At 32.0% G+C, this 72,089-nt stretch overlaps 3 protein-coding genes across 16 annotated transcripts; all 3 read right to left on the bottom strand.

The window, feature by feature from the left end:
* Positions 1–6,291: 6,291 nt before the first annotated feature.
* On the bottom strand, positions 6,292–12,456 carry LOC110649165 (putative disease resistance protein RGA3). Of its 2 annotated transcripts, XR_009146561.1 has the most exons (5): positions 12,202–12,456; positions 8,886–12,027; positions 8,643–8,713; positions 6,801–6,969; positions 6,292–6,528 (listed from the first exon to the last, which is right to left on the bottom strand). XR_009146561.1 is itself a non-coding variant. In XM_058141578.1 (3 exons), the coding sequence occupies exons 1-2, from the start codon at positions 12,322–12,324 to the stop codon at positions 8,914–8,916; spliced, it is 3,237 nt and encodes a 1,078-aa protein (XP_057997561.1). In that variant the 5' UTR covers positions 12,325–12,456; the 3' UTR covers positions 8,628–8,713; positions 8,886–8,913. The 2 variants fall into 2 exon arrangements, 1 of the variants encoding a protein (XP_057997561.1); XM_058141578.1 differs by lacking the exons at positions 6,292–6,528; positions 6,801–6,969 and having other exon boundaries at positions 8,628–8,713.
* Positions 12,457–35,708: 23,252 nt separating this feature from the next.
* Positions 35,709–40,959, bottom strand: LOC110651648 (putative disease resistance protein RGA3). 13 transcript variants are annotated; one of them, XR_009146553.1, is made up of 8 exons: positions 39,388–40,959; positions 39,240–39,288; positions 39,084–39,150; positions 37,346–38,930; positions 37,071–37,145; positions 36,816–36,890; positions 36,474–36,553; positions 35,709–36,286 (listed from the first exon to the last, which is right to left on the bottom strand). XR_009146553.1 is itself a non-coding variant. In XM_058141576.1 (2 exons), the coding sequence occupies exon 1, from the start codon at positions 40,946–40,948 to the stop codon at positions 39,416–39,418; it is 1,533 nt and encodes a 510-aa protein (XP_057997559.1). In that variant the 5' UTR covers positions 40,949–40,959; the 3' UTR covers positions 39,084–39,288; positions 39,388–39,415. The 13 variants fall into 13 exon arrangements, 2 of the variants coding, with proteins under 2 accessions (XP_057997559.1, XP_057997560.1); XR_009146557.1 differs by having other exon boundaries at positions 37,346–37,683; positions 37,914–39,150; XR_009146556.1 differs by having other exon boundaries at positions 37,346–37,683; positions 37,791–39,150.
* On the bottom strand, positions 40,948–42,822 carry LOC131176534 (putative disease resistance protein RGA3). Its single transcript, XM_058141575.1, has 2 exons — positions 42,700–42,822; positions 40,948–42,525 (listed from the first exon to the last, which is right to left on the bottom strand). Exons 1-2 carry the CDS (start codon positions 42,820–42,822, stop codon positions 40,948–40,950), a joined length of 1,701 nt encoding a protein of 566 aa, XP_057997558.1.
* Positions 42,823–72,089: the final 29,267 nt, after the last annotated feature.

Genomic DNA, 72,089 nt, shown 5'->3' on the forward strand with positions numbered 1-72,089 from the left:
AGAGAAAAGTGAGCTAGACTTTATTAATCGTAGAATGTTAATTACAACTTGATAGAATCTCCTAATTTACCAATAATGCCAAAAAATTCAACTTGTGCTCTTAGAATAGTCAAGCTCTATGCATGCTTGGTGTTCTAAAGTCTCCAAATATGGAATATCACATTCTGCCAAAACGACAAGTCATGCTGCCCAAATATTACACCCAAGAAAAATGAGCTAGACTTTAATAATTGTAAAATATTAATTACAACATGGTACTTAGAATCTCCTAATTTACCAATAATGCCAAAAAATTCAACTTGTGCTCTTAGAATAGTCAAGCTCCGTACATGCTTTCAATTTCTAATTAAATGCTTTTTCCTATTTACCACAAACTGTCTTACCAAGCTTGGAAGGACTTATGCATTATCTCTTTTTTAATTTTTTCTTAGCCAATCATCTCATTGTAATTGGTGGGTTAGGTATATAATCTTCTTTTGATAAATCTTATAATAAATAAATAAATAAATTCAAAATCGAGACATTTCCCTTTATTAATTGCATCCTTGAAGATGAAAAAAAATTTATCATGTAGCGCCCTTACCCGTCTCTTTGTATAGCCGAGCGATGAGTGCCACATTCGGTGCCGGAGCACCCTATCTTGTTTTATCATATCTATTGTAAACTTTTAATGTCATTTAAAACATGTATTCAATGTGTAGAAATTTTTTTTTTATATTATTTCTGTGGAGACCCGGACAGAGCCTCCTCTGTTTTATTAGCATCGGTCGGGTTCCACTATCACCTGTTAACATATTCATAGTCATCTCACATATTTTCATATCATATTCTTTTTTATCATATCATTCACAACTATTTATGAGATCTCAAAATGAAGTGTCATCTATTGCATTCATATAGAAATTCATAGATAATAAATTATAAGTTTTCATTTCAAGTCCAAAATGAAATACATCATAAACTAGTAATTACATCATGACTAAACATAATGAACCAAAATACTAGTCTATACATGGGCCCTACCAAAATACAAAAGACCAGTGAGGTGACTCTGGACAATGGCAGATCTGATCAGAGCTCTGTCAGTGTACTACTGGTGCTGCTACTGCGACTGATCTCCAGTACCTACGCGATGGAAAACCAACGCGCTAAGCATAACGCTTAATGGTGCATAATTTATGATAACAATAATTTAATAATTTAGAACAATATATGCAACTCATAATTTCTGGGTCCTTTACATTTTTATTACTCTTTGGAAATAATTAACATTATCGGGATCTTTTATGATTACTTATTGTATTTTAAGTCTTAATTAATTTTTTTTTATCAGTGCCCAAGAAACCTATAACAAATTATAAAAGCTGGATGCACGGGTGTATACTGGTTAGACAGCCATATGTCTATCCGATATCGTCTATCGCACGAGGCGGTTGTCGGGCACGAGACCATTATCGGGATTGCAAAGCCAAAAATAAAGTAGGCACAATGGCCAGTAAGTAGGCATATAGCCTGTAGAGCAATCATACCAGACATATATTGTCAGTTTATGATTTTCTTGGTAGGCAGTACTGCTATCTGTAGTCCCTAATTGGTATACCAATTTATCCAACTAAATAAATAAGTCTAGGTATACTATGGGCAATTAATTTAGCACTATTCACTGTTACTATTTTTTATTACTGTTCATTGGTACCATTAATTTCATATAAATAGGACATTAGTCCTAATTTACATATTCATATCATTTTTAATATTTAATTCTCCTTATGAGTATTTTAATTATCATATATAGCATTTTTCCCATGAACCTTTCTTTAGGTTCATGTTGATGTGTTATCTTTATCTAGGAATTTGACTAGGTTGGGATATCTATTTAGTCACAATTCCTTCATAACAATTGCTCCTCTATGTTTAAACTTGAATTTAAGTTTTTGAATCACTGAGTTTGGGGTTATAGAACTCAAGTTATGGTCAAAATACCAAAGGAATAGTATTTTGGGACATTTTCTGGTTGGCAATTTGTTGACCCAACTTGTGCTAACAATTTGAAATGGTTAAAAGCAAAACTGGGTTAATTGGTCTTCATGAAAAGTTTAGCCCTATGTCTAAACTTTCCATGGGTAAAATTTTAGGTCATTTAGATCAGTATAGAGAGAGTTATGACCAAATGAACACGTACTGTTCATTTGGTCATTTTCTGGGTTGGCAGTTTCAGTGACCCAATTTTTGCTAACTATTTGAATTTGTTAAAGGCAAAACTGGATTAATTGGTCTTCATGAAAAGTGTAACCCTATCTATAAACTTTCCATGGGTACAATTTTAGGTCATTTGGACCAGTATAGAGGGAGTTATGACCAAATGAACACGTACTGTTCATTTGGTCATTTTCTGGTTGGCAGTTTCATGACCCCTCTTTTGCTAACAATTTGAATTTGTTAAAGGCAAAACTGGGTTAAGTGGTCGTCATGAAAAGTGTAGCCCTATGTCTAAACTTTCCATGGGTAAAATTTTATGTCATTTGGACTAGTATAGAGAGAGTTATGACCAAATGAACACGTACTGTTCATTTGGTCATTTTCTGGGTTGGGTGCAGGGAAATCCGAATTTGGGCAGTATTTAGGTCAAGTTTTGGACAGAATTTGGGCATGGTTTCTTCATAGAAAATGGGCTATTTTGGGTCTAGTTTCACCTCTAATTGGCCTCATACCAATTGGGGTCACACAATTTCATTTATGGCCTAAAATGTACACTGCCCTCAACAAACACAACCTGCAGAAAATTGACACTTCCAAAACTCAATCTCCTCCAACTTCCTTCAATTTGCATGCAATACACTTCTATAAGCAACAATCTCATCCCAATTAGGTCAAATTTCAAGCATTTACACAAAATCTCCAAGTCATGTACACAAACCCTAATTTCCAAGTTTCAAACTCAATCAATTCAATCCCTTTTCACTTCTCATACATATAATCATATCAATCATCATCTCTAAACTCATTTACATTATTTGAACACAATAAAGCCCAACACATTTCATGGCTGCCAAAATTTGGGGACATCATGGGTTCATGAATTTCTTGTTAATTTCTTGAAATTTTCACTTATCTCAAGTCACTTTCAAGTATTAAAGAAGAAGGAAGGGAGAAAAGCACTAACCTCTTGTGACCCAACTTGAAAATTTTCCCAAAACTTCAACTTTCCTTCTCCCTATGGGTACCTAGAGCTTCCTTATGATGTGGGCTAAATTTTTAATGAAGGGGACCATGGGTTTTGGTGGATGGATAGAGAGGAATTCAAGCTTGAAGCTTGAAAGAAAATGGTGGAAGAAGGAACTAATGTGCAGCCAAAAAGAGAGAGAAGAGGAAGAAGAAGACTTGGTTGGTGGGGTTTGTCTTCTTGTGTCTATTTATATACATTTTTTTTTGAATTTTCCTAAGCCTTTTCTTTTCTTTTCTTTTCTTTTCCTTTCTTTTCTTTTCTTTTCTTTTCTCTTCTCATTTTCCTAATCTATTTCATAAATTTTAATTAATGTTAATTATTTTATTCTCTAATTTTAATTTTTTTTTATTTTGACATTTGGGTCAAAATTCACCTTTGGGGGTGAAATGACCAAAATGCCCTTAGTAGTGCATATTGGGTTATTTTTATTATTTTTGTATCAATTTATAAATTCTCTAAACTTTAATTTATTTTTTTCTCTACATTTTTTCTATATTTTCTTAACATTTATTTCTTCAATTTATGCCTCCTCACTATAGTCTAGGTGTAGTTCCAGACATTTTGACTGTTCGAACAGACATTAGTCATCGGAACAGTACAATGTATAGACTACCTACGGTGAGGGTGTTACATATCAAATTATCTTAATTGGCTCAAATATTTTTTTTAGGCAGCTGGCACATCAAAATTGAAAGCAGAATTTCAATAATAAACAACTAATAGCCTTATTCTTTAGTCCAAGTCAAACAAAACTAGCCCATTCATTGTGAAACCGTAGTTTTCATAAAAATATTGTTATATTTTTAAATAAAGGAAAATTAATAAAAAAGTACATGTGATTTCACCTAATTTTTACTTTAGGGTCTGTAGTTTACTTTGGGTGATACCCTAAGATTTTGCACCATTAGCAAATGATGACTTTTCATCTTTTCTCAATCAAAAAGTGTTGATGCGAAACAAAAATATGCTAACATGGAAGAGAAATCGACCGATGTAGAATAAAAGAAAAAGTGGAAATTACAAAAAGTTACCTTGTGGTTTCGCTCTTTTTAACTTCAAGATTTAAGGTTTACTTTGTGATAAAGTAGTACTCTGTACTAGCACTATTAGCAAACGCATCATTTGTCTGACACTATTAATTTTTGCTATTATGACATTAAAATAGTACTTTTAATAATAAAAAATAATTAAAAGATAATTCACACACCGTTAAGATATTTTATGCAAGAAAGAGATTTTATTCACTTTCAATATGGTGATTCCGAAAGTAAGATATACGGATGTGACGTTTTGCACGAAGACCTTGCGTTTTGAAATCATTGTCAACAGATTACTAAATCTGGAGTTTGCACATTTACTTTCAGAATTATTATCAAGGATCGCTAATATAATATAAATTCCCGAGTGAGTTACTAGATTAGTATTACTGAGAATTTGGTTAGGAGTAATAGTTTTATTATTGGAGTAGCTAGATTAAATCAGTACTCTTGGCTAACTAGTCACCTGATCCTCTCTTCTATGAGGTAGTTGATACCTTTCTTCATTTAGGGCACAACTTCCATCCGCACTGCTTTAAGGAGTTCATGGTTGAAACTGCCCTTCAAACTTTTTAGCGTTTCTAAATACTGTGTCAAATTCTTCTAATCTAGAGATTTGGCCATCATAAAATATTGAAACTGACAAATTGAATTTTTTTAAAGTCTTCTAATCTAGGATATATCTTCTTCTCCAGTGGCTTTAAGGGTGCCTTGGACGCATATTGTATTTACAATACCCTAAAAAATTAGTAGATATTAATTTAAACTGTTGATAATTAAAAATAATAAATAATTTAAATCTGCTACACAATTAATCGATTGACCAATTTAACTGAGTTTATTATTAATTGATTTTGTTGAAAAAAAAAATCAAAGTAATAATAAAATTATGTGACTGATTTATTTTCACCAGTCACTGAAGATGTTTAGAAAACTATTTATAATTTAATTGAGTTTGGTGTTCTAAAGTCTCCAAATATGGAATATCACATTCTGCCAAAACGACAAAACTTGTTGCCCAAATATTACTCCAAAGAAAAATGAGCTAGACTTTATTAATCTTAGAATATTAGTAATGGAAAATTCGTTTCTCTGATTTAAAATATAAATTTTTAAATTTAATATACTTAATAAGTAAATCTCTCTATGCATTATATAATCACAGAAATTTATCAATTACATATTTATTAACAAATAATTTATTTCTTTCAATTTAATATGTAAATTTTATATCTAATCATGTCATTTGGAAGTACAAATGAAGATTGATAAATTTACATAAGTTATTGTGTTACAAGTGATAAATTTCATAATCAATAATTAAAAAAAAATTCAAAATTGAGATATCTTCACTCTCTATTAAATCTTTAAAGACAGATGAAAACTAGCCAATCTATTTTAATTGGCTCAAATATTTAATAAAGAAATAATAAAAATGAATAAGTGTATATATATATATATATATATATATATATATATATATATATATATATATATATATATAGTTACGGGGACTTTTAATAATTTAATTACGGAAACTTGCATAAATTTCTGTCATTGCTTTTATAATTTCTGCCTTCCCTCCAAAATGCAGTTAATTACATACTTTTTGAGTTTCTACCAAAAGTGAACCAGAAAACATGATCAAAGTGATAACGCATGAAAACCCCAAAAGAGGATAAAAAAGATGAAATTGACCTGCAGAACATACAGGAAATGACTGTGAAAAGGACAATCAATTGCTGATGAAAACTTGAAATATGGGCGGAATAGCCATTTGTACAAGAAGGATCGCAGTCATAGCTTAACCATTGTTGGTTGCCTGTAGTTGAACTTCAAGATGTCTCCGAGATTTATTTCACACTGCTCCCCTCATAAATCTCCTATAAAAAAACAATCCAATTGCAAAAGACCAACCTGTTTGCAAGCAGATTAAACAAGTAAATAAAGAATAACAATATCTTATAAACAGTCACTTTGTTGGATAATTCTAGCAATTACCAGATTGGTCTGAAGAAATACAAGCTCTTCAAGCATCAACAACCATAACAATCCAGAGTCCTTTGTATTCTGTAGACATATATGGTTTATATAGAAGTGTGACATTTATCACACTTGAAAAATCTCAGATGCAAATCCTTACAACAATGGTTTGTTGATACATCTGAAACCATACACAAGCATAGGGACATGAGCATCAAGTAAGAATTGTCTGTCAATTCTGTTTTTTCTCCTTGCATCTTTTTGAAACCCCTGCCAAACAACCTGTTCCAAAGCTGACAAGTGTATGAGAAATTGATACCATTATAACATCTAAGGATATATAAGTCGCATGCTATTTAGCCAGGAAGTCCATGCTATAAGTATAATTTTATCGCTGGAATTGCACACTGTGGAATAGCACCTTGATAATTCCTGCTAATTTGTAGGACGAACCAAAGGCTCCACTTTTTTTTCCCCCTAATTTCAGGAATCTTAGGAAAAAATAAGCAAGAAATACAGATATTCCAACCACATAAGTAGCAAACACCAGTTACCTGCTTAGTAACAAGTCACAAAAACCAAAAATGAAGAGCTCGAACTGTTGCTGGCTCTCTATGCGACTCCTTTTGGGTTAATGAAAACATTGAGGTGTAGAAGACTAATTGCAAGCTGAAGTTCCTCCACGGACATGAAACACAAGAATAAAGAAGAGAGCAGATAACTCTGTTCATTATTGGACGAGTATTTCATTGCATTAGCAGCTTATGGAGAAATTGTTGACTAAATGATATTTATTCTGTAATCTTCTTAAAGTTTTGTTTGTTCAGGCGTAAGAAATATGATGTTGTGTCCGCAAGTGCACGGGTCACAGTAGTATAGTTTTAAAAAAATGATATCCATCCCACAGGGAATTGTGCTTAAATTGGAAATAAAAGGATAAGCTAATTAGAATGGCAAAATTTAAAGATATAAAATGAAATTTAAAATTTAAAATTGATATTTGAGGAATTTAAGCTATATCAAACAACTAACTAAATTAATTAACTAGATTACCAAAATTTAAATTGAAATTGCTATTTATGAAATTTGAAGGAATTAAATCTAAATTCAATAAAAATTAAAGTGATTCTAGAGATTGGATTTTCCATATTGTTTGCATGTGGTTTATCCCTAATTTAGCCAAACACATGAGAATTGCAATTTTGAGGGAAATCAATTCTTAAATCTTTGAAACCTTTTTCAAGCATTTCAAAGTTGGTATTCATTAAATCAAACCCTGTTTTCACGGTATTTCAAACCTAACAAAAACCCAATTAAAACTTTAATTGATTTTGGAAAGTTCCCTTAATCCTCTTAGCTTATCTCTAACACCAAGAAAACTAAGTTTATTGCAAGATTATCTATCCCAAATATTCACTTTTCAGTCCATCTATTAAGGATTAAAGCTTAACTTAATGAGGGCCCATTCATTAAGTAAGGCAATAAGCTCACAAGCAATAAATCAAAATGTAAAAAATCTCATTTAAATGACTAAATCAGTTCAAAACCACAATACAAAGCAATATTTACAAACCCATCTCTAGAATCTCAAATAACTACTCACAAACCATAGTTTCAAGACAAACCCAAGTGTATAAATGAAGAAATAATAAGAATATAAGCTAAGGAGTAGAAAAACCCAGAAGAATGCTGCTGAATCTACTGCTGGAGTGTGCAGAAAATGGCTTCTACAGTTGCTGGAAAATGGCTTCACGTGCTCCTCTCTTTCTCCCCTTCTTTCTTGCCAAAAATGCCTCCCTTCCTCCTTGTGGAAAGAAAATGAGAAAGGAGGCTTTATATGGGTTAGGGGTCTGCCCTAGAATGGGTAAAAAGGTGGAAGATTCTAGAGAAAGTGACGTATAAAATCAGAGTAACGAAAATGCCACGTCAGCCATTTTCAGTAAAAATGACATAAGCTGAATCGGTTGTGTCACGGGTTGTGTAACTTTCGGCTTGAATATCTGACGATCGACACAACCTGCGACATAAGCTAAATCGGTTGTGCTACAGGTTGTGAAGCTCTCGGCCATTTTTTACTCAACTTCAAAAAATTTTGCAATTTAACTCTAATCTCCTCCAAATGGCTACTCTGATCAAAATACACCAAATTTCTCCAAATTTAACCTACAAAACAAATAAATTTCAAAAATTAAACTAAGAAGTGTAAAAATTATAAAATTGACTAAATATATGTTAATATCTATAATAATAGCTATGAACAAGGGTAAATTATGTGCAAAAATTACACCTAAATGATGATCTAAAATGCATGCATCAAAATATCAGGAAAAGTATTTATTCAAAACGAAAACAGGGAACAATGACGATTGGACGAACTAGGCAGTTGATTAACTTACAGATGAATGAGATGAACAGAATTAGTTGACAGCCTCCCCGTCTCAATTTAAAGAAGGCCAGACGATGATTCCTGGAAATTGGAGAAATTAATGAAAGGATTAAATCCAGCAAATGAAATTCACTTGTTACACTAATCATGTTGCAGAAACTAATTCTCACCCAGAAATGCATTGGAATCTACCAAATATTAAATGAAAGAAAAAGAAAAAGCCTTGCAATAGAGGTTGAAGGTGAGAACTTACACAGTGACAGTGCAGAGGATTTTTCTAATCAACCATTCCCTCGAATTACTTTGTGATTGATAGAAATATTTGGGAAGTGAGTAACCTCGGGCCAATTCTCCCCACCGTTCTTTTCAAATTTTTCTGATAGGTTGGGACAACGGTTGATATACAAAAATTGTAATGCAGTAAGGTTGTCCATCCCCTCTGGTAAAGACATCAAATTACGACAATCGCTGATCTCGAGAACATGCAGAGTGGTAGCATACCGAAGTCCCCTTGGGAGAGACACCAAGTTCAGGTTATTATGAAGCCTTAGAGAACGGAGGTTTTTAAGGGCTTGCCATTGCGTTCCTTTGTCATTCTCAGCACGTGACAGAGTTGTTATATTTGTGCAACTATTAACAATCAGACTTTGAAGAGAAGTAAGGTTAAACAGCAACTCTGGCAGAAATTCTAAATCCTCAACTTCCTCAATGGTTAGATCTTTAAATTGAGAGATTGGGAAAGAAAAAGAAGAGGATGAGGAGGAGGAGGAGGGACTGGACTGTGATGCTGAAATAATCATCTTTATTATATGCTCTAATTGCTTCCCACCGCTACCACTAAAATGCAATGTTTCTAAAGACGGAAGTAATGGCATGGAAGTCAGGTTAGGGCAATTATCGATATACAAAATGGAAAGACAAGGAAATCTAGGGAGGTCTGCCGTTCCATCATTCCTCAGGCATGTCAACCATCCCTTCAGATTAGGGCAGTCGAAGAGGTAGAGTTGTGTTAGGGAAGGAAAGAATGATGAAGATCCTCCATCAGTATCTATATACTCTAGATTAGTTAATCCAGAAATGCACAAAGATTTAAGAGAAAGAAGCTGATCAAATGGTGGGAGACGCTTTATGCTTTTGCAAGAGCAGAAACGAATGGACATCAAATTTGTGAGGGAAGAAATCCAGCCGGGAAACTTCACTCCTCTGTAAGAGTACAAAGATAGGTCCTTCAAATTTTGGTGGGGCCGTAATGCTTCCAACCCCATTTCATCATTCTCAACGTCATTTGCACCCTCAATATCATCACCGTCTTCATTCCATTTTAATGCCAAACTCTGAAGATGTTGCTTCTCTTTCAAATTGGCCGCCTTAAATTCAGATGTACCATTTTTCACATAACGCAAATTCACAATATTCAACTCTCCTCTCAAGTTGTTCAATCCTTGTAATTCACCGAGTCCACTGCACACAGTATTATCCATGGCTACCACAAATCTTAATAATCTCTCCAGTGAACTCAATTGTCCAATCCCACGTGGCATATGAGTCAACCCAAAACAATATCTGAGGTCAAGACACCTGAGATTGACCAACCTTGTCGTGTCTTTTGGTAAATGTATAAGCCCGTAACAGCCTATCAGTTTCAGAATTTGTAAGTTTTGTAGTTTGGTGATTGAATCAGGAAGTGTTTTGATACTTGGATTCTCAGAAAGATCAAGATACCTTAGATGCTTCAATTTCTCAACTGAAGGTGGCACATACTTCATTTCTAATCCTCGTAGATCTAACACCCTTAAACATCTCAATTTAGTAAACATCACGTTGCATAGTTTTTTGATTTGAGGCTTTCGTTCCCGTTGGCCAAATGTCAAAAGGAATGTCCGTACCTTATTTGCCTTAAGCATGGAAGGTAAAATTACTTCTGCATGTGAGAGCCAATCAATTTTAAATGATATATGACGAGTTTTCTCATTCGTATATCCCACCTCAAAATTTGATGAAGTACACTCCTCTCCAACAACCGACATTGCAAGGTCGTGCATCAAATCATGCATTTTACAAGTTCTATAATTACCAAGGTCATCTTTTTCAACTTCTTGAAAGAAAGACCTCCAAAGAAGATCACCAAAATATTCAAGACCAACATCTATAAGACATTGGCTCGGATCCGATGACTTAACATAACCTTGTGCCATCCAAAGATGTATTAACACATCAACATCAATTTTGTAGTCTTTTGGAAATAACGCACAATATGCAAAACATTGTTTCAAATGCGAAGGTAAATAATTATAACTCAACTTAAGAGTAGGCAAAATATCACTTTCACACTGATCTACCTTTGAGAGTTCTTTACTTTCGAAGGATAACCATTCAGATTCGGAATCCTTAAAGTACAAGAGACTTCCTATTGTTCTTATGGCCAAAGGAACCCCCAAACACTTGGCTACAATTTCCCTTCCTATATCTTCATGGCTTTGACTTACCACTTGTCCTCGCTTGAATGCTATTTTTTCAAACAATGACCAAGATTCAGATTTAGGCAAGCCTTGTAATTCATGCATAGCAATGGGGCGAGCCAACTCTGCAACCTTTCTAAGTCGCGTGGTTATTATTATTTTGCTTCCTCTTGCACCACCAACTAGCAAGTCCTTTAAGCGATTCCATTTTTCTGAATCCTCATTCCATATGTCATCCAACACAATCAAGTATTTCTTCCCAATAATTTTTTCATGAAGGAGACTTTTCAATGCATCCATCTCGCTACTATTAGGTTTCTGACGAGACACAGATTCTAAAATCTTTTCAACTATTAATTTTACATCAAAATTATCTGAGACACATGCCCATGCTTTTAGCTCAAATTGCCCTTTGACTTTCTCATCATTATACACAAGTTGGGCTAATGTTGTCTTTCCCAATCCACCAATTCCAATTATGGGAATAATTGACACATTCTCTTCATCATTGGATTTCAACAGAAGCTCTATAATTGCCTCCTTATCATGTTCCCTGCCAACAACTACTTCAGGTGGAAAGGAGTGAGTTTGGTCCCTGCCCTTATTAGCTGCAATACGCCTCTCCTCATGGCGCTCCTCCAAGAAAAACTTCCTATTTTCAGCTATCTCATCTAATCTTTCCCTGATTGCCTTAATCTTATGAGCCATTTTAAGACCATAAGCAAATGGATTTGAGCTGGAAAAGAAAAGGCGTACCTCCTTGGCCATTCTTGTGCCAGTCATAACTTGTTTTTGTAAAGCCTTGAGTGATAACTCATCCAACAAGTCATCAGCATCATAAAATGCATCTTTGAGCATCGAAAGCCACTCTTTGACTTGACGATTCTCCGATGACAGCTCCTCTGCATGAAGAAGCACAACTTTGATGGTGGATACCTGAAAATTTATCAAATGGAACCAGAAAAACGAGAATCAGAAAAATGACAAACACGCGTCTAGTATTTTCATACACCAGCTGGAGCTACCAAACTAAGCAGCTTAACAAAATTAGCTAACTACTTTGTAATAGACTGTAGCCAATTAGCTATAAATAAACTCTCTCTCGAATACCATTCTGTTGAGCTTGTGAAGCTCGTCTTTGAAGCCCCAGTACAGGCCAATCTCCTGGATAGTATGGGAACCCAACTTTGTCATTATTTCTTTTGCAAGACCGGAGAGGAATGCTTCTGCCATTGTTGTTTGTAAGGGAAGGAAGAGCTATAGAATTAGAAGGTGGTGGTTGCAGTGTCTGAAAGTCTTGATTCAATAAGAGAAGAAATATGTTGAAAAGCTGCCAATATATTAATAAAAATTTTAAAGCTTGGGCATTTGTGAAACAAGGGCATAACTGTCTTTTGAAATAATGAGTGCACCAGACGATAGGGAAGAACAGTCAATTACGCGTTGCGCTGTCAACATGTCAGGTCGTTTTCATCTATAGTAATTTTTCTCTCTTTCGAACAAGCTCATTAATATAAAGAGTAATTAATATATTTGTTAAAATAAAAAAATTACATAATTAATATATTTTTCAAATATATGTGTATATATAGTAATTTTTAAGGGTAATTGTACTCTTAATTTTGTAATTATATTTCATATAATTTAGTTATATTATATTTTTAAATAAAAAATTATTAATATATTATTTTACAATCATAGATAAAATTAATATATTTATAGTATTATGAAATGATAATTAAGGTAAATGAGTTAAATTTAAACATAAGAAGTTAATTTAACAAGTTTGTAAAATGGTTAAATAATAAATTTATTTAATGAGTTAATTTATAATCTTGTTCAGCTCAATTGGTTTATATTTCTATATACAAGTGAAACAAATAAAATTGAAGATGATTCTATTGAAAAGAAAAATCGTAACAAATGTTTCAAGGTTCCTTGGGCAACAATTAAATTAATATAATTTATTTATAATAACTTATAATTAACTCATTATCTTAATACTCTTTCCTCTTCTAGAAACACCCTATAAACACTAATTTAATAGACATTTATTTCTTCTTTTAATTTATTTATTTATTTTTATTGCCAAAATAACTTTTTTTTCAAATTTTTTTTAATATTTATTATTTATTGTACTTTTTGTTTTAAATAAGATAGTTAATTGATAGCGCATTTATTATTTTTTTATGTTTTGATTGTTTGAAATTATACTGTTTTATTGAGTGACACAATTAAATTTACTGATTTTTTTCTTTAAAAAAAAAATTGGCAATTCAACAATCAATTCTGAAATCAATAATATAAATTCGAGTTGAAATTCTTGCTCATAGTTTAATCAATGCAATGGAAAGGTAATCTGATTCCTTTTGTGTTGGGCAAGTAGTGGTAGAAAAGAGGTAACGAAACGATGCCAAAGTAAAAATAAATAAATAAATGTAAAATAATGCCAATATATTCTGATTCTGATATGAAAAGTATATAATACATTGCCTTAGCTGGAACGAAGAGATTCTGCTTTAGATGTCTGCCCTTTTCTTTCAATGGAGAGAAGATTGAATATAGATATATTATCGCCGCATGAAACATCTCATACTTGTGAATTCTTAAGAAAATCGATATACATAGTTTTACAATTTAACTGTTTTCGTGACTCGAATATGTGATTTACAAGTAATAAATAGAATAATTTACCTTTGCTTATCAATGTCACCCTCATATATTATTTGCTTATGTAACAGAAATGTCAAAAAGTGAAGAGGAGGAAAATGGCATCAGAATCAGAAAGAAAGGAAGAAAAATTTTGATTCCCTCTCATGTATTCACACCCTGCTAGCTGTTTTTCCTTCTTTATAAATGATAATTGGTAACTTTCTGGTGGGGCAGCAGAATCATTGGATTGGATAATGGTTATATCAGAAACATTATCTTGAAACAGGAGAAGAAAAACAACACTTTCCAACAGCACATCAAGAAATTTCTAGAAAATTGCTTGCTGGGACATCATAATCATGCGTTTGTTTCTGGTAGAAGAAAAAGAAACACCATCATATTTAGTTTGATTTATGCTGCAATCACAATCAAGGACAATAAAAAAATAGTTGGAAAAGAGGTAGAAATGCAAGATTGAAGAGGAATGCTTCTGCCATTGTAGTTTTCAAGGAAAAGAAGTGATATAGAAGCTGATGGTTGAAATGTTTGAAGGTTCAGTGTTTTGTTTGTTTTGTAAAAAATATTATTTTAAAAAATTTTTTAGTGTGTGAGATTTTTTAAAAAATAAATTAATTAAAAATATTTTATTAATTAAAGAAAAATTTAAATTATTTTTTAAGGAAATAATTCTTATTTTAAAATGAGAAAATTATTTTTAAATTTTAACAGTTTTATTAAAATATAAAAATATTTATATATATTATATAAATATATATTATTAATTTAATATTATAATTAAATAATAAAAAATATTTCTATAATAAATATTTTTCAAAAAATAATTTTCATGGAAAATATTAATGAGCCTTAATTTAAAAACTCGATTTATTAATTTTTTTTAAATTTTAAATTAAAATTAAAATTTCAAACTAATTTAAATAAAAAAAATTAAAAATAAATTAAATTGAACTCGGTGAAATTCAACATTAAATCAAAAAAAAAAAAAAGTCCCCAATTAGAGAATTGTCAGAAAAGAAAATCCCCTTGGCATAAGATATCATTTTTGCATAGGGCTTTCCCTTTTCATCTTCGATGAACATTTTTCATAAAACTTCCGATTTGAAATTTTTAAATGGTTCGCATTCTAAAATTTACTTCCTACCCTTTTTCTAGGAGTCAAAGCGCTTTCATTCCATGTTCCTCTTTATTTCTTCTTTCTATTCAACACAAATGTGAGTACCTAAGATCAATCTTTGGAACCAACTGGACATAACTTAATTTAGTTTGTATACAAATGAAACAATAGAACTGAAAGTAAAAAAGAAAAATCATAACAAAGAAAGTAAAATACACTTAACAAATAGAATTTCAAAATAAGCAGATTGATTTATGCTACAATCAAGAACAGGAAAAATTAATTAGAAAAAGAAGGTAGAAATGTATTAATCTTTTCTTTTGAGTGAAGTCCTTTGTTTTGTTTCTTGAATTGTTACAAAAGTATGTAGAAAATTAATTATCATCAAAACTTGAATGACTACATAGAAAAATCTAAAAAATAAGTTAGGTATTTCGAACTAACCTTCATTTATACATGTATTATGTAAATAAGTCAAATTTAAATATAAGAAGTTAATCTAACAAGCTTGTGAAATGATTGTTGGTGCTGGTTGGGATAACTCAGTAGGCCAGCATCTTGCTCAAATTTCTTTGGCTCATGGCATTTGGGCTGCTACCCTATAAGGAATTAGAATTGTACCTTTGTTAACAATTTAAATTTTTGGTACGATGGTAAGTACTCGATGCTATAATTATTAAATAACAAATTTATTTAATGAGTTAGTTTATGAACTTGTTTAATGAGCTCGCTCAGAAGTATTAAGTTAGCTTATAAATTAATTTAATAAATTAGTTTTAATGAATTCAAATTCAACTCATTTATTAAATAGATTAAAATTAACTTTAAATTTAATTTATTAAAAAATTAAATCGAATCAAATTAAAATTTTACTAAATCGAATATTGAATGATTTCCAAGTAGAAATGTGAACCAAATGGATTGGAAATTTAAGTAGAATTTAAATTTACGCAAAAATCCCTCTAAAATGTTGAAATTTAATATGTTAAAGAATCTTGATAATTGCATTAAGGATGATATGATCTGTCTGCGTTATGTGATGTGACAAAAAGATGATATATTCTATGTGCATCATGATCATGAACATTATTAATGAAATTTCAAATTTGAAATTTTTAAATGGTTCACATTTTAAATGTTATTTATTTTTTTCTTTCTTTCTAAGACTCCATTTTCGTCTTTTTTCTTCTTTCTATTCAAGAAGTGTGTAACACCCCAAAATTTTAATTTTTATGAGCATTTTGGTATTTTAATTTTATTTAAATTTTAGGAATTTTTTTGAGATTTTTTCCGATTTTAAAAATCAGGTTCGATTTTCCGAAAATATAAACTTTGATGAATTTTAAAAATTTATTTAAAGACCACGTGGCAAAACTAAAAATATATTTGGAGTCTACGTATTTTTCTGAGTTTTCTAGAATTTTTTCGGAATTTTTGGACCTCGTTTTCGGTCCCGAGGCAGAGTAAAAATTTAAAATTTTATATTTCGAATCTAACCGGCCGAATCGAACCGGACCGGATCGGACCGGTCTAATCGGACCGGTCTTCTTCCCTTTTTCTTCCTCCCGCGCGCGACGTTCCCTCTCCCTTTTCTCTCTCTTTTCTCTCTCCTCCCCTCCCCTGCCGCCGGCCAGCCGCCTCCCCTGCGTCCCCACCTCGCCGCCTCCCGGTATCCCGGTACCGGCCGCCCCAACGGCGGAAACTCGCGACGCCCCTCCTGCTGTGGCGTTTGCTTCTCGGCCAAATCCGGCGATCCGGCCACCAATTGGACCCGGTCTTGTGTCTAAAATCATCTACTCGGCGAGAGCTTTCCATAGACACCAAGAACGCCGAAATCCATCGAGCGGTTTGTCTGATTTTTGCTCGGGAAGATTTTAGCCCATTTCGACTTTTGGGCTAGATTTCTCGAAAACCGTGAATCCCACGAGAAAACCAAGGGTACCAGTAAGCTCCACTCGTCGAGAGCTTCGCGGCGACATAAATTTCAAATTTTTTCGACACCGTTTTTCGGTGGGTCCCACGGAACTTCGCAGTGTTTTTCCGAGCATTAAATGAGCTTAGAAAATTCTGAAAAATTTATGTACTAACCCCCGTGTTATGGGCTTCGTGTAGGTATCCTCAATTCGCGGAAATTCGACGATTGACCGGTGCGAATTTTTCGCATGCGAACACCGTTCTGGAAAAGTCTCCGAATTGGACCGAGGTTTTGGCTACCCCCCCATTGTCAGACGTTCCGAGTGCGTCCCCGAAGTCGGAATCGGCAAAGGTAAACCCGAACCTTGCTTTTTCGTAATTTTCTAGTGCTTAAATAGGATTAAAAATCCATAAAATATTCGTGGTAGCTTAGAAAATTACGATTCTTTTTGCAATAGCTTAGAAATATTGCTAAGGACCGCGGGGCAAAGTTTTATAATTTTTAGAGCTTGTTTGGGCAGTTTTTGCAAAAATGATCAATAATAAGGACTAAATTGAAATTTTGCGTATTGTGATGGATGACTGCTTTGATGGGCCCGGGAGGGTGTGTGATATGATTGAACCGTGGATATATGGATTTTGAATATAGAAGTGTGTTTTGAGCCATTTTGCAGGTTGGGTAGGTCCTAGGTATAGGGGAGACTCTGCCGGATTTTCGGCACGACTTAGGACGTATTGGTCTTTTTCATTGTTTGTATTGAGTCAAATTTATTAAATGATTGTAATAAAATTGTCAAGTGAGCCGGGACAGCCTTCTTCCTCCGCCCAGCCGCCACAGTGATTGTCGTCAAGTCTGTGAGTAAAATATGAATTTTAATTGTAATTTCGATATTATTATATGTTCAGCATGCCCATGCATCACTTATATGCATATATTTATGTAGTTAAACTCTAGGCACGATTTATGTTGCATTCATAACTGTTGATGTGCCATGGATGTTATTGTGGTAATTTGGAGCAGTGTGCGTGCGTTGGCGTGCGTGTGATGTGGTGTGGACTATGGATGGGGCGGGGTAGTCACGGCTTGAGTAATTCGGGGACCCGATCCTACGAGGGATAGTCACGGCTTGAGTAATTGGGACCCTCGATTTGGTTATTAAGTGGAAGTCAGAAATGAGTAATTCGGCACCGGGTTGGATTTAAGAGAGTGATAGGGATCAGCTCCCATATGTTATGATTGATACTACAGGGTGTGTGAGTGCTCCAAATTACCTTTTTGATATTATGATGTGAAAATATTGTTGATGTTGCATTTCACTCTACAGGGTGCATTAGTTTTAGATAGTTATAGGAATTATGGTTAAAATTAATATTTTACTCTCAGTCGAACGCTCACTCTGTTCAAAAATTTTTACAGCCACGGAGGATATTTTTGAGGTTAACTGCTTTCTCCCTCGCAGTCAATTATTCTTGTTCAGTATAAACTTGTTAAATCTTAGAATTTCCGCATGTGTTAGAAATGTTTATTTGATTTGGGTCTGTAAACTAAATTATTATTTTGGGACCTGTAAACTTAATATGCTATGCATGTTTGATGGATTGGATGAGGGAGCTAAGCTCCCATTTATTTTTATGTTGATGAGTATGTGAAGGGTGAGCTGAGCTCCCTAAATGACTATATATTGTGTTTACAGGTCGGGTGAGTTAAAAAACTCCCCGTTGGAAAGTCCATTTTATGGCCGGACTCTGTCCGTTTGTTTTCTTGAAATTGGGCCCAAATGGGCCTTAGAGTTGGGTTAATGAACAGTTAAGGCTTACTACGGGCCTCGGGGGCTTTAGGCTGGCCCAGGTCCTAGTGCCGGTCCGGCCCATAGGTTGGGTCGTGACAAAGTGCCCTTAGATCAGTCATTTTGGAAACAGTTGGATAAAACTCACTTATTTTGTACACAAGTAGGACCATAAATCACCTAAACTGTTTGATAAAAATTAGATTTGATTTGACTCGACTTATTTAAAAAAGAGTTAATTTTTTAGCACTTCTATTTGCATAGCCTGGTATATGTTACTGTTCCAATGACCGGTATCGGTTCGGACAATTAAGAGGACTAGAACTATGTTTAAGACACCTAGAAAAGTCCTAATCGAAAATAAATAGTGATTACCAGATAGAAAAGTAAAAATAAGAAAAACAGAACATAAAAGGTTAAATGAGCCTGGAGTCACAGCGATGAGTGACCTTCTCGGGAAATGACTGCGAGGTCAATCGTAACCCAAATTCTGAACAGGAAAATGTGACGTCGTGGTCCTTAAGACTATTGCGAACATAGTGGAAAAGAGAAAATCACGAAAAAAGAGTTGTTAAACAGGTCAAATAATTAGGTCAGGAATCCGGAAGAAATATCGAATAACTTGCAAACCGGATTTGTAACACCCTAGGCAAATCCCACATCGACAAAACACGGGAGAGATGCTGGGTTCATAAGTTGATAGTTCGTAACCCCTATTGACGCGTTTTAAAACCGTGAGGGCTTCGGCTCAGAGCGGACAATATCACTAGTGGGCCGGGCCATTACATTTGTGGTATCAGAGCCACTCCGCGTGCAACCTTGAACGATGGTGGGACAAACCTCAGCAAGGACGCTGAGTCCCATAAGGGAGGTGGATTGTAACACCCTAGGCAAATCCCACATCGACAAAACACGGGAGAGATGCTGGGTTCATAAGTTGATAGTTCGTAACCCCTATTGACGCGTTTTAAAACCGTGAGGGCTTCGGCTCAGAGAGGACAATATAACTAGTGGGTCGGGCCATTACATTTGTGGTATCAGAGCCGCTCCGCGTGCAACCTTGAACGATGCTAGGGCAAACCTCAGCGAGGACGCTGAGTCCCATAAGGGGGGTGGATTGTAACACCCTAGGCAAATCCCACATCGGCAAAACACGGGAGAGATGCTGGGTTCATAAGTTGATAGTTCGTAACCCCTATTGACGCGTTGTAAAATCGTGAGGGCTTCAGCCCAGAGCGGACAATATCACTAGTGGGCTGGGCCATTACATTTGTGGTATCAGAGCCGCTCCGCGTGCAACCTTGAACGATGGTGGGGCAAACCTCGGCGAAGGCCCGAGTCCCATAAGGGGGTGGATTGTAAAACCCTAGGCAAATCCCACATCGGCAAAACACGGGAGAGATACTTGGTTCATAAGTTGATAGTTCGTAACCCCTATTGACGCGTTTTAAAACAGTGAGGGCTTCGGCCCAGAGTGGACAATATCACTAGTGAGCCGGGCCATTACATTTGTGGTATCAAAGCCGCTCCGCGTGCAACCTTGAATGATGGTGGGGCAAACCTCAGCGAGGGCCGAGTCCCATAAGGGGGTGGATTGTAACACACCTAGGCAAATCCCACATCGACAAAACACGGAGAGATCTGGGTTCATAAGTTGATAGTTCGTAACCCCTATTGACGCGTTGTAAAATCGTGAGGGCTTGACCGGAGCGGACAATATCACTAGTGGGTGGGCCATTACATTTGTGGTATCGAGCGCTCGCGTGCAACCTTGAGCGATGGTGGGGCAAACCTCGGCAAGAAGGACGCCGAGTCCCATAAGAGGTGGATTGTAACACCTAGGCAAATCCACATCGACAAAACACGGGAGAGATCTTTGGGTTCATAAGTTGTATGTTCGTAACCCCTATTGACGCGTTTTAAAACCATGAGGGCTTCGGCTCAGAGCGGACAATATCACTAGTGGGCTGGGCCATTACATTTGTGGTATCGAGCCGCTCGCGTGCAACCTTGAGCGATGGTGGGGCAAACCTCGGCGAGAAGCCGAGTCCCATAAGGGTGGATTGTAAAACCCTAGGCAAATCCACATCGGCAAAACACGGAGAGATACTTGGTTCATAAGTTGATAGTTCGTAACCTATTGACGCGTTTAAAGCGGTGAGGGCTTGGCCCGAGGCGGACAATATCACTAGTGGTAGGGCCATTACATTTGTGGTATCGAGGCGCTCGCATGCAACCTTGAGCGATGGTGGGGCAAACCTCGGCCGCCGAGTCCCATAAGGGGTGGATTGTAACACCTAGGCAAATCCACATCGACAAAACACGGGAGAGATCTTTGGGTTCATAAGTTGATAGTTCGTAACCCCTATTGGGCGTTGTAAAACCGTGAGGGCTTCAGCCAGGCGGACAATATCACTAGTGGGTGGGCCATTACATTTGTGTGGTATCAGGCGCTCGCGTGCAACCTTGAGCGATGGTGGGGCAAACCTCGGCAGGGCCGAGTCCCATAAGGGGGTGGATTGTAACACCTAGGCAAATCCACATCGACAAAACACGGAGAGATCTTTGGGTTCATAAGTTGATAGTTAAGTAACCCCTATTGCGCGTTTTAAAACCATGAGGGCTTGGCTCGAGGCGGACAATATCACTAGTGGCGGGCCATTACATTTGTGGTATCGGGCGCTCGCGTGCAACCTTGAACAATGGTGGGGCAAACCTCGGCGGAGCCGAGTCCCATAAGGGTGGATTGTAACACCTAGGCAAATCCACATCGCCAAAACACGGGAGAGATCTTTGGGTTCATAAGTTGATAGTTCGTAACCCCTATTGGCGCGTTTTAAACCCGTGCGGGCTTCCGCCCAGAGCGGACAATATCACTCGTGGGTTGGGCCATTACATTTGTCACCATCGTTCCAGGTTGCCCGCGGAGCGGCTCTGATACCACAAATGTAATGGCCCGACCCACTAGTGATATTGTCCGCCTGGCCGGGCCCACGCTTTAAAACGCGGCCAATAGGGGTTACAACTATCAACTTATGAACCCAAATCTCTCCCGTGTTTTGCCGATGGATTTGCCTAGGTGTTACAATCCACCCACCTTATGGGACTCGGCGTCTGAGGTTTGCCCCACCATCGCTCAAGGTTGCACGCGAGCGCCCGATACCACAAATGTAATGGCGACCCACTAGTGATATTGTCCGCTCGCCAAGCCCTCACGGCTTTAAAACGCGTCAATAGGGGTTACGAACTATCAACTTATGAACCCAAAGATCTCTCCCGTGTTTTGTCGATGGATTTGCCTAGGTGTTACAACCCACCCCCTTATGGGACTCGGCGTCTGGCCGAGGTTTGCCCCACCATCGCTCAAGGCACGCGAGCGCCTGATACACAAATGTAATGGCCCGACCCACTAGTGATATTGTCCGCTCGGGCCAGCCTCACGATTTTAAAACGCGTCAATGGGTTACGAACTATCAACTTATGAACCCAGATCTCTCCCGTGTTTTGCCGATGTGTGGATTTGCCTAGGTGTTACAATCCACCCCTATGGGACTCAAGCATCCTCACCGAGGTTTGCCCCATCATTCAAGGGCACGCGAGCGCCTCGATACCACAAATGTAATGGCCCGGCCCACTAGTGATATTGTCCGCTCTGGGCCGAAGCCCTCACGGTTTTAAAACGCGTCAATAGGGGTTACAAACTATCAACTTATGAACCCAGCATTTCTCCCGTGTTTTGCCGATGTAGGATTTGCCTAGGGTGTTACATGATTGAACCGGCGAGGGGCGATTTGGTCAATTCACCCCTAGAGCTGACTCCTGACCTAACTGTCAAATAAAATTGGAGAAAAGAAAAATTTGGGATCAAAAATTAAATTAAAGAACTAATGAAAATATAAATGCAAAAGAAAAAAAAAAGAAAAAAGTTTATTTACATCATGCTTACCTCATTGGATGACATCATCATGATGTCAAAATCCATTTTAATTTTCCTACAAATATTGACCAAGTCAACTAAGACTAAAAGACTTAAAAATACCTAAAAAAGAAAAGAAAAAACTATTTTTAGTCTTCATCTTCTTCTTTGCCGCCCCACCTCTCTCACTTACCACCATTGAAGAAAAACCATGGAAACTTGAATCCAAGCTTGATTCTCACCACTAAAACCTACTTTGACCCCAAACTAGTCCACAAAAATTTGTTAGTTCAACTTGAGGAAGCTTTAGAGGAAGGAAAGAAAAGAAGAAAAGGAAGAAATTAGAGAGTTGAATTTCAAAGTTAAGGTTAGTAGTTTGAATTGAAAATTTATTGTTTAATCTTTATGTTTTTAGTGTAAGTAACTTAGAACTTAACTTAAAATCAAAAGAAAATAATTGTTGAGGGACCAAATAAGAAATTCGGCCAGCTAGAGTTAGGGTTTGATATGAATGAGTTTGATGGTTTTGAATGGTTATTTGAAGTGAATTAGGTGTGTAGATCATGCATGTACACTTTGAATACATTAAATTGAACTTTATGTGTATTTAGGGTTTGAGCATTTTGAAGAAATTGGAGAAAAATTTGAGAATTGGTCAAATGATGTAGTTAACCTTATTTGAGTTAAGAAATGGTCAATTGTGACCATTTGTGGTGTGTATGAATTGTTGGAACCAAGTCTCAATTCGGATTGGTTAAGGTCAATATACAGACAGCTTGACCTAGGTCCCTTTCAGGGATCAAAACTGAAAATTTACCAACCCAATTGGTGTGACGCTAATTGGGAATGAAACTAGACACAAAATGGCACATTTTTCATTTAGGAATCATGCCCAGAAAGTGACTATAACTTAGTGAACAATTAGGTTAAATCTGGATTGGGCACACTAACCTGTACAAAAATGACCAAATGAACAGTAATTACGTAAATGATCATAACTTGGTCTAGGAAGGTCCAAATAACCTGAATTTTTACCAGTAGAAAGCTGAGATATAGCCCTACAACTTTTATGAAGAAAATAAACCCAAATTTTGATCATAACCTATTTGAAAATCCACCTGCACTTAACACACCAAAATTGCTAGAACCAAGAAAGTGCCCAGAATTTTGGGTTTGAACTAATCCGGCCAGCCTTAGGAAAATGGTCATATCTTGGACTACAAAACTCTAAATTGAGTGATTCAAAAATGGAATTAAAGCTAAGACAGTAACGAACAACTTTGATGAAGGAAAGTTGGCCAAATTTCCACTGTAGACAGACCAATGGAACAGTACAAACAAGTAACCCAAAACTGAAATTTTGAGATTTAACCCTAATAGGTTTTGAATTGAATTTGGCAATCAATGCCAACAAAAATATGACTCAAAATGTGGTATGTGGGTGTAATTAGAATTAGCATATCTAATTAGTATGAAAAAGTCAATATTTTGACCAAATTGTCAAATGAATAGTAACCACAATTACACTAAGTACAAAGGACTCAATTTTATAGAGTAAATTAAGTGTATAAAATTTAATTATTGAATTTATTAATTAGAAATAAATTAAATAGATATTGAAACACTCTAGTTATGTGTTTTTAGTGGGAAATGAGCCCTCCAAGGAAGGAGAAAAAATTGAACCAAGACAAGCCTAGATAAGAGGTTTTTGCGCAACTAACTCTTTTGTTATTTTTCACTTCTAAATTGATTTGAACAAGTTTATTTTATGACTTATGATTTTGTTGTGTTGAGAATTTTAATTTATTGAATGAAATTGTATAATTTAAATATAAATTTTCTTATGCATTTAAGGATTTATTGCATGGTTTTGAGAATCGTAAATTTTAAGTTTGATGTGTTGCCAACCTTGAGCTTGAATTTATAATGATTAAATATGTTAATAGTTTGTAAATACTTTTGTAAATAGAAATTGTTTTGAATATGATTTGAAACTACAATTGACATGACAATATGTTTTGAATTCTCATTAGCTTGTTTAGTGAGATATCTCCTCCACTAGATGGGATGAGTTCCTTCCTCTCTGGCTTGCCAGTTGGGGAAGAGTTTGGATGAACACTCATATATACTAGCTAGTATTTGTTCCTCCCTTTTAGCCTTGGTTATTGGGAGAGTTTGAAATATTGTGGTGTACAACACGGCATCTATTATGAATTTTGTGTCATGGGTCAAATTGTGTGAATTGTTGGTAACGCCCTTTAAATTATGCATAGTTTGATAAATTGAGGTTGAATTAAATAATTTATCAGTAATTCAAAATTTTTGTATTGTTTCATGATTTAAAAGAAATGTAGATAAATAGTTACTATTTGATCAAAATGTTATTCAACTGAATAATTTGCATGAATGAAAATATTGATTTCTGGATGTCATGAATTTTGAAGAATTTAGAAATTGTAAATTTTTATTTGTTATGAGTTGTCAAAGCATAAATTGTATTAAGTTTTAAATTATTAGTTTGTGCACCACTAAGTTCACCACTTAGCGATAGCTTTGTATGCTGTCACAGGTGAAAGAAAATATAAAGTAACTGAGCAAGATTACTGAAAGATATAGTGAAACTATCTTCAGGTATATCATAGGTATACCCTTGTACATTAGATTTTGATGTAATTCTATAATTATATGTATAAAATTTTCTTTGAGCAGTTGTACCAACTCTTTTGTAATACATTTTTGGATTATAATCAAATACAAATTATTGTAAGGTTATCTTGAGATTTTATGTACTTATAAAGTTTTGCATTACTAAATTTTTAATGCTCCCATGAATGTAAATATTAATTTTGTTACCTTAATGAGATGTTTCAATATTTGATTTAATTTAAACTATGTATTGAGTTGCTTGTGCTTATTTGTGAAATGAGATTAAATAATGGAGTTGTGATTGAGAAATATATTGGGAGTGTCTTTATTTTCAGGTTCTGAAGAACTGTTTTCTCAAAATACAGACGGCACTCTGCAGAAATTTTTGTAAAAATTGCGGATATTTTAAATATCTAAAAATTTGATTTATGTTTGAACTTTAAATAAAGGTTTTTAATATCTGAAGAAAAAAAATTTACCCACCAATTTAAAAATGAATGAAAATTATTTTAAAATCCCTTGTAGTACATTTAATAGGTTACCGGTAGGCGAAGTACGATAATTCATTAGGTGTACTACGGGAGCATGTTACATCTTACGAAGAGTAGGGTGTGACAAATTTTAAATTCAATTTTATTAAAGGAGCCTAGTTTAAGTTTTATAGTATTCAACTCATTAAAATTTATTAGCCAACTTGATTATAAGCTCGCGATTCGACTCGAGAGTAGACTCGTTAAATAAACTCATAAACTAGTTTATTTGTAAAAATATTTATATTGATTATTATATTTTATTATATTATAAATATTTATTATTTTATTTATGAATGTTCTAAAAATAATATATTGTTTAAAATTATAATATAATCAATATATAAAATATATTTGTTAAATATAGTTATTTGTGATTTAAATTTAATTTTTTATGAAAATTAAATTATTTTTTATATGAGAACTTGTGATACCCCTTACTCGTTTATAGTGTAGCCGAGCAATGCATGTCACACTCAGTGCTAGAGCACCCTATTTTTATCTTATTCTATCTTACTTCATTCCTTTAATGATTTTGGTTCTTGTTATATTTTAAAATATAATTATTTTTCTAAGGAGAAACTGATGGAGTTTTCCCTATTCTAATACCATTTGACGTATTTTACTATTCACCTATTTGAAAATTTTCAATAATATTTTACAAAAAAAAAATCATTCATACTCATCATAGTCATCTCACATTTAATTCTTGCAACTCACATACTCAATTGTATAATTACATTCATTTTCATACATATTCATTCCTGCTCAGTTCAACTATAAAAATTTTCACTAATATTTTCATTAATTTGCATGATTTACAAAATAATTACAAAATTTCATAATTTACATAATATACAAATTGATGACAAAATTCATAATTTACTCTAGGTACATATTAAATACAATTTTCTAATTTACATTACAACATTAGAAATAATTAACATATACAAAATACATGATATGCTTAATGTGAGCCCTAGCTATATGCATTGCTGAGGAGGTGACAACCTTGAACACTTTTGATACTTTTGCAGATCCGAACTTCAAAAATCTCAGTCTAATGTCCACTTGGTTTTATCTTCAGTACCTGCGCGAAAAAAACAATCCATCGTGCTAAGCATTGTTGCTTAGTGGTGCAATAATATAATAAGAAAATAATATATACAAATAAAGAAAGAAATGGATCATAATTTGGATACTCTAGAATTTAATCTAATTTAATATAATACTTCTAGTATCAACTATCTTTTGTTCTAATTTATTCTTCTTTAGAAGCGCTTAATTCCTAAATTTACAGTAATAATATACAATTCCCATAAATTCTAAGAATATTATTCTTAACTTTATGTTATCGGGAAAAATGTATTTGTAATGTTTATTGAAGTTATAATTTCTTTGCAAATCTTTTTTTTTTATCGCTTTCTCAATATTTCCTCGGTTATCTTAGATCATTTCATAATAATTAAAATTCTTAGAATTATTTCATAATAGATGAATTTTAATATTAATCTAGTTCATTTTGATTCTTTCGAATAAATAAGTTTCTTAGAGCTACTCTAATTTATTTCACTACCCAAGTAACCTATGACAGGCTGACTAAACTGGATAACGGGTCGTGGGCACTGGACACCGCAGTGTCTCGGGCCGTTATACCATGGGACGTGTAAGCTCAGTACGTCAACCACGTATGCAATCAACATGGCAAAAAGTCATGAAAACAGTATGGCTAAAAGCCATGATAACAGATAATCGGGCATATAAACCATGAATGCGGGCATAAAGCCATAAATACAGGCATAAAGTCTTACGTAGTACTGCTATAACAATACCTTATTGGCATGCCAATCTATCTAATCTGACACACGTGTCTAGGTAATACATGGGCATATAGTACCATTAGGTGTTCATAAGTTTCATTATTTCATTATATGTTCTAATTATAATTTCTAGCATTTCAATTCTATTTCTAGCAGAAGCATAAATTTTCAAAACACAATTCTACCTAAATTATGCATTCATCATACCATTCACGTTAATTGCAATTCACATCAATCGATTTTCATGTATTATTTGTACATCGAAATATTTTGCTTTCTCTCATGATGAAAACAAATGTCTCATTCACACATTTATATGATGCATTCATTCATTACAATACTTATATGAATTATTATTCATAATACAAGAAGTGTTTTACATACTAAGTATTTGTAATTCACATTATTTCCACTCTTGTACCATTTATTGTACAAGGTATCATCATTATTCTATTTATAATGAGAATATAAGTCCTAAGTATGGCTTCACTTCATTTACACATTTAACGTTTCCTTTATGTTAAGAAATTTTCATATTTCAAGTTGTATTGCTAATATATTATGAGTTCCATTTATGATGGGAATACAAGTCCCAACTACCTATTTACATGATTTAGGTATTCATTAAGTCATTAAAGTGGGTATCCTTCATATTCTAGGTTATTCCTAACCCTTTTCATAAATTTCAGATTTATGCCTAAATTTTCCTAAATTATTGGGATCACTATTCACATTATTATTTACTCAAAATGTTGACTTTTTTCTATATAATAGGTATGTTAATTCCAATTGCACTAGGATCCCTCATTTTGGGTTCTAAATTTGTTGGCATTGATTGCCAATTGTAATTCAAAGCCTCCTAATAGTATTTTCAAATTTTCAATTTTTATGTCCTATGTTTACTATTCTATTGGTCTATGCTAAAATGAGAATTTGGCTAAACTTTCTTCATGAAAGTTGTTTCTTTATATATCTAGTTTAATTATCTTTTTGAATCACTTCATTTAGAGTTTTGTAACTCAAGTTATGGTCAATTAACCATAACTGGTTCATTTCCTTATTCTGGTTTCATAACTAGGCAGATTTTAGAGTTACATTTTAACAATTTAATTGGACATATTGCAGTTACTTTTTGGCTTAGTGTTCTCAATATAATTTATTGGCCTATTTCTTATGGTCACTCAAAAATTTTAATTACATTTTTTCAAACTTTTTAGAATTAGTTATGGCCAAATCACTGGCCTGGACTCAAGTACCCTGTGTCTTCAGGATCCAGGTTCAGGTCAGTGACTACAAGTGGATTTTTAAGGTTCTTACATTCATAATTTGAGGAAGGTTTTTAAAAAAAGTTGGAGCCCTGTTTCTTAGGTTTTGGAAAGGTATGGCTTATCCCAATTGGATTTTCCTAGTGGGAAATATGACTAAAAGACTGTTCTGGGGTCAAGTGAAGTCTGGTCAAATTCCAGGTTTTGATGTATTGATTTATTCTAGTAATTTGACCTAGTTCTCTTGATTTTTGAGTTTTGGTCAAAATACCAATATTGTAGATCTATGTCTTATAAAATTTTTGCCTTTAGTTTCATTGCATTTGGATTTTTATAGACCAAGTTATGACCATTTTGCTAAAACTGGTCGGGTAAGCCTATGTCCAGTAATTTCTGGGCAGAATGGATTCTAGTTAGTTTGGTGACCTCATTTAGGCCAGTAATTTCAATTGGTTAGAGGAATTTCTGAGCTTGGTGTTCTCAATAAAAGTTGTAGTCCTATGTCTAAGCTTTCTAATGGTATAAAATTCGGGTCATTTGGACATTTCTACACTGAGTTATGACCTTTTGAACAAATACTGTTCATTTGGTCATTTTCCAGAGACAGCATATTGGTCACCCGAATTGGAGTAATTTTTAGGTCAACTTAGGTTAGTTTTCTGGGCAGGGTTTCTTCACAAAAAATGTTGTATTATATGTGTAATTTCACCTCCAATTGGCCTTGCACTAGAGCTACACAAATCCAATTAAGGCTGTCCAAACACACTGGACTCCAATGGTTCAGAATCCATCACATAGGCAGCCAATCCATGTCAATATCCAATATCACATTTGATCCCAAATTAAGGTCAAACTATGCCAATTGGTCATCAATTGACCTTAAGAATCCTAATTGACCATCAATTTTGAAAAAGCCTAATTCTTCCTCAAACCCTAATTCCCAAATATTCAAATCCTACTTCACACACATCAATTTATGTTCAAAGTCTCATAATCACCATCAAAGCCACCCATAAACATCTTTAATTGCATCAAAACTCATCAACCACTTTCCTAATTCATGGCTGCCAAAAATGGAAGTGGCTCATACATGGATATTTTCTTTCAATTCTTTCAAATTCTAAGTCAATTCATGCTTCCAACATTAAATCTAAAGAGAAATTAAAGAGTAGTAGCACTAACCCTTTTTGAGCAGAATTTTCCCAAGCTTAAACTTCACTTTCTCTTCAATTCTTGGCATTCAAAAACTTCCCCAATAGGTATAAACAAGTTTTTGTGAAGAGAACTAAGAGTTTTATGGTGATTTAAGGTGGGAATCAAGCTTGGAGCTAAGAGAAAATGGAGGATTTGTTTGAGAGAGGTTCGGCCAGCAAGGGAAGAAGAAGAAGAACATAAATTCTTTTTCAATTTTTGACCTTTTTAATGAGTTTTAAGTGTGCTTGTTGCATGGTGATTGGCTAAGGGGTCTTTATGACATCATATTATGTCATAATTAAGTATTTATTTCATTTTTCTTTCTCTTTCTTTTCCATTCATTTTTAATTAAATTTTTCATCAATATTAGTTCACATTTTAAGTCATATAATTCACCTACTTAAATTGACAAGTCTGTCAAAAATCGTCTCTAAAGGCGAAATGACCAAAATGCCCTTCGTTTTGCTTAACAAACTAAAATTGTCTGTACTGATTTAAAAATTTTTCTAAGTATTTTCTTGGCATTCTAATGTCATCGAAACCTCAATGACTCTTTTCTGGAGTCCCAAAAATTATTTCACGGAATTTCCCTTGGGTTTAGGGCTACTAGCTGTAAAGACAGCAACTTCCTGTTAGGGTCACCTATCACCGGGGTATCAGCTCATTTAACTTTGTAGTATTTCATTTCTAAAATTTTTCCTTAATTTTTCTTACTATTATTTGGTCTATTTATGACTCATCACTCTAGTTTAATTATAGTTCCAGACATTCTGGCTGTCCGGTCAGATATTGGTTACCAGAACAGTAGAACGTACGGATTATCTAAAGTGAGGGTGTTACAGACCTAATCAAAATTACCTAGTTTAAATTTTACACCCAAAACCTAAGATCACTCTATAAATGAGTCAAATTATTCATAAATTGTTCAAGAGTCAATTCGATAAAAAATTCAGTTTAACTCGGCTCATTTGGAATTCATTTTCTAAATGAGTCAAGCTTCAACTTATGAATATTTGGCTCGGGCTCAATACGAGTTATGCTCGAGCTTAGCTCGAGTTTGAAAAAATTTTGATGAATCAAGTTTAAACTCTTTAAAATTCGACTCGACTCAATTGGTTTATATCCTTGTATACAAGTGAAACAAATAAAATTGAAGACGATTCCATTGAAAAAGAAAAATTCATAACAAACGAAATAAATACACTAAACAAATAGCAAAAAAAAAAATTATATATGTAGTTTGATTTATGCTACAATCACAATCAAAGACAATAAAAAAATATTTGGAAAAGAGGTAGAAATGCAAGATTGAAGAGGAATGCTTCTGCCATAATAGTTTTAAGGAAAAGAAGAGATATAGAAGCTGGCGGTTGAAACGTTTGAAGGTTTAAGCTTCATTTGTTTTGTAAAAAATATTGTTTTAAAAAATTCTTTAGTATTTAAGATATTTAAAAAATAAATTAATTAAAAATATTTTATTAATTAAAGAAAAAATTAAGTTAATTTTAAAGAAAATAATTTTTTATTTTTAAAAGAATAAATATTTTTTAAATTTTTATAATTTTATTAAAATATAAAAATACTTATATATATATTATATATATTATTAATTTAATATTAAAATTAAATAATAAAAAACTTTTTTATAAAAAATATTTTTTAAAAAACAATTTTCATGAAAAACGTTAATGAGTCTTAATTTGAAAAGAGAAAAAATATGCCGGAAGAGTGTCAAATATTAATAAGAAAAAAAATGTGCAATTGAGAGAAAGGGCATAATGGTCTTTGACTATCCCAACGATGAGTGCACCAGACTCCCCGTAGATGGTGAGGAAAAGTTAATTACGCGTTGCACAGATATTGTTAATGTGGACAATGTCAGCACTTTAATTCAAATGAGACAGCCGAGTTTTTTTTTTTTTTAAAGCAACTATATAATATATGATATAATTGATATAATATATAATTTTTCATATTAAATAATAATTTTATTTAATGAGTTGGTTATGAGTTTGTTTAATTAATGAACTCACTCAAAAATATTAAGTTAGCTTACAAATTAATTTAATAAATTAACTTTAATAAATTTAAACTCAACACATTTATTAAATAGTTTAAAAATTGACTATAAATTTAATATATTTAAAAAATAAATAGAGTCAAATTAAATTTTAATTAATAGAATCTTGAATGATTTCTAAGTGGTAATGTAGAATTAGATTTACTACAAAAATCCCTTTAGAAAGTTGAAATTCAATGTATTAAAGAATCTTGATAATTGCATTAAAAATGATATATTCTATGTGTATCATGATCACGAACATTATTCATGAAATTTCCAATTTGAAATTCTTAAATGGTTCACATTTTAAATGTTACGTTTTTTCTTTATTTCTAAGACTCCATCTTCCTCTTTATTTCTTCTTTCTACTCAATATAAATAGAATGCCTTAGAACCAGTTGGATATAACTCATTTATTTTGTACACAAGTAGGAACTGTTCTATAGCCTTTTGAGATTATAAAAATTAGATTTAATTTAACTTGATTTATTTGAAAAATAAGTCGAGTTTAAGTTTAAATTTTGGACTCATTTAATAAATGAACTTAGTTTAAGTTTTATAGTGTTTAGCTCGTTAAAACTCGTGAGCTAGCTCACTTGCAGGCTCACAATTCGACTCGAGAGTAGACTCGTTAAATAAGCTCATAAACTAGCTCATTTGTCAAAATATTTATATTAATTATTGTATTTCATTATATTATAAATATTTATTATTTTATTTATAAATGTTCTAAAAATAATATCTTATTTAAAATTACAATATAATCAATATATAAAATGTACTTATTAAATATAGTTATTTGTAATTTAAATTTAATTTTTTATGAAAATTAAATTATTTTTTATATGAAACCTAATCAAAATTACCTAGTTTAAACTTTATATCCAAAACCTAAAATCACTTTATAAATGAGTCAAGTTATTTGTGAACTGTTCAAGAGTCGATTTGATAAAAAGCTCAGTTTAACTTGGCTCGTTTAGAACTTATTTTCTAAACGAGTCAAACTTAAACTTATGAATATTTGGCTCGAGCTCAATACGAGTTAAGCTGGAGTTTGGCTCGAGTTTAAAAAAATTTTGATGAATCAAGTCTAAACTCTTCAAAACGCGACTCGACTAGATTGGTTTATAACCCTGTATACAAGTGAAACAAATAGAATTAAAGATGATTCCATTGAATAAGAAAAATCATAACAAACGAAATAAATACACTGAACAAACAGCCCAAAAAAAAAATGTAGTTTGATTTATGATACAATCACAATCAAGGACAATAAAAAATAGTTGGAAAGGAGTTAGAAATGCAATATTAAAGAGGAATGCTTATGCCATTGTAGTTTTTAAGGAAAAGAAGAGATATAGAAGCCGGTGGTTGAAACATTTGAAGGTTTAGGCATCATTTGTTTTGCCAAAAATATTATTTTGAAAAGTTTTTTTAGTGTTTGAGATATTCAAAAAATAAATTAATTAAAAATATTTTATTAATAAAAGAAAAAATTAAACCATTTTTTTTAAAAAATAATTTTTTATTTTAAAAGAATAAATCATTTTTCAAATTATTATAATTAAATAAAAAAATATTTTCATAAAAAATATTTTTTAAAAAATAATTTTCATGAAAAACGTTAATGAGCCTTAATTTAGTAAGGGAAGAAATATGTTGCAAGGTTCCAATATTAATAAGAAAAAAAAAGTGCAATTGAGAGAAAGGGCATAATGGTCTTTGAGTCTCCCAATAACGAATGCCCCAAACTCCCCGTAGATGGTGAGGAAAAGTTAATTACGCGTTTCATCTGGATCATTGAGCCCTTTTAATTGAAATGAGAGAGCTGAAAATTTTTTTAAAAAAGTAACTATATGATATATGATATAATTGATATAATATATAATTTATCTGTTAACGGCTTAAGTTTTTGATACAATGATAAATATTAATATTATAATGAGTAAATAATAAATTTATTTAATGGGTTAGTTTATGAATTTATTTAATGAATTCACTCAAAAATATTAAGTTAGTTTGCAAATTAATTTAATAAATTAATTTTAATAAATTCAAACTCAACTCATTTATTAAATAGCTTAAAAATTAACTTTAAATTTAATTTATTAAAAAAATAAATAGAGCCAAATTAAATTTTTAATTAATAGAATCTTGAATGATTTTCAAGTTGTAATGTAGAATTTAGATTTACTACAAAAATCCCTTTAGAAAGTTGAAATTCAATGTATTAAAGAATCTTGATAATTACATTAAAGATGATATGATCTGTCTGCATCATGATCATGAGCATTATTCATGAAATTTCCAACTTGAAATTTTTAAATGGTTCACATTCTAAAAGTTACTTCCTACTTTTTTTTTTCTTTTTAAGACTCCATCTTCCTCTTTATTTCTTCTTTCTACTCAATGCAAATAGAAGTGCCCTTAGATCAGTTTGTTTATTTTTAATTATCTACATCGGTTTGTTTCATTGTTGCTTACCTTGAAAAGTGATAGGTTTTCATTTTCTGCTTTATCTATCTGGCTGCATCATTGAGAATCATGTTATTACCAGGAAAGAACATGTACTTCATTGAAAGAACTATTAGCAGTTTAATCATGCAACTTGACAGGAGGATGTGTTCTTCATACGGAGAGTGCAAGTATTGGTTCAAATATTGAATCAACTGTCTCATTTTTTGTTTTTAATTTTTGTTAATATCATTCACATTTATATTTACGAATCAAAATGATAAAAGAAATTCTTAAATTTGAAAATGATAAATAAGACCCTCCTATAACAACAATTAAAAAAAAAAATTAAAAACCCGCACAACGTGCGGCAATTGCCTAGTGTATATATGTAATCCGAAGTATATATTAATTGTTGTCCAGTTTGATGATGAAGCTGATATTGCTAATCTTGATTATTGCTGGTGGAACAATCCCTTGTTCTCTTGGTGTTGAGCTTGGCTTCAGAAAATGGAACTCTTGGTGATCGTCGTCTACTACAAAAGGGACTTCTTGGAAATGATAATAAGGAACAAACAGCTTCTGAAGTTAGTTTCAGTCCTCAAGCTCCTCATCCTTGATTATGCAGTAGGAAGGAACAGTGTAAGATTGAAATAATTAATGGCCTAGAATATCTTTGTATTTTAGATAAAGTAAAAAATAAGGAATCGGAGCATTTAAAAAGGCTAAAAATTCTCACCATGCATGAACCCATGCAAATTTACTTTTTACTGAATCAGCGCCCTACATTTTATTATTATATATGCAATTTTAGGCCTATATTACTAAAATAAATGCTATCTTTTATTTCTGATTTTAAATAAAAATTATTAAATGACTACCAAAAAAAATTATGAAAATTTGTGATTTATTTTTCATGTGTTTTTACTTATTATAATTTTTTTGAGAGCCTCATAATTATTTAAACTTTATATCTCAAATAAGGTTAAAATGAACAAAATATTTTTTCGGTAATTTATTATTAAGCAAATGAAATACTATATATTTAAATATAATATTTCTTTAGTGGCTATATTTCGGTAATTTATATGTGGAAGAAGAAGAAGAAGAAGAAGATATTGATGGCTGGATGGCTAGAGTTAACAGCAGTAGAAGAGAAGAAGAGATACCTGCACTCATGCACTAAATGCAAATAGCAAAATTCAGATACACATTTCAATAGTTTGCAACCCAAAACACAACTACAAACAATGATTTGCATAAATCTCTGTCATTGCTTTTATAATTTCTGCCTTCCCTCCAAAATGCAGTTAATTACAGACTTTTTGAGTTTCTTCCAAAAGTGAATTAGAAAGCATAATAGAATTCATAACCCATGTAAACCCCAGAAGAGGGTAGAAAAGATGAAATTGATCATCAGAACATACAGGAAATGATTAAAAAAGGGCAATCATTTGCTGGTGAGAACTTGCAATATGGGGGGAAAACCATTTCTACAAGTAGGATTGCAGTCTTATCATTCGTGACCGTAACCATTGTTGTTTGTCTGCAGTTGAACTTCAAGCTATCTCCTCAGTTATATGCATATTCTTTGCTTGAAGTGTTCTATTTCTCGTATCAAGCTTGACCCAAACATTTTACTAATATTTACATGGAAGAGTTAGGCATGCATTTGACAAATTTGCAGGCATCATTTTGCATTGTTTTCTATTCTCATGTCCCTCCATGAACCACTCTAGATCCAAAAGGGTAAATTGTTTTTAAGAGTACATTAGTCATTGGAGATTTCAGAATACTTTGTGAAGAACCCTGACTGGAGCCTACAAAAATAGGGAGATAACCCAATTAAAGATCAATGGAAGAACAAAAAACTAAGGCATGCTAGGCCTGATCATTGATTCCATGCTAAACATCTTTAATTAAATATCTTGGTTTACAAAAATATTGGAAAGGAAATATACTGAATTCCACTGCGAACTTAAATGCAAGGTGTTCAGATCTTCTCACCTTGATCAAACTCACAGAGAAAGCCACTAGATCTATATAGGAATGTATCTTTCGTGACAGGACTTCATTAAAATTTCTGACTGCAGAGGAACATGTTGCAAGTCAGTTTATAAAAGGTTAAAAAGTGTTTGGTTTAAAAAGAGAACTCAATAAATTATCAATATGAAATATGATAAGGGTTTTATCTAAAATATAACACCTAAATTTCTTATGCTTTCTGTATTTTGAGTGATGTAAGAAGGTATTTCCCATGATAGAAATATTTAATTTAATTTAATTAAGCAGTTAAACCAACTACATAAACTAAATAATATTGTCCAGGATGAATTCACGATATGTTACCTTCATAAACTCTCACCTTGGATAAAGAATGAGCTTCGTGTAATGCCACACCTCTTCAACCAGCAATATTGAACCCTGTCAAACAAGAGTTTCATATCAGAAACAGAAGAAATAAATAAATGAATGTATGATTTTGTTGAAACTCTTAATATTCCTCGTTTTTATTTTTTTTAAATTTTTTTCAGTTACCAACTAGCAATTGAATAAATGCAAGGTCATGCTTGTTCAAACTTCTAAGGTTACAAGGATTGGTACCATAAGACAAAGAGGCCATCCTCAATCACTCTTCTCTGGCTCTTTGAAACAGGACAGAACCACTGGAGTGAATGTCTGAAATTGAGGCAAACCAATGCAAAAAACTCTTTTAACATTATGTTGGTTTCCTCTAATATTCTATAGGATCAATTAATTTGCTTTGTAGACGTACTTATTTGTAATATAATTTTCTTTGTAGACATACTTATTTCCTGCCAACATTAAGAAAATTTTCCAAAACAATTCTGCTCTGGCATTGATCATGAGTTACTTACCAATTCTGAAGCATCGTCATCATCATCCACTGTGATATCACACAATTGAAGAATCGGATTTAAGGTTCAAATTACAACCTTTGAAGCATTATCCTGATGCCAAACCTTGTTTAAGATGAAATTTCTTAGTGCAGTTTGTAAATCTTCCTGTTCATAGGAAAGTGAATAAAAGAAGAAGTGAGGAAGTATTACCTGCTTGGGTTGAATAAAAAGCTGTTCAAGGGTTCTTATCCACACATTACACTTGCGTTCAATGGGCAATATGGTACATATAAAAGTGCGAGTTTCACTAGACTTGAAAATTTCTCAAAAAGAAGGAAGTATTCACCCCAACCAACCTACCAAACAAAATTTTCTTGTCAAAACAGAAAGGAGGAGATAATTAAAGAAAAGCAGAATTTTCTTATCATAAGCAGAAAGAAAATAGGGAACTAAGGAAAAGCACTTGTTTGTCGAAACCCTTGGCAGTTGGCATTAATGTTTTTCCTCTCTTCCATGCTACCAATTAGTACTTGAATAAATGCACCATTTTTGTTTGTAAATGGACATTCATAGGAGATGAAAGTACCAAAATTAGTGTTTCTGAGACAATAAAGGCCAATCCTCAACTGTTCTCTCCATCTTGAAATAGGAGAGGAGAATCATTCATTTTAATTATCTGAAGTTTGAAGAAACCAATGGGAAATATTTATTTCACACTTCCTCTCTTACATCTCCTACAAGAACACTCCAATTGCAAAAGACCAACATGTTAGAAAGGAAAACGAAAAAATAGATAAACAATAACAATATCTCATATAAACATTCAACTTGTTGGATAATTCTAGCAATACCAGAATGGTCTGAAGAATTACATGGTCTTCAAGTGTCAGCATCCATCGCAATCCAGAGTCATATGTATTATTATATCGAAGTGTGATATTTATCAGACTAGAAAAAGGGCAAATCCATACAACACTGGTTTGTTGATACTTCTGAAACCATACACAAGCATGGGGACATGAGCATCGAGTTAGAATTGTCTGCCAATCCTGTTTTTTCTCCTTGCATCTTTTTGAAACCCAACCCAAACAACCTGTTGAAAAGTTGAGAAGTGTATGAGAAATTGATACCATTGTAATGTCTAAGGATAAATAAGTCACATGCTATAAAAGTATAATTTTCCGTGTAACTTTTTCATGAAATAGCATACTACGGAAGGTCATAAACTCCGGCTAATTTGTAGGAAGAAACCTTAGGAACAAATAAACAAGAAATAGAGAGATTCCAACCACACAAGTAACAAACATGAGCTACCTGCTAAGTAACAAGTCACAAAAACAAAAAATTGAAGAGCCAGAACTGATGCTGGCTTTGTATGCAATTCCTCTTGAGTTAATGAAAACAATAAGTTGTAGAAGACTGACTGCAAGTTGAAGTTTCTCCACAGAAGTGAAACACAAGAATAAAGAAGAGAGCAGGGGACTCTGTTCATTATCACTGGACAAGTAGTTACTTGCATTAGCTTGCATCTTCCAATTTTGGAGAAATTGTTTGCTAAATGCTTCACATCTTCCAAGAGAAACTCCAGATTCTCATTTTTTTTCTGAGACATTAACAAATGATGTTAATTCTGTAATCTTTTTAACGTTTAGTTTGTTCAAGTGTAAGAAATATCAAGAAAAGTACACTCGTTCAAAACAAAACGCTAGAAAGGGAACAATGACGATTAGAGAAGCTAGGCAGTTGATTAACTTACAAGTGAATGGGATAAAGAGAATTAGTTGTCCCTCTGTCCCGATTTAAAGAAGGCCAGACAATGATTCCTGGAAATTGGACAAAGTAATGAAAGAATCAAGTACTGCAAATGAAATTCACTCGTTACCCTAATCATGGTGCAGATACTAATTCTCACCTTTAGGTCAGAGAACAGTGTATTGCAAGATGTTATTGGGTTGCCACATCTGCATAGAAATGCATTGGAATCTACCAAATGTTAAATGAAAGAACCAGAAAAAGCCTTTCAAACACAGAAAGGATAGAGGTTGAAGATGAGTACCTACCCAGGGAAAGTGCAAAGGATTTTTCTAATCAAAGACTCCGTTGAATTACTTTGCCATTGATAGAAATATTTGGGATGTGAGCAACCTTAGGCCAATCCTCCCCAACATTCTTTTCACATTTTGCTGATAGTTGGGGACAACCCCTTATCCACAAAAATTGTAATTCAGTAAGGTTGTCCATCCACTCTGGTAAAGACATCAAATTAGGACAAACACCGATATCGAGACGATGCAGAGTGGTAGCATACTGAAGTCCCTTTGGGAGAGACACCAAGTTTCGATTAAACCAAAGATATAGAGAACGGAGGTTTTGAAGGCCCTGCCATTGCATTCCTTTGTCATTCTCATCACGTGACAGAGTTGTTATTTTTTGGCAATTCTGAATAGTCAGACTTTGGAGAGAAGCGAGGTTAAACAGCAACTCTGGCAGAAATTCTAAATCTTCAACTTCATAAATGCTTAGATATTTAAATTGAGAGATTGGGAAAGAAGAAGAAGAGGATGAGAAGGAGAAGGAGCTGGACTGTGATGCTGAAATAATCATCTTTATTATATGCTCCAATGGGTTCCCACCGCTACCACGAAAATGCAACCTTTCTAAAGACGGAACTAATGGCATGGAAGTCAGGTTAGGGCAATTATGGATATACAAAAAGGAAAGACAAGGAAATCTAAGGAGGTCTGCCGTTCCATCATTCCTCATGCATGTCAACCATCCCTTCAGATTAGGGCAGTTTGTGAGGTAGAGTTGTGTTAGGGAAGGAAAGAATGATGAAGATCCTCCATCAGTATCTATATACTCTAGATTAGTTAATCCAGAAATGCACAAAGATTTAAGAGAAAGAAGCTGATCAAATGGTGGGAAACGCTTTATGCTTTTGCAAGAGCAGAAACAAATGGACATCAAATTTGTGAGGGAAGAAATCCAGCTGGGAAACTTCACTCCTCTGTAGAACTCCAAAGATAGCTCTTTCAAATTTTGGTGGGGCCGTAACGCTTCCAACCCCATTTCATCATTCTCAACGTCATTTGCACCCTCACTATCATCACCGTCTTCATTCCATACTAATTCCAGGATCTGAAGATGTTGCTTCTCTTTCAAATTGGCCGCCTTAAATTCAGATGTACCATTTTTCACATAACGCAAATTCACAATCTTCAACTCTCCTCTCAAGTTGTTCAATCCTTGTAATTCACCGAGTCCACTGCACACAGTATTATCCTTGGCTACCACAAATCTTGATAATCTCTCCAGTGAACTCAATTGTCCAATCCCACGTGGCATATGAGTCAACCAAAAACAATATCTGAGGTCAAGACACCTGAGATTGACCAACCTTCTCATGTCTTTTGGCAATTGTTCAAGTGCCATGCACTCTACCAGTTTCAGAATTTGTAAGTTTTGTAGTTTGGTGATTGAATCAGGAAGTGTTTTGATACTTGGATTCTCAGAAAGATCAAGATACCTTAGATGCTTCAATTTCTCAACTGAAGGTGGCACATACTTCATTTCTAATCCTCGTAGATCTAACACCCTTAAACATCTCAATTTAGTAAACATCACGTTGCATAGTTTTTGATTTGAGGCTTTCGTTCCCGTTGGCCAAATGTCAAAAGGAATGTCCGTACCTTATTTGCCTTAAGCATGGAAGGTAAAATTACTTCTGCATGTGAGAGCCAATCAATTTTAAATGATATATGACGAGTTTTCTCATTCGTATATCCCACCTCAAAATTTGATGAAGTACACTCCTCTCCAACAACCGACATTGCAAGGTCGTGCATCAAATCATGCATTTTACAAGTTCTATAATTACCAAGGTCATCTTTTTCAACTTCTTGAAAGAAAGACCTCCAAAGAAGATCACCAAAATATTCAAGACCAACATCTATAAGACATTGGCTCGGATCGGATGACTTAACATAACCTTGTGCCATCCAAAGATGTATTAACACATCAACATCAATTTTGTAGTCTTTTGGAAATAACGCACAATATGCAAAACATTGTTTCAAATGCGAAGGTAAATAATTATAACTCAACTTAAGAGTAGGCAAAATATCACTTTCACACTGATCTACCTTTGAGAGTTCTTTACTTTCAAAGGATAACCATTCAGATTCGGGATCCTTAAAGTACAAGAGACTTCCTATTGTTCTTATGGCCAAAGGAACCCCCAAACACTTTGCTACAATTTCCCTTCCTATATCTTCATGGCTTTGACTTACCACTTGTCCTCGCTTGAATGCTATTTTTTCAAACAATGACCAAGATTCAGATTTAGGCAAGCCTTGTAATTCATACATAGCAATGGGGCGAGCCAACTCTGCAACCTTTCTAAGTCGCGTGGTTATTATTATTTTGCTTCCTCTTGCACCACCAACTAGCAAGTCCTTTAAGCGATTCCATTTTTCTGAATCCTCATTCCATATGTCATCCAACACAATCAAGTATTTCTTCCCAATAATTTTTTCATGAAGGAGACTTTTCAATGCATCCATCTCGCTACTATTAGGTTTCTGACAAGACACAGATTCTAAAATCTTTTCAACTATTAATTTTACATCAAAATTATCTGAGACACATGCCCATGCTTTTAGCTCAAATTGCCCTTTGACTTTCTCATCATTATACACAAGTTGGGCTAATGTTGTCTTTCCCAATCCACCAATTCCAATTATGGGAATAATTGACACATTCTCTTCATCATTGGATTTCAACAGAAGCTCTATAATTGCCTCCTTATCATGTTCCCTGCCAACAACTACTTCAGGTGGAAAGGAGTGAGTTTGGTCCCTGCCCTTATTAGCTGCAATACGCCTCTCCTCATGGCGCTCCTCCAAGAAAAACTTCCTATTTTCAGCTATCTCATCTAATCTTTCTCTGATTGCCTTAATCTTATGAGCCATTTTAAGACCATAAGCAAATGGATTTGAGATGGAAAAGAAAAGGCGTACCTCCTTGGCCATTCTTGTGCCAGTCATAACTTGTTTTTGTAAAGCCTTGAGTGACAACTCATCCAACAAGTCATCAGCATCATAAAATGCATCTTTGAGCATCGAAAGCCACTCTTTGACTTGACGATTCTCCGATGACAGCTCCTCTGCATGAAGAAGCACAACTTTGATGGTGGATACCTGAAAATTTATCAAATGGAACCAGAAAAACGAGAATCAGAAAAATGACAAACACGCGTCTAGCATTTACATACACCAGCTGGAGCTACCAAACTAAGCAGCTTAACAAAATTAGCTAACTACTTTGTAATAGACTGTAGCTAATTAGCTGTAAATAAACTCTCTCTCGAATACCATTCTGTTGAGCTTGTGAAGCTCGTCTTTGAAGCCCCAGTACAGGCCAATCTCCTGGATAGTATGGGAACCCAACTTTGTCATTATTTCTATTGCAAGATCGGAGAGGAATGCTTCTGCCATTGTTGTTTGTAAGGGAAGGAAGAGCTATAGAATTAGAAGGTGATGGTTGCAGTGTCTGAAAGTCTTGATTCAATAAGAGAAGAAATATGTTGAAAAGCTGCCAATATATTAATAAAAATTTTAAAGCTTGTGCATTTGGTGACAAGGGCATAACTGTCTTTTGAGATGATGAGTGCACCAGAGGATAGCGAAGAAAAGTCAATTACGCGTTTCGCTGTTAACATGTCAGGTCGTTTCCAACTATACTAATTTTTCTTTTTTTTGAACACGCTCAATTAATATATTTTTTAAAACAAAAAAATTACATAATTAATTTTATCAAGATAAATAGATTAAATTATAAATTTTTTCAAATATATGTGTATTCTTAATTTTATAATTATATTTCATATAACTTAATTATATAATATTTTTAACTAATAATTATCAATATATTATTTTATAATCATAGATAAAATTAATATATTTATAGTATTATGAAATGATAATTAAGGTAATTGAGTTAAATTTAAACATAACAAGCTAATTTAACAAGTTTGTAAAATGGTTAAATAATAAATTTATTTAATGATTTAATTTATAGTCTTGTTCGGCTTAATTGGTTTATGCCTCTATATACAAGTGAAACAAATAGAATTAAAGATGATTCCATTGAAAAAGAAAAATCGTAACAAATGAAAAAAAAAATGTAGTTTGATTAATTTATGCTACAATCACAATCAAGGACAATAAAAAAATAGTTGGAAAAGAGGTAGAAATGCAAGATTGAAGAGGACTGCTTCTGCCATTGTAGTTTTCAAGGAAAAGAAGAGATATAGAGGCTGATGGTTGAAATGTTTGAAGGTTCAGTGTTTTGTTTGTTTTGTAAAAAATATTGTTTTAAAAAATTTTTTAGTGTTTGAGATTTTTAAAAAAATAAATAAATTAAAAATATTTTATTAATTAAAGAAAAATTTAAATTATTTTTTAAGGAAATAATTCTTATTTTAAAATGAGAAAATTATTTTTAAATTTTAACAGTTTTATTAAAATATAAAAATATTTATATATATTATTTAAATATATATTATTAATTTAATATTATAAATAAATAATAAAAATATTTCTATAATAAATATTTTTAAAAAATAATTTTCATGAAAAATATTAATGAGCCTTAATTTAATAAGAGAAGAAACATGTTGGAATATAGATGAGAATGAGTAGGGTATTCATAAAAATTATTCTACTTAAATTTAATTAATATTATTAAAATTCAATTTCATCCTAAATTTAATTAAAATTTATTCTCAACTATTTAAATTGGTCTCAAATTCATTTATTATTATCTTAAAAAAACTCTCAAATTCGTTTAATTTTATATATTGTAATGAATATTTTACATTAAAAATTATTTTAATTAATAATTTATATTTTAAAATTTTAACAATTTTATAAAATATTGAAATTTCATTTTATATAAAATAAAATTTATAAATATTATTATAAAAAAAATATATTTTATATTTAATTAAATATATGTTTGATCAGTTGAGGGGAGCTGGAGTATTCTCCAAGATAGATCTCATATCAGGCTATGACCAGTTGAGAGTGAAGGAGACAGATATTCCTAAAACTGCTTTCAGGACCCAGTATGGACACTATAAGTTCCTAGTGATGCCATTTGGGCTGACAAATGCACCAGCAGCTTTCATGGACCTAATGATATCTTTATAGATGATATCTTAGTGTATTCTAAGAACCGGGAAGAGCATGATGAACACCTGAGAGTAGTACTACAGACACTGCGGGAAAAGCAGTTGTATGCTAAGTTGTCCAAGTGTGACTTTTGGTTGGATGAGATATCCTTCCTTGGACACATTGTGTCAGCAGATGGGATCAGGGTAGATCCAAGGAAGATTGAAGCAATAGTTGAATGGAAGCCTCCCAGAAATGTAACGGAAGTCAGAAGCTTTTTGGGGTTAGCTGGATACTACAGGAGATTTGTGAAAGGATTTTCCCTTATAGCACCCCCACTGACTAAGTTACTACATAAGAATGCAAAGTTTGACTGGAATGATAAATGTCAAACCAGCTTTGAGAAGCTGAAGGCTATGCTTACAGAAGCTCCAGTGTTGACACAGCCAGAGTCAGAGAAAGACTATGTGATCTACAGTGATGCCTCTCACAATGGGCTTGGGTGTGTTCTGATGCAGGAAGGGAAAGTAGTTGCCTATGCTTCTAGACAGCTAAGGCCACATGAAAAGAACTACCCAACTCATGATCTGGAATTGGCGGTAATAATATTTGCATTGAAGATATGGAGGCATTACCTATATGGTGAGAAGTGTTACATCTACACTGATCACAAGAGTCTAAAGTACTTGCCAACTCAGAAGGAACTCAATCTGAGACAGAGGAGATGGATTGAATTCCTTAAAGACTATGACTGTGTGATCAACTACCATCCTGGGAAGGCAAATGTAGTGGCTGACGCCCTAAGCAGGAAGTCCATGATGGCTTTGAGAGCATTGAATGCTCGGTTGTCTTTAGCACAGGATGGGGTACTTTTGGCTGAGTTGTGTGTAAAGCCAAGTTTGTTACAACAAATACAAGAAGCACAGTTAAGGGATAAAAAGTTGCTAACTGTTATGGGCAGAACTCAAGAGGGGAAGGAGATTGACTATGAGTTAAAAGGAGATGGATGCTTATATTATAAAGGCAGAATATGTGTACCAAGAAATGAGGAACTGAAAAAGAATATCTTGAAGGAGGCGCACAGTAGCTTCCATGCTATGCACCCAGGAAGTACCAAGATGTACCAAGACTTGAAAACACATTATTGGTGGCCTGGAATGAAGAAAGAGATTGGTGATTTTGTGATTAGATGTTTGACATGCCAGCAAGTTAAGGCTGAGGATCAGGTTCCATCAGGGTTGTCGCAACCTATATCCATACCAGAATGGAAATGGGACCGCGTCACCTTGGATTTTGTGATTGGGCTACCATTGATACAGAGGAAGCATGATACTATATGGGTGATTGTGGATAGATTGACCAAGTCAGCTAATTGCCTACCAGTTAGAACCAACTACTCATTAGAGAGATCAGCAGAAATTTACATAGATGAGATAGTCCAGCTACATGGAGTGCCAACATCGATCATATCCGTCGAGACACGAGATTTACTTCGAGGTTTTGGAAGAGGCTACAGGAGTCTTTAGGTACTGACTATACTTCAAGACGGCTTTTCATCCAGCACGGATGGACAAGTAACGGGTGATTCAGGTAACCCTTAGAACCTAGTAAATTATTATAGATGTTAAAAGACTACTAAAAATGACATGAATCACATGATAGGTATTGGAGGATATGTTGAGAAGCTGCATCATTGATTTTGAAGGAAGTTGGGAGAAGTATCTTCCATTGGTAGAGTTTGCTTACAACAACAGCTACCAAGCCAGCATAAAAATGGCTCCATATGAAGTATTGTATGGGAGGAGATATAGGACTCCCTTATGCTAGAAAGAAATGGATGAAGAGAAAGTAGTGGGCCCAGATTTAGTGAGACAAACTGAGGAAAAAGTGAAACTCATCAGAGACAATTTGAAAGTCACCTCGAACAGACAGAAGTCATATGCCGACCTGAGGAGGAAGGATATAGAGTATGAGGTTGGCGATAAGGTGTTTCTTAAGGTATCACCTTGGAAGAAAGTGCTGAAATTTGGTAAGAAGGATAAGTTGAGCCCTAGGTTTATTGGTCCATACGATGTCATTGAGCGTGTGGGTCTAGTAGCCTACGGGCTAACTTTATCACCTAAGCTGGACAAGATCCACAGTATATTCCATTTGTCGATGCTTAGAAGATACAGATCAGATCCTTCACATGTCATTTCAGCAGAGGAGATAATTGTGCAACCTAATTTGACATATGAAGAAGAACCAGTCAGAATCTTGGCACGAGAAGTGAAAGAACTTAGAAACAAAAGGATCCCACTAGTGAAAGTCTTATGGAGACACCACAACACGGAAGAAGTGACATGGGAGAGCGAGGAGACGATGAGGCAGCAGTTCCCTCAGCTCTTCACATTAGGTAAATTTTGAGGACGAAATTTTTATTAGAGGGAAAGAATTGTAACGCCCTCACCATAGGTAGTCCGTACATTTTACTGTTCCGACAATCAATGTCTGTTCGGACAGTCAAAATGTCTGAAACTACACTTAGACTATAGTGAGGAGGCATAAATTGATGAAATAAATGTTAAGAAATTATAGGAAAATTTTTGAGAAAATAAAATAATAAAAATAAACCGATATGCACCATGAAGGGCATTATGGTCATTTCACCCCCAGAGGTGAATTTTGACCTAAATGTCAAATTTAAAATTTTGACAAATAAAATAATTAACATAAAATATTTTTGTGAATTTGAATTAGAGAAATGAGGAGAGAAAGAAGAAGAAAAGAAAAGAAAAGAAAAGAAAAGAAAAATGGATTATGAAAAATTAAAAAAATTTAAAGTACACAAATAAAATATATATATACCATAAGATGACAAAACTCACCAACATTTTCTCTCCATCTTCTTCTTTTGTCTCTATTGTGCCGCCACCCTTGGTCCCCATTTCCTCCATTGATATTCAAGTTCCCAAGCTTGATTTCCCAAGCTTTCACACACCAAAACCCATAGCACCCTTCACAAAAAATACTCTCCACACCCTAAAGAACCTATAGACACCCATTGGAAGCAAGAAAATTGAAGTTAGGGAAGCTCAAGTAAGGTTAGTGCACTAATCCCTCTTCTTCTCTTTATTAAACATGAAAAACATGTTTAGCCAAGCATAAATATCATTAAAACAAAAAGAAAATCTTACGGAAAGAACACTTGAATTTTTGGCAGCCATGGAACTTGATGTTTGTTGCTTTTAGGTGATGAAAAATGGTTCCATGAGAATGTGTGATGAGTTGAAATGTTTGGGTGTTTGATTGTGTAGTGTTTGTGAAAATTTAAAACTTTGAAAACTAGGGTTTGTGTAAATGCTTGAGGACTTGGTGTAAATATTGAAATTGACCTATTAAGTTGAGATTGTTGCTTATAGAAGTGTATTGCATGCAAATTAAAGTAAGAAAGTTGAAGGAATTGAGATATTGGGAGTGTTCAATTTTCTGCAAGTTTGGACTTAATGAGTCCAGTGGGTTTATTGACTCATAACTGAAAATGTGTTAATCCAATTGGTATGAGGCCAATTGGAGGTGAAAATAGACTCAAAATAGCCATTTTTTATGCAGACACCATGCCCAAATTTTGCCAAAATCATAACCAATTCTCTGCCCAAACCCGGATAACCAAACACTAAAACCCAGAAAATTACTAAATGAACAGTACGTGTTCATTTGGTCATAACTCTCTCTATACTAGTCCAAATGACCTAAAACTTTTATCAATGGAAAGCTTAGACATAGGGCTACACTTTTCATGAAGACCACTTGACCCAGTTTTGCCTTTAACCAAATCAAATTATTAGCACAAATTGAGTCACCAAAACTGCCAATCCAGAAATTGTCCAAAATACTGTTCCTTTGGTATGCCTATGCCTGACCAGTTTTGGCAAAAATGCCATAACTTGGTCTCCAAAGCTACAAATTGAGTGAACCAGTGCCAAAAGTTTTATAAGACATAGCACAACAATTTTTATGTTTTGACCAAGCTCCAAAACCCATTTCATCCTTGGGAAAATATTAGCTAAAATTAGGAATAGAAATCTGGAATGTTAAGTTGAACCCAGAATGCCATTTGATACCTGTGTGTTCATTTGGCCATAACTCCCACTAGGAAATTCCATTTGAGATGTGCCAATATGATATGGAAACATGATACTTAGGGCTACAACATTGATTTAGACACCTTTATCAAATTCTAAGTGTAAAGACCCTAAAAAGAGGGTCAAACATACTGTCCTGAAGTTTGGTTATTGCCTTTATAGGATTGAGAGTCCAGGTTAATACATTGACTATAACTTACTATACCAAGCTTGAAAAATTATGAAATTGTACCTAGGAGTCCCTAAGGCATAGAAGAACATATCTTATGAAGGAACCTAAGTCTAAAAATGACCATAAAATGATCAAATGACTAGTCAAAGTTTATTGACTAGGAATTGTAAATTCTGGACAGCTTAGAGGGAAAGGGACCAGTTATGGTATTTTGACCATAACTTGAGTTCTATAATCCCAAATTCAGTGATTCAAAAACTGAAATTCAAGTTTAAATATAGAGGATCAATTGTTATGTAGGAAGTGTGACTTAATAGACATCTTAACCTAGTCAAATTCCTAGATAAAGATAACACATCAACATGAATCAGGGCTACAACATTGATTTAGACACCTTTGTCAAATTCTAAGTGTAAAGACCCTAAAAAGAGGGTTAAACATACTGCCCTGAAATTTGGTTATTGCCTTTATAGGATTGAAAGTCCAGGTTAATACATTGACTATAACTTACTATACCAAGCTTGAAAAATTATGAAATTGTATCTAGGAGTCCCTAAGACATAGAAGAACATATCTTGTGAAGGAACCTAAGTCTAAAAATGACCATAAAATGATCAAATGACTGGTCAAAGTTTATTGACTAGGAATTGTAAATTCTAGACAGCTTAGAGGCAAAGGGACCAGTTATGGTATTTTGACCATAACTTGAGTTCTATAATCCCAAATTCAGTGATTCAAAAACTGAAATTCAAGTTTAAATATAGAGGATCAATTGTTATGGAGGAAGTGTGACTTAATAGACATCTTAACCTAGTCAAATTCCTAGATAAAGAAAACATATCAACATGAATTAGGGCTACAACATTGATTTAGACACCTTTGTCAAATTCTAAGTGTAAAGACCCTAAAAAGAGGGTTAAACATACTGTCCTGAAGTTTGGTTATTGCCTTTATAGGATTGAGAGTCCAGGTTAATACATTGACTATAACTTACTATACCAAGCTTGAAAAATTATGAAATTGTACCTAGGAGTCTCTAAGACATAGAAGAACATATCTTGTGAAGGAACCTAAGTCTAAAAATGACCATAAAATGATTAAATGACTGGTCAAAGTTTATTGACCAGGAATTGTAAATTTTGGACAGCTTAGAGGCAAAGGGACCAGTTATGGTATTTTGACCATAACTTGAGTTCTATAATTCCAAATTCAGTTATTCAAAAACTGAAATTCAAGTTTAAATATAGAGGATCAATTGTTATGGAGGAAGTGTGACTTAATAGACATCTTAACCTAGTCAAATTCCTAGATAAAGATAACACATCAACATGAACCTAAAGAAAGGTTCATGGGAAAAATGCTATATATGATAATTAAAATACTTATAAGGATAATTAAATATTAAAAATGATATGAATATGTAAATTGGGACTAATGTCCTATTAATATGAAATTAATAGTACCAATGAACAATATCAGAAAATAGTAATAGTGAATAGTGCTAAAATAATTAAAAATGTTTAATTGCCCATAGTATACCTAGACTTATATATTTAATTTGGATAAATTAGTATACCAATTAAGGACTACAGATAGCAGTACTGCCTACCGAAAAAATCATGAACTGACAATATATGTCTGGTATGATTGTTCTATAGGCTATATGCCTACTTACTGGCCATTGTGCCTACTTTATTTCTGGCTTTATAAGCCTGACAGCGGGTCTCGTGCTCGACAGCTGGCCTCGTGCCTGACAGACGTATACTGGATGGACATATGGCTGTCTAACCAATATACACCCATGCATCCAGCTTTTATAATTTGTTATAGGTTTCTTGGGCACTAATAAAAAATTAATTAAGACTTAAAATACAATAAGAAATCATAAAAGATCCCGACAATGTTAACTGCTTCCAAAGAGCAATAAAAATATAAAAGACCCAGAAATTATAATTTGCAGATATTATTTCAATTGTTAAATTATTGTTATTATAAATTATGCACCACTAAGCGTTATGCTTAGCGCGTTGATTTTCCATCACGTAGGTACTGGAGATCAGTCCCAAAGAAACGCAGAGCAGCAAATGAAAGCACTGAGTAATCGATAGAGCTCGACCGGATCGCCATCGCCCGCAGTCACCTCACCGGTCTTTTGTATTTTGTTAGGGCCCATGTATAGACTAGTATTTTGGTTCATTATGTCTAGTCATGATGCATTTCATTTTGGACTTGTAATGAAATTTTGAGATTGAAAAGAAAACTTGTAATTTATTATCTATGAAGTTCTATATGAATGCAATAGATGATATTTTATTTTTAGATCTCATAAATAATTGTAATTGATATGATATAAGAGAATATGATATGGAAATGTGTGAAATGAATATGGACATGTTAACAGGTGATTAGTAGAACCCGCCAGATACTAATAAAACAGGGGAGGCTCTGTCCGGGTCTCCACAGAAATAAGATATAAAAAAAAATTCTACACATAGAATACATGTTTTAAATGACATCAAAAATTTACAATAGATATGATAAAACAAGATAGGGTGCTCCGGCACCGAATGTGTCACTTCTTACTCGGCTATACAATAGGCGAGTAAGGGGCATCACACACATATAAAAAATATATTTATTGCAGAAGTTGTAAACCAATTGTAACATAAAAAAATAAATTTAGAACCCAACTGCCAGTCTTTAACTTCGATAATTTTCTCTCTTAATTTGTAAACTTATGTTTTAAATGACTAATTATTTGAATTTTTTAATATAATAACCTTTAAAATAATATATATATATATATTGCACCAACCTATATAACGAGTTAATTTTTGTTTGGACCATTTCTTTTAGAGTTGATTTTTGTAATGTTATAAAAAGTTTTATTTTATTTTATTTTTTTACATGCTAAAAGAGATGAACAAGAGAAATGTAGTCTTGATTCCTAAATGTAAAACCCCTTTATCTATTAATCAATATAGGCCTATAAGTCTGTGCACTTTCCAATATAAAGTGATTGTAAAAATTATGGTGAATAGACTTAAATCTTTGATGTAGTTTTTGATTTGTCAATTTAATTTTTCAAATTTATAATATTTTTTTACTTATAAAATTAATAAATAGGATATATTATTAGTAAAAGAATAATTACAAGTTAAATATTATTATAAAACACAAAATAATAATTATAAATAATATATTATTAATAATATTATAATTAATAATGTTTTAATTAATAAAAATTCAGTTATTTCAATTAACTCAATTATAATTAAAGTGATAATAAAAATTTTTTAAAATTAGTAACAAAATTTGAATCTTATCAAATTTATTTTTATTAAACAAATAAAATTTTTTTGATTTTGATTTAATTCAATTATTTAAATATTACCGAATAATGCACCTCCCTCTAAGTATATTAAGTTTGGTACTTAAAGAGGTTTGATGCTCATCACTTCTTCCTTTAATTTTTATTTTATTTTTTTTAAAAAGGTGGCACATCAAAATTCAAAGCAGGAATTCAATAATCAAGAACTATTTGATTTATTGTTTAGTCTAACTCAACCAAAACTAGTCCATTCTTTGTGAAACCATAGACTTCACCCCCAAATATCACTCATCTTAACATCAAAGCATATCAATTTCATGAAGAGATTTCTTTGAAACTGAGTTTATTATTAATTGATTTTGTTGAAAAAAAAAAATCAAAGTCATAATTAAATCATATATGATTGATTTATTTTCACAAGTCACTAAAGATGTTTAGAAAACCATTTATAATTTAATTGAGTTTAGTGTTCTAAAGTCTCTAAATATGGAATATCGCATTCTGCCAAAATGAAAAGTCGTGCTGCCCAAATATTACTCCAAAGAAAAATGGGCTAGATTTTATTATTTGTAGAATATTAATTACAACTTGATAGAATCTCCTAATTTACAAATAATGCTAAAAATTAATTCAACTTGTGCTCTTAGAATAGTCAAGCTCTATACATGCGTTCAATTTCTAATTAAATGCTTTTTCCTATTTACCACAAACTCTCTTACCAATCTTGGAAGGAATTATGCATTATCTCTTTTTTAATTTTTTTCTTAGCCAATCATCTCATTGTAATTGGTGGGTTAGGTATATAATCTCTTTTTTAATAATTTTTATTATAAAAGTGATAAATCTTATAATTAATAGATAAAAAAATTCAAAATTGAGACATTTCCCTTTATTAATATCATCCTTAAAGATGAAAAAATATTAATCAAATTATCTTAATTGGCTAAAATATTTTTTTTAGGTAGGTCCCACATCAAAATGCAAAGAAGAAATTCAATAATAAACAACTAATAGCTTTATTCTTTAGTCCAAGTCAAACAAAACTAGCCCATTCATTGTGAAACCGTAGTCTTCATAAAAATATTATGTTGTATTATTAAATAAAGGAAAATTATAAAAAAAAAAGTACATGTAATTTCATCTAATTTTTACTTTAGGGCATGTAGTTTACTTTGTGATAAAGTGATATCCTAAGGTTTCACACCATTAGCAAATGACGACTTTTCATCTTTTCTCAATCAGAAGGTGCTGATGTGAAATAAAAATATGCTAAAGTAGAAGAGAAATCTACTGATGTGGAAGTGAAATCTATTGATGTGAAATAAAAAAAAAAAGTGAAAATTATAAAAAATTACCTCTTAGTTCGCTCATTTTTGCTTCAAGATTTAAGGTTTATTTCGTGATAAAGTAGTACTCTGTAGTAATACTCTATTAGTAAACACATCATTTTGTCTGACACTGTTAATTTTTGCTAATATGGCATTAAAATAGTATTTTTAATAATAAAGATAAATTAAAAAATAATTCACATATTGCTAAAATATTTTATGCAAGAATGAGATTTTATTCACTTTTAATATGGTGATTTCAAAAGTGAGATATGCTGATGTGGAGTTTTGCATGAAAATCCTGTCTTTTAAAATCACTATCAACAGATTTCTGAACTCGAAGTTTGCACCTTCACTTTTGGAATTACTGTCAAGGATCGCTAATATAGCATAAATTTCCAAGTGAGTTGCTAGATTAGTATTACTAAAAATTTAGTTAGGAGCAATAGTTCTATTGTTGGAGTAGCTAGATTGAATCGGTACTCTTAAGTGACTAGTCACCTAATCCTCTCTTCTATGAGGTAGTTTATACTTTTCTTCATTTAGGGCACAACTTCCATTAGCATAGCTTTAAAGAGTTTATGGTTGAAACTGCCCTCCGAACTCCCTTGCGCTTCTGGACATTGTATCAAATTCTTCTAATATAGAGATTTGACCATCATAAAATACTGGAATTGGCAAATTGAATTTTTTTAAATTCTTCTAATCTAGGATATATCTTCTTCTCTATTGGCTTTTAGGGTGCCTTGAACGCATATTGTATTTACAATACCCTAAAAAAATTAACAGATATTAATTTAAATCGTTGATAATTAACAATAATAAATAATTAAATCTGCTACACAATAAATCGATTGACCAATTTAACTGAGTTTATTATTGATTGATTTTGTTGAGAAAAATTTAAAATAATAATAAAATAATATGTGACTGATTTTTTTCACAAGTTGCTAAATATGTTTAGAAAACTATTTATAATTTAATTGAGTTTGGTGTTCTAAAGCCTCCAAATGTGGAATATCACATTCTGCCAAAATGCTCAAGTCGTGCAGCCCAAATATTACTCCAAAGAAAAATGAGCTAGACTTTATTAATTTTAGAATATTAGTCACGGAAAATTCTTTTCTCAATTAATTATTATAAATATAAAATATAAATATTTAAATTTAATATACTCAATAAATAAATCTCTCTATATATTATGTAATCTCGGAAATTTATCAATGACATTTATTAACAAATTATTGATAAATTTACGTAAGTTATTGCGTAACAAATGAATCTTTATTCCATAAAGGAATCATAGTGCATATTCGAATTAATGTCTAAAATATTTTATATTTTGCATTTGAGAGAAAAATTCTTCTTTTTTGTTTGAGAAATTTAATTAATTTATTGAATTATAGTTTGTTTCTTTTCTTCATAGTGGTAAGTTATGACGTCGGAGTTTTTCTTATAATTAACATGACTTGATATTGGCTACCCGTACGTTAAGCCAATATTAGAATTCAGATTCACTTGGCTTTCTCAATTCTCATCATACGGTTTGGATCTCCGTAGGCATAAGCATATATACTAGTCCTATGATTGCCAATTTTATCTTTACTTCCTTTCAGTGAAGCAAACTTTTCAGCCTCAGCTTCGATAGCAAATCAATGGGATTGAACCTACAACAATTAAGATCAAGACCAGCAACTTCTTGATCAATAATCTGCACAATCATTGTTAGTTTTTATAATATTTAATTGATCTTTATGAGCGACAGAATAATTTCTGAAGGTGTAAAGAATAAAAGAAGAATTATACGTTGGAACTGCCGTCGGATCTGTCATGATTGTTGCTGGCCTTTATGCTATTCTGTGGTGGAAAGACAAGGAGATGAAATTGAAGGCTTTTGAAGAGATAGAAGCATGGAAGGAAGAGAAAGGTGACCTTGAATTGCAGCTGCCTGCAAATTCCAATGGCAGTGTTGCTCCGGCTGCAAGCGAAATGAAAGAAACAGTGAACCAAAGAGAAGTTCTCTGTTTCAGCAATTTATCTACGAAGAAACATAAATTTCACCCAAGACCCACACAGCTCTTGCTTTGAGGCGTATGTGGTGATTTTCTTTACCCCATTTTAAGAGTAATATTGTCTGAGGCTATTATCTCTTAAGACTAGTTCTTGGCTTAACCAAGAACTTAATTAATTGTTAAAAAAAATAAATAAAGAATTACCTGATCTCCATGGTAAATTGTGTAGCTTCCAGTCTAGCTATCTACTTTCAGAGGCAAAGCTAAGATTTGAGATGAAGGGGTAATCTCTCAGGGAAATAATATATTATTTATATAAGTTTTTCATTTAAGCTTTAAAATCAAAATAAAAATTAAGAAAATGATAATGAAATGATTTTGAAACACCTACAGAAAGAATGAAACTTATTCATTCCCATTGCTGATCAATATTTTGATGACCTAAAAAAAATTTTAGTAATAAGAATATTAAAATAATAAAATAACTTTTTCTAATTTTTTAATAGTATTTGAAATGATATTTTTTTTTAAATAATTTTTGCTATCAAACTTAAATATCAAATAGACTCTTATTATAAATGTTAACAATAACAATAATAATAGAATATTAGTAATTAATAATTGTATTAATTAGATATAGCAATTAACGGAGGCATATGAAATTTAATGAGCTTGTTGAATTTATAGTCAACAAATATATATATATATATATATATATATATATATATATATATATATATATATATATATATATATATATATATATATATATATAAAATTAGAAGCAAATCAATCAAAGAATTACCTCTTGCCTAATTAGTCTCAAGCAACTTGTGGTGGTCGCGCGGGTGAGTCGATCAATCAAAGAATTATCTTTTTGTGGTTGTCATTTGAAGTCATTAATTGATAGATTATTTTATACGCGTAAGCTTGCCGTGGACATTGGTCCAATGCAACGCCTATTCCCGTGAAGACGAAGGCCGTGGGTGACGAGTAGCGTCCATAAAGGACATGGAGTCTATCAAGAACACAGTCGAATTTTGTTTATTATTATTATTATTATTATTATTATTATTATTATTGCTAAATATATGTTTTATGTTTCACTATTTATTATAATATTTTTATTTGCTTTAATTCTTTAATTTCATATTTATTTTGATTTCGTATTTTTATTTACGTAATATCTTATAAATTATAATTAATTGATGTGACAAAAAAAGCCAAAAATGAGTTAGTACTTTGAGTAATTAAATGGGATAGAAGCGAGTTAACATTATTATTTTAAAATTTAGATATTATTTTTGGACTGCACATAGAGAGAAATAAATTTTTTTTATTTCACCATAAAAATGATAAATATTATAATAATAAATTAATAAATATTCAAATTTAAAATTTTATCGCTTACATTTTAAAAATAGAAAAAGGCTAATATTTCTAAATTTTTATAATTTTATATACAGTAATTAATACTAATATTTTGCACACAGTTATTTTTTTTAACATATATACTCTTATATTTAATAAAATTAATATTGTGCATAGTGTTGATTCTTCTCTATTCAGAACTTAGAAAATGCTATTAAATTAAAAGTGATTCCCTTTATATTAATCTTTTCACTAATATTTTTTTTTATTGCAAGTTGATGTAAAATATATTTTATTAATAATAATTTATTTTAAAATTATATTATTTTATAAAAATACTCAAGAAATACTAATATTATGACATATATCAGATGATATAATAAATTAATATAAATGACGAACAACACTGCTATTTCACATATAAGACAAAGGGGATAAGAATCAAATTGATACATGAATTAATATAATGGGAATTGGTGGCTAGACTTTGTAGACCAAAAGTCTTTTGATATTCACAATGTCTTTAGGCAAGAATACAAACATTTTAATTAATTAATTAATTAATTAATTTATTAGTGTACTTCTCATATTTATATATATATATATATATATATATATATATATACATATATATATAGTATTCATGAACTACGATGAGGCAATTAGGCAAAGCATTCAGCAACTTTCATACGAAATTGCTCTAATGGGAAGGTAATTCTTCTTTTTATTAACACAATTAAATTTCATGCATATATATTTTTGTTCACATATATATGAAATCACAAGTATATATTAATTAATTGTTGTCCAGTTTGATGATGAAGCTGATCATATTGCCAATCTTGATTCTTGGTGGATCAATCCCTTGTTCTTTCGGAGTTGAATTTGAAAGCTTGGCTTCAGAGAAGGGAAGGTTTGGTTCTCAAGTTGCAGGGAAAGCAAAAGCTGGGAAGAACAGCTACTTGGGTTTTGAAGATGTAAAGAGAAACCATATGATGGGAAAGTTGAGGGAACATGAAAATATAATAACAGCTTCAGCTTCCAAGCAAAATGTTTATGCCAATTTCAGATACAATCAAATGATAATGCCAAGACTATTATGAACGGGACAGACTCCTCGTACAAGTGACCCTAGTCAAAGTATTCGCGGTGGTCAGCGTTGATTATGCAGCGGGAAGGAACGGTGTAAGATTGAAATAATGGCCTAGAATATCGTTGTATTTTTTTCAATTATTATTAAAAAAGTTTAGATAAAGTTAAAATAAAAGATAAAAAAGCTCTTTCTCATCATGCATGAACCCATGCAAGCTTGCTTATTACGGAATCACTGTCCTCCATTCTATTAGTATATGTGCAATTTTAGGTGAAAGATTCATAAAAGTAATGTTCATGCCAAAATTCGTCCAGATAAATGGGACTCGTTCAAAACAACATTTACCATGATTTCCAGTTTATCTGAATTAAGTTACTTATGATAAAAGCACCTTTCAATTAATAATGTCTGATTATAAATCCTAAAAAAATAAATTAAAAAGCTGTGATTTGTCTGCATAAATTAAAAAGCTGTGTGTGTGGACCAGGAATACTGGTACTTAGAAGTCACAGGGCTGATAGATTATTTTTACATTAAAGTAATTAATACGCAAAAGCTGATACATGAATAACTCTAATCATAAATAAATAAATAAAAAATAACTAATATATTTTATTATTTATTTCAAGTCTACCAAAACTAGCCTATTCTTTGTGGAACATTAGATTTTTCCACCAAATTTTGCTCATGCTTTCCCCAACTGTGAAAAGTATTTAATTACTCAAAAAATATGAGCAAATATATGTATGTAATATAAATAGGAAAAAGTTATTAAATTGATGAAATAAATAAATAAATAAATATTAAGTTTTTTCTTTTCGATATTGAGGGAGCAAATACATGAATCAGATTTTATCAAATTAATAATATATTTTTAGTTATTGAATGAAATAATGTTAATGATTAAGCGTGAAGTACAATTTTTTTAAATATTTTATATCACTAAATAAATTGTTCTATGCTCGACAATAATCATGGAAATAACTCACATATATATGCTATTTATTCAAATAAAAATAAAAAGTCTAGGATGCTAATAATGCTATTGTTGGTGTCTATTGATTGGTTAATTGAGAGACTAATAACGCTAATACTAAGTCAATTCAATTAATGTAGCGTTTGCATATTCAATTATTATTATTATTATTATTATTATTATTATTATTATTATTATTATTATTATTATTATTATGTGTATGAGATTAGTCACATATAAAAAAATATATTTATCGCAGAAGTTGTAAGCAAATTGTAACATAAAAAAATAAATTTAGAACCCAACTGCCAGTCTTTAACCTCGATAATTTTCTCTCTATCAATTTACAAAATTATATTTTAATAAAAATTTAGTTATTTTAATTAACTCAATTATAATTAAACTATGAGGAATGTGAAAAATTATATTGAAGATTATGGTTTCTTCAAAATTACATGATATTTATATACAGCCGAAGCTAACAAACTGAGAAACTAACTAACAGACTTGCTTATGCGGACTGACTAATTAACAAATCCTAATAAATTAGTAACCGCTTTGTGCAGCTTATGCATGAATTTCTCCACACACACCCTCCCCCTTTGAAGAAGTTGAAGATGTATAGAGATTGAATAAGACTAGTTGTGAAACTAACTCTGAATGACGATGTTGAGAAAGAGCCTTAGTCAGTAAATCAGCTTATTGTCTATCAGAATCAACATGGCTTGTCTTCAAGAAACCACTTTGAATTTGATCTCGTACCAAATGGCAATCCAGCTCAATGTGCTTTGCACATTCATGAAAAACTGTAAAACTGGATTGGTAGAGATATACAATGCAGCTTGGCTGTCACAATGAAGAGTAGCATGTGGCAAGTCAACCCCAATATCTTTTAACAGTCTATGAAGCCAAATTAATTCACATGTGGCATCAGCCATTGCATGATATTCAGCTTCTGCTGAAGATCGAGAAATGGTATGTTGTCTTTTCGATTTCCAAGAGATCTAGGAGTGTCCCAAGAATACACAATAACCAGTAACAGAGTGCCTAGAATTAGGACAAGATGCCCAGTCCGAGTTACTATAAGCTCTCAAACACATAGCACTAGTGGAAGATAAGAGAATCCCTTGAGCTGGAGACTATTTTAAGTAATGAAGCACTCTTATTGCTGCATCAAAATGTTGTTGTCATGGGGCATGCATGAATTGGCTTAATTGTTGCACAATAAATGTAATATCGGGTCTAGTAATTGTAAGATAAACGAGATGTCCCACTAATCTCTGGTATGCACCAGGGTCTGATAACATGTCACCAGAATCAGCTAATAATTTTAAATTTTGTTCCATGGGAGTTGCAATAGGCTTGCATCCAAGTAAACTAGAATCTTGCAATAGCTCAAGTGTGTACTTCCTTTGAGAAAGAAAGATGCCATGTGAAGACGTAGCTTTTTCAAGACCTAGGAAGAATTTTAGTGAGCCTAAGTCTTTGACAAGAAATTTAGTCTTTAAAGAAGCCTTGAAAGCTGAAATATTTGCATCAAAATCCCCTGTTATCACCAAGTCATCAACATAAACTAACACAACCAATATGCCCGAGGAAGAATGCTTAGTAAAAAGAGAATAGTCTGCTTTGCATTGAGCAAATCCCTGATCAAGCAAAATTCAAAGCAGGAATTCAATAATCAAGAACTATTTGATTTATTATTTAGTCCAAGTCAACCAAAGCTAGCCCATTCTTTGTGAAACCATAGACTTCACCCCCAAATTTCGCTCATGTTAACATCAAAGTATCAATTTCCTGAAGAGAATTCTTTGAAACTGAGTTTATTATTAATTGATTTTGTTGAAAAAAAAATTCAACGCAATAATTAAATCATATGTGACTGATTTATTTTCACAAGTCATTAAAGATGTTTAGAAAACTATTTATCATTTAGTTGAGTTTGGTGTTCTAAAGTCTCCAAATATGGAATATCACATTCTGCCAAAATGACAAGTCGTGATGCCCAAATATTACTCCAAAGAAAAATGAGCTAGACTTTATTAATTGTAGAATATTAATTACAATTGATAGAATCTCCTAATTTTCAAATAATGCTAAAAATGTAACTTGTGCTATTAGAATAGCCAAGCTCTATACATGCTTTCAATTACCACAATCACTCTTACCAAGTCCCATTCGGCAACAGTTTTTAAGATAATGTTTAGTGTTTTGATCCTAATCAAAATACTATCTTTTTTATTTATATGTTCCATGACATAACATTTACACTAATATTTAAAGATTAAAAGAGCAATTCAGAAAAAGTTACCAATTCTAACTTTTAGAGGTTGATGGAGCATTTTGACTAAGATCAACAAGATAATACCATTACTTTTATATTTAACAGCTAATCTAATAATTATTTTTACTGACAACTTTTGCTTTAAATCCCTATGTAAACAGCTAATCATTAATAATCAATATCTAATAATTAGTAAAATAACTGATAGCCACTAAAGCAACTAACAGCTAATGAAACAGTTAATATTGCCGGCAAGGCCAAGCTTGGAAGGACTAGATGCATCATCTCATTTTTATATTTTTTTGGCCAATCATCTCATTTTATTTGGTGGGTTAGATGTATAATCTCTTTTTAATAATTTTTTTTTTATAAAAGTGATAAATTTTATAATTAATAGATTAAAAAAAATTCAAAATTGCGACATTTCCCTTTATTAATTACATCCTTAAAGATTAAAAAATACTAATCAAATTATCTTAATTAGCTCAAATACTTGACTTTGAAATAGTAAGAATGAATAGGCATATGCATAAATAAAATTACAGGAGACTTTAATAATTTATTTTTTAAAAAATATTTATTGCAGAAATTATAAACCAATTGCAACATAAAAAAAATTAATTAGGAACCCAATTACTAGTCTTTATATATATATTCGCAGTTGATGTAAAATATATTTTTATTAGTAATAATTTATTATAAAATTATATTATTTTGTAAAAAATACTCAATAAATACTAATATTATAACATTATAACAATATGTATTTATACGATTAGAGAGCTTAGGAATATATTAGGAGATTTGAATTTCAATTAATTTAGGAATATATTAGAAATTATGAATTCATAATAATAAAAAAATAAAAAATAAAAATATAATAATAAAATAAACTCCAACCTGAACGCAAAGCTTAGTTGGATTCTTTTTCTTTTACATGTTGGGTAATATTTTTTTTTATCTTTATTATGTTTAATTTCATTATTTATATATAAAAATTGCAAGGTAATTATATATATATATATATATATATATATATGAATTGTTGCTTTATTATATAATTTCTCCTAATTAAAACATAATTATTCCTGCTAGGGATGACGGCCACTTATTACATTGTTACATACATATGGTATACGATGATGATGGATAGACTTCATTGTATAATCAATGTGTAAAAAATCATGGATGACTTTTGTAATGAATACAACATTGCATTTGTTAAAATTTATTAAATATGTTTATATGCTATTAATTTTATATTGATAATAAAAGAAATTATATTTTATGAAATTAATAATAAATAAACATATTTAATAAACATTAATAAGTACAATCTTATACTCATTAGAAAAATCGTTTTTCTTTTCTTTCTCTGTGTCTGTATGATGAAGATATCAACCGGTTCCGCTGTGTGGGCTTGGACTAGGAGCAGCAGAAATAAATGATGTAACTTCCCCTCCAGATAGCATCCTGAATAGTATTGGCATCTGAGCATTGCGTCTAAAGTAGCCCTTTTTAATTTGGTCCGATGCAGAGAGTAAGTTTTCATATTTTTCCATCATCATACTCATATGCTTTCCTGCATCTTCATAAGCAAAATCAGTGGTCATCCTCTGCTTCCCAATTTTCTCTTTCCTTCCTTCCACTTCAAGGGGAGGTGTAGCAAATTTCTCAGCCTCTACTTGCATAGCAAATGAAGTTGAGGTTGAAACCACAACAATCAAGCTTAACATCACCAACTTCATCATCTAACTCGTTTGAAATTCACTGCGCAAAGATACATTATTTTTATATTAATTGTGTATCCAGGTGTATTAATTAATGTATAATAACAACAATAATAGAATTAATTAAAAAAATAATTATATGAGAACAACACTAATAGTAAAATCATAAATTAATTAACAAAGGTATATGAACTTGTGGAATATAATTATATTCAAGAAACATACAAATAAATGTAATTAAAAGAAAATAAAATTTTGTGTAGAGAATTACCTCTTACTGCGTAATCAGTATCAACTTATTGTGGCTTTTTGGGAGTTTATCAAAACTGGTATTTAAAGGGGTTTGATGCTTATCATTTCTTCGTTGGATTTTTAACTTTTCTGTTGTTTCGAGGAATGTGGATTATTCTTTAGTCCAAGTATACCAAAACTAGCCCATTCTTTGTGAGACGTAACCATATGAATGAGGTAATTCTCATCAAGATGGAGCAGCTTGGAAATGGAATACAAGCCACCCTGCAATTTTTGGAGAAATTTTAGAATACGTGAAAGACTTTGTGATGGGCATTGTTCCATCGTAATCAAGTGTCAAAATTTATTCATCACACGTATATCTGTATCTGTATAATTAATTAATAGGTAGACTAAAGAATAATACTGGAACCAAAAGTCACCGTTAGTGTATGAATTATTTTTATATTAAATGTGTATATTTGCGGTATTAATTCTAATGTTAATAATTAATGTATGCCAAGAATAATAAAATTATTTTAATAACCGCTATAATAGAATTAATAAAAAAAAATATTGTACGGCAACAACACTAATAATAAAATGGAGATTGAGAGGGGAAGGTTTCTCCCATTATTAGAGAAGCAAATGATTTTGGTACGCAATTGATTAACTTTATATGTGAAAAATTTCTCACAGGGTACTCATTTGTTTGATCTTTGGCTTTAAACATGCATATAAATACGTGATTAAATTTAAAATTTTATAGCTTTAAAAACGATTTTAGTATTATTAAAATCTGAATATTTTTTGAATTATGAAATGATAATTATTGAACTATTACCCCAATACGAAAAATGATATATGACTCCTCCAGGGCTCTTAGCGTTGGTGTCAATTAAATGGTTAATTGACAGACCATTCAACTAATGTTAAAAGTCTCCAATGTGGAATGTCACATTCTGCCAAAATGTCCAAATATTACTCCAAAGAAAAATGAGTTAGAATTTATTTAGTGTACACGATTAGTCACTTCTATATTACAACTTGATAGAATCTTCTAATTAACAAATAATGCTAAAAATTCATCTTGTGCTTTTAAAAATGGAATTCCTTCATATTCTAGCTATAGTCAAGCTCTAGATCTTTCTCTCATGATTTCAACTAGTGAAAATGTAGTAGAACTTCCGGCTATCTCCGAGATTTCTTCTCAGTAATGTGCATATTCCTTGTTTGATGTGTTCTATTCCTCGTATCAAGTTTGACCCATGCATTTTACTAATATTCACATGGAAGAGTTAGGCATCCAATAGGGTGAATTGCTTTTAAGAGTATATTATTCATTGGAGATTCCGGAACACTTAGTGGAGAACCATGACTGGAGCCTACAAAAATATGGAGATACCCCAACTAAAGATCAATAGGAACAAAGAACTAATGCGCTTATCTCGAAAAAAAAAAAAAAAACAACAACAACAAAGAAAACACACACACACTAAGGCATGCAAGACCTGATCATTGATTCCATATTAAACTTAAATACAAGGTTTTCAGATCTTCTTACCTTGATCAAACTCACATGGGAAGCCACTAGATCAATATTGGCGCGTATCATTCATGACAAGACTTCATTACTCTTTCTGACATGCAGATGGTCATGTTGCAAGTTAGTTTATAGAAAGTTAGAAGTATTTGGTTAAAAAAGGAGACTCAATGGTAAGGGTTTTATTAAAAATATAACACCTAAATTTCTGCTCTTTTAGTATTTTTGAGTGATATAATAAGGTATTTCCCAAGAGAGAAATATTTAATTTAAGCAATAAACCGACGATATGAATTAACAATATGTTACCTTTACAAACTCTCGTCTTGGATTAAGAAAAAAAATTTGATTTTCATGTAATGCCAAACCTCTTCAACCAACAATCTAGGCTACTGCCAAACAAGACTTTTGATAATAGAAACATTAGAAATAAATAAATAAATGTATGATTATGTGGAAACTCTTAAAATTACTTTGCGCAAAAAATGAAGAGCAAGAACTGATGCCGGATCTATATGCAATTCCTCTTGAGTTATTGAAAACATTGTGTTGTTGAAGACTGACTGCAAACTGAAGTTCCTCCACGGACATGAAACACAAGAATAAAGAAGAGAGTCGAGAATTATGTTCATTATTGGACGAGTATTTCCTTGCATTAGCAGCCTATGGAGAAATTGTTGACTAAATGCTTCACATCATCCAAGGGAAATTCTAGATTCCCATTTTCTTTTCTGAGACATTAGCAGATGATGTTAATTCTGTATTCTTTTTAAAGTTTAGTTTGCTCAAGTGTAAGAAATATCAGGAAAAGTACTTATAAAAAAAAAAAAAAAAAGCAGGGAACAAGGACGATTAGACAAAGTACGCAGTTGATTAACTTACAAATGAATGAGATGAAGAGAATTAGTTTACAGCCTCCCTCTGTCTCAATTTTAAGAAGGCTAGACAATGATTCCTGGAAATTGGAGAAATTAATAAAAAGAATTAGCTCCTGACAAATAAAATTCACTCGTTACCCTAATCATGGTGCAGATACTAATTCTCACATTTGGGTCATAGAACAGTGTATTGCAAGATGTTATTGGCTTACGACATCTGCATAAAAATGCATTGGAATCTACCAAATGTTAAATGAAAGAACCAGAAAAAGCCTTGCAAACAAAAAAAGGATAGAGGTTGAAGATGCGTACTTGCCCAGGGACAGTGCAAAGGATTTTTCTAATCAATGATTCCCTTGAATCACTTCGCCGTTGATAAAAATATTTGGGATGTGAGCAACCTTGGGCCAATCCTCCCCAACTTTCTTTCCACATTTTGCTGATAGTTGGGGGCAACTCCATATATACAAAAATTGTAATGCAGTAAGGTTGCCCATCCCCTCTGGTAAAAACATCAAATTAGGACAATCACCGATATCGAGACGATGCAGAGTGGTAGCATAATGATGTCCCTTTTTGGGAGAGACACGAAGTTCAGATTATTTTGAAGCGTTAGAGAACGGAGGTTTTTAAGGCCTTGCCATTGCATTCCTTTGTCATTCTCATCACGTGACAGAGTTGTTATTTTTGAGCAACTATTAACCATCAAACTTTGGAGGGAAGTGAGGTTAAACAGCAAGTCTGGCAGAAATTCTAAATCTTCAACTTCCCTAATGGTTAGATCTTTAAATTGAGAGATTGGGAAAGAAGAGGAGGAGGAGCTGGACGGTGATGCTGAAATAATCATCTTTTTTTTATGCTCCAATGGCTTCCCACTGCTACTTTCAAAATTCAATTTTTCTAAAGATGGAAGTAATGGCATGGAAGTCAGGTTAGGGCGATTATTGATCTTCGAAGAAGAAAGACAAGGAAATCTAAGAAGGTCCGCCGTTCCATTATTCCACATGCATGTCAACCATCCCTTCAGATTAGGGCAGCCTAAGAGGTAGAGTATTAGGGAAGTTAAGAATGATGAAGATCCTCCATTAGTATCTATATACTCTAGATTAGTTAATCTATCAATGGATAAATATTCAAGAGAAGGGAGCTGATCAAATGGTGCGAGACGCTTTATGCTTTTGCAATTGTAGAAAGTAATGGACATCAAATTTGTGAGGGAAGAAATCCAGCTGGGAAACTTCACTCCTCTGTAGGAGTTCGAAGATAGCTCTTTCAAATTTTGGTGGGGCCGTAATGCTTCCAGCCCCATTCATCATTCTCAACGTCATTTGCACCCTCACTATCATCATCATCTTCATTACATTCTAATGCCAAACTCTGAAGATGTTGCTTCTCTTTCAAATTGGCAGCCTTAAATTCAGATGTACCATTTTTCACATAATGCAAACTCACAATCTTCTGCTTTCCTCTCAAGTTGTTCAATCCATGTAATTCACCGAGTTTACTGCACACAGTATTATCCTTGGCAACTACAAATCTTGATAATTTCTCCAGGGAACCCCATTCTCGAGTCCCACTTGGCATATGAGTCAACCCCAAACAAAATTTGAGGTCAAGACACCTGAGATTGATTTCTCATGTCTTTTGGTAAATGTATAAGCCGTTGACAGTATTCCAGTTTCAGCATTTGTAAGTTTTGTGGTTTGGGGATTGAATCAGGGAGTGTTTTGATACTTGGATTCCCAGAAAGATCAAGATACCTTAGATGCTTCAATTTCTCAACTGAACGTGGCCTTCATTTCTAATCCTTGTAGATCTAACACCCTTAAACATCTCAATTTAGTAAACATCACGTTGCATAGTTTTTGGATTTCAGGCCTTCGTTCCCCACGGCCAAATGTCAAAAGGAATGTACGTACCTTGTTTGCCTCAAACAAGGAAGGTGAAACTTTCCAATTTGAGCGCCAATCATATTCAAATGATATATGTTGAGTTTTCTCATTCACATATCCCACCTCAAAATTTGACGAAGTACACTCCTCTCCAGCAACCAATATTGCAAGGTCATGCATCAAATCATGAATTTTACATGTTTTATAATTACCAAAGTCATCCTTTTCACTTTCTTGAAAAAAGACCTCCAAAGAAGATCACCAAAATATTCAAGACCAACGCCTATAAGACATTGGCTCGGATCCGATGACTTCACATAACCTTGTGCCAACCAAAGATGTATTAACATTTCAACATCAATTTTATAGTTTTTTGGAAATAACGCACAATATGCAAAGCATTATCTCAAGTGCGAAGGCAAACGATTATAACTCAAGAGTAGGTAAAATATCATTTTCACACTCATCTACTTTTGAGGGTTCTTTATTTTTGAAGGATAGCCATTCAGATTCTGAATATTTAAAGTATAAGAGACTTCCTATTGTTTTTATGGCCAAAGGAACCCCCAAACACTTTGCTACAATTTTCCCTCCTACATCTTCATGAGAAACAGTTCAGTTATATACCTGGAGCTAACAAACAAAGCAGCTTGACAGAATTAGCTAACTACTTTGTAACAGACTGTGACTAATTAGCTAACTACTTTTGCAACCGAAAACCAGAAACTATGAAGAAACTAACTCTCTCAACAATACCGTTGTGTTGAGCTTGTGAAGCTCGTCTTTGAAGCCCCGATACAGGCCAATCTCCTGGATAGCGTGCAATAAGAGAAGAAATACGCTGGAAGGCTGCTAATATATTAATAAAAATTTTAAGCTTGTGCATTCGGGAGACAAGGGCATAATGGTCTATTAGATTATCCTATTGGTGAGTGCACCGGAGGGTGGTGAAGAAAAGTCATTTACGCGTTGTACTGTTAATTTTAAAACACACATTATCTAGCGAATATATTTTTATTTTATTTATCCTTTAATTCCTCTAAATATTTTATATGTTAGTTTGAATTTAATTTAATTCTTATAATTTAAAAAATATAATTATATTGTCACTCTAGTTTTTTAAATATTGAATTATTTAATATTCAATGATAATTTCTCTTTCCTTTGAATAAATTTATTGATAAAAAAACTTAATATAAATTAGATGATAAGATTAAAAAGTAGATAGAATAAAAATATAGAGAATAATAAAAATATTTTTTAAAATAAAAAATTAAATAATTAATTTCATCAAAATAAAAATACTAAATAGTAATTGTTTCTCATATATATATATATAAAATAATTTTTAAGGTTAATTATACTTTTAATTTTATATCGATATTTTATATATTAATGAGTTATATATTAAGCTTACTTAAAAGTCTAAATTAATTCACGGACTAGTTTATGAACTAGTTTTAACGAGTTATATATTAATGAGTTAAAATTTGACTCATTTATTAAATAGTTTAAAATTTAAATTTAAATTCAATTTATTAAAAAAATTGCATCAAGTTAAGTTTTTATTACATTGAACCTTGAAATGACTTCTAAACGATTCAGCTGATTAATACTCTCTAAATAATTGACATCCAACCTCAAGGATTATATTGAAATGTGAATCAAATGAATTTGAAATTTCATATGGAATTTAGATTAGGGAGAAAAATCAAATAATTCCATATACTTTTAATTGATGGTTAAATAAATATCAGATTATTGCATTACAGAAGGTCAATGCAAGTGTCAAGGAGATTACTTATCCTAATAAAAAAAAGCATCAGGTGGGGTTACTTTGAACATCCTCCCATCTCTAATAAGGTGTGCAATGGATCGATTCAGTTCTAACTGAACCAGATCAAACTGAATCGATAAAACATGATAAAAAAGAATCAAACTAGCAAATATTAATTCAGTTCAATTTTAACCGATCAATTTTACAGAGAAGGAAGAAAGACATGACATGCTCAACCAAACCCAATTTCAGCCACCAAACAAACAACCAACCATCATTCATCGATTTTCAATCAAACAAAACAGAATCCATGAAATTTCAATCGCCAAACAATAATCAAGCAATTCCAACATACAAACCCCCAAAAATTTAACAAACAAACAACATAAAATCCCACAATTTGTTAGGTTGGTATTCTTGGTGTCCTTCCTTCTTTTTTTTGTTTGATTAAAAATACTAAATAACTTTTAACATTTGGAAATTAAAAAAAAATTATGATTACAAAATAATGTTGTATTTTGTTAGAATTTATTTAACCTTAATTAGATATTTCTATTCTTATTTAAGCCAATTTTTTTTTTAATTTAGCTCCACTAAAATTACAATAACTTTTTTTTTAATTTAAATTTAGTACAAAAATCTATCAAGAAAGTTGAAATTCAATGTGATAAAGGATATTCAATATGGTAAAGGATCTTGATAATTGTGTCTGCATTATGTGATGTAACAAAAAAAATTATAATTTTACTCATGATAGTTTTTCAATTTAGGTGGTTTATTAATATCATTCCTCAACTTTAATTTATATCATAAAAATTCATGAACTTCAATTTAAGTATTGCTGAAATCTCTGTGATATGCTATTACAAGTTTTCAAATTAACTTATGGTTAAGTTTCATTAATCAATCGTTCTTCAACTTTATAATCAATTTAAAATTTTAAATATTTCTTTATTTTCAATTTATTTAAAATAAAAAATTATACTTTTAAAAATAGTTTAATATTTTTATAAATATTTACAATTAATTAATTATTTCATTTATTATATAAAAATATTATTTTTACATATATTATTTTTTAATTTGATTTTAGGTAAAGATTTAATTTTAATTTATCTTAGTTCTTTTGGTTTATTTTAATATAAAAATTAATAATGTATAATTATTTTATTTTGTTTTGAAAAATATTTAAACCCTAATTAAGTATGAACAATTTAATTTCTTTATATATATATATATATATATTGTATATAATTGTTGTCTTTATTTGTTAAATTAGTAAAATAATATATCTAATCTTAATTATATTTTGTAGTAAAAATTAGTTACCTGTTAAATGAAAGCTTAAAGATTTTTGTGAGATAAGTTAAATTTAAGGAATGTGTGTGGTATATTTATCAGATAATAAGTAAAATTTAGTTATAAGTTAATATGAAAACCTGTAATAATAAGTCATATACTACAAAAAAAAAAAAAAGTTTTGTAATGAATTATTATAATTGACTGAAATTGGTTGCTATTGATAATTAATTTTGCAACCGATTTCAATTTTTTTAATAAAATAGTTAATTTTAAAAGACTGATTCAATAGTCGGTTACTAAATTAATTGTTATTAGTAATTGATTTATAATTGATTGCTAAGATCGATTGTTAATAACAACCAATTAAATTGATTGCTCAATTAGTAGCTAATCGATATTACGAAAACTTTAAATATACGATTAGCAATCGATTTTCAAATTGGTTGTTATTATCAACTAATTAAGCTTACTAAAATCTGTGGCTAGTAAAGATTGATTTTAAAATTGATTGCTAATAGCAACTGATTTAGAGAATCGGTTGCTAAATTAAAGAATTATTTTAATTAGCTCGAGAGTTAATAACTGATTTGTAATTGGTTGTTATTTGTAATTGATTCTTTATCAGTTGCTAAAGGGCAAATGATTTTTGCAATCAGTCGTAATTCGGTTGCTAAATTTTTTCTCCCTAAAAATACTTGCCTAATTTTTTTTATTTATTTGTAATCGATTTGCAAATCGATTGTTAACAGTAACCGATTTTGCAATCGATTTTTTCTCAAAAAATTTTCACCCAATTTTTTATTTTCTTTTTCTATTTTGCAACCGATTAAAATTAGTTGCTATTAGTAACTAATTTTGTAACCGATTTTTTCCTTCAAAAAATTTCTACCTAATTTTTTGTTTTTTTTTTATTTTTTTATTTTTTTTTATTTACAACCGATTTGCAAATCGGTTACTGACAGCAACCAACGTTTGAAACTGATTTTGCAACCAATTTTTTCCCTCAAAAAATTCTTGCTCATTTTTTATTTTGATTTGTAACCGATTTGCAAATCAGTTGTTGTTAGCAACTAATTTTTGCAGCCAATTGAAATCGATTGCTATTAGTAATCGATTTTGTAACCAACTAGGAATTGATTGCAAAATTATTCCCTAAAAAATTTCTGCCCAATTTTTTAAAGAAATTTACAACTAATAATCGGTTGCTAATTCGCTTACATAAACTACTACTTATTTTCTTTCCTCACTATTCATTTTTTTCTCTCTTTCTTTTCTTCATCTTCTTTTTCATTCTCATTTATTTGATTTATCATATTTTCTTTTGTAATATATATATTTTCCTCATCATTTTTCTTCATCATTTATTTTCTTCATTATTTTTTTCTTCTCATGTATTTTCTTTTTTATCTTTTTCTTTCTTATATATATATTTTTTCATCATCTTTTTCTGTCTCATTTATTTTCTTTTTCATCGTGTTTTTCTTTATTATTTATTTTCTTCATCATTTTTTTTTATTTCTCTTCTATTTTCTTTATCATCTTTTTA

This window comes from Hevea brasiliensis, unplaced genomic scaffold (genome assembly GCF_030052815.1).
Source record: "Hevea brasiliensis isolate MT/VB/25A 57/8 unplaced genomic scaffold, ASM3005281v1 Scaf152, whole genome shotgun sequence".
Classification (NCBI taxonomy): domain Eukaryota; kingdom Viridiplantae; phylum Streptophyta; class Magnoliopsida; order Malpighiales; family Euphorbiaceae; genus Hevea; species Hevea brasiliensis.

Bases quoted from the DNA above. Each gene is read 5' to 3' on its own strand.
- LOC110651648 (XM_058141576.1), bottom strand. From the start codon at position 40,948: ATGTTTACTAAATTGAGATGTTTAAGGGTGTTAGATCTACGAGGATTA.
- LOC110649165 (XM_058141578.1), bottom strand. From the start codon at position 12,324: ATGGCAGAAGCATTCCTCTCCGGTCTTGCAAAAGAAATAATGACAAAG. The intron at 12,028-12,201 runs GTATTCGAGAGA...ATAAATTTTCAG, and splicing joins TTCACAAGCTCAACAGAATG to GTATCCACCATCAAAGTTGT.
- LOC131176534 (XM_058141575.1), bottom strand. From the start codon at position 42,822: ATGGCAGAAGCATTCCTCTCCGATCTTGCAATAGAAATAATGACAAAG. The intron at 42,526-42,699 runs GTATTCGAGAGA...ATAAATTTTCAG, and splicing joins TTCACAAGCTCAACAGAATG to GTATCCACCATCAAAGTTGT.